At 38.7% G+C, this 70,376-nt stretch overlaps 2 protein-coding genes across 4 annotated transcripts; one reads left to right on the forward strand and one right to left on the reverse strand.

The window, feature by feature from the left end:
• Positions 1-7,013: 7,013 nt before the first annotated feature.
• On the reverse strand, positions 7,014-18,170 carry spata2 (spermatogenesis associated 2). 3 transcript variants are annotated; one of them, XM_026945004.3, is made up of 3 exons: positions 18,095-18,170; positions 13,896-14,996; positions 7,014-13,059 (listed from the first exon to the last, which is right to left on the reverse strand). In XM_026945004.3, exons 2-3 carry the CDS (start codon positions 14,256-14,258, stop codon positions 11,854-11,856), a joined length of 1,569 nt encoding a protein of 522 aa, XP_026800805.2. In that variant the 5' UTR covers positions 14,259-14,996; positions 18,095-18,170; the 3' UTR covers positions 7,014-11,853. The 3 variants fall into 3 exon arrangements, with proteins under 3 accessions (XP_026800805.2, XP_026800806.2, XP_026800807.2); XM_026945005.3 differs by having other exon boundaries at positions 18,048-18,115; XM_026945006.3 differs by lacking the exon at positions 18,095-18,170 and adding an exon at positions 17,547-17,951.
• A 560-nt stretch (positions 18,171-18,730) lies between these two features.
• Positions 18,731-28,617, forward strand: rnf114 (ring finger protein 114). The gene is made up of 7 exons (XM_034311679.2): positions 18,731-18,865; positions 19,163-19,475; positions 20,743-20,893; positions 22,758-22,864; positions 22,952-23,066; positions 24,461-24,568; positions 28,151-28,617. Exons 2-7 carry the CDS (start codon positions 19,333-19,335, stop codon positions 28,214-28,216), a joined length of 690 nt encoding a protein of 229 aa, XP_034167570.1. The 5' UTR covers positions 18,731-18,865; positions 19,163-19,332; the 3' UTR covers positions 28,217-28,617.
• Positions 28,618-70,376: the final 41,759 nt, after the last annotated feature.

Genomic DNA, 70,376 nt, shown 5'->3' on the forward strand with positions numbered 1-70,376 from the left:
GCGACTTCATTAGCATGCTGCCTGTGATCTGTGCGACAGAAGCTGCAGTGTGTTCTTCAGTCGAACCCTTGAGTTAAGCCACGGACAAAGCTCTCAACCTTACACTCCTACGCTGCACGCACTGTGTATCGTCATCCTTTCCAAAACTCCTCCATGACACACACACACACACACACACACACACACCTTCACTCAGAACATCCACAACACAAAATAACCAGGTTTAAGGAACAAATCACTGCGTGTCACTGACTGGCAAAGTGAGTAAAAAAGAAAGGTTTGAATTTTTTGGTATATTTTACGTGTTATTAAAGTAAACAGATATAAGTCACTTGTATGAGCTTTGTGTTTTTACATTTTTAAAAATACTTTACATTCTTGCTGTTTGGCTGTAAAACATTTAGTATTTAGTATTCTGCATTCCTAATACGTAATAATAATAATAATAATAATAATGTTTTAATTTATAGCCAAATTCATGTAATAGTTCAGAAAAAATGTCTTTTTTAATAATGCATAATGACACTGAGAGAATTTTTTCTTAAATAAATAATAATATAATATAAATAATACATTTTTATAAGAAACATTCTTTTTTTTTAAATCTTAAATGTCATTTTAAAAAATATTTTTATTTTATTAATATCACAGTTTTTTGTTACTGGAACACTTAAGTGAAATTTAACAAATTGGACCATAATCATTTTTTAAAAAATTTCTAATTAGTCTGCATTAAATGATTTTGTGATTTTAAATAAAAAGTGATTCACAAGGACTAGAAGTAGTCAGTGGAAGTCATGAATAATTGTTGATTGTGATAAACATGTGCTAAACTGAGCCATAAAATTTAACAAACACTTTAAATATTTGCTTGTTTAATATGTTTGTGTGAAAAAATAAACAAAAAGAATTTTTTTTATTACATTTTTGAAGGAAAGAGCCATTTACATTGCCATAACAACTGATAAATAACATCTTTTTTCACAACATCTAAATTTCACATTTTACTAAAAACTAAATATGGCACTGCAGAGTATTTTCAGATCTGATTATTTTTTTTGTTTTCTTTTATGATGCTCCAAATTCCACCCTGTTCAGATACTGAACCTTAAAATAAAATACTGAGTTACAATAAAATAAAATTTAAATTTTAAAGCTGTGTTTTATTCTCTACATACTAATGCATTATAAAGACTTCTGGGATTAAATGCTTGCTTTATTTATTTGTTTGTCTGTTTGTTTGTTTGCTTGCATTAACGGTATCACAATTAAATGAAAGAAAGATGAACAATTTTATTTTTAAAATGTAAAGAGTAGCTACGTCCGTAAACGTGGCGCGTTCTGATGGATGTGCTGAAGGATGCAGGATCGAGGAATGAACGAGGAACCAGTTTGAGTTTTGAGACGTGTCCGAGTGTGTATCTGTGAACCGTCAGCTCCCTCTGCTGCTCATTAGAGCTCAACATCTGCTCCGATCCACAACACACACACACACACACACACACACTAAGTATATCTGATACTCTCCCATTTCCATACACCTTCAATAAATAAATATTAAAGCACTTTTGCTTACATACTGCAGCAAATACACAACAGAATAAACTCAACGGTTCTGCAGTTATCCCTTAAAGGTTCTACAGAGAACCCTACAACATAGTGGTTTCTTTTCAGAATCGGTTGCATGTAGAACCCTTTAAGAAGTGAAGAAAGAACCCTTAGAGAACCTGTTTTCCTAAGAATGGACAATTCTCCTAAAATCCTATGTAAGTATACACTCTTAGAAAAAAGGGCTCTAGATATAGTTAACGGTTCTAGTCTGTAACCTTTTATGATAAAGGAACACTCTGTTGCAGGATTCCACACAGAACCTTTTAAAAAAAAGTTCTCAAAGTTGATGTGTTGGAAGCAGGAAAAATGGGCAAGTGTAAGGATCTGAGTGACTTTGACAACGGCCAAATTGTGATGGTTCAGAGCATCTCCAAAGCAGCAGGTCTTGTGGAGTGTTCCTGGTATGCAGTGGTTAGAACCTACCAAAAGTGGTCCAAGGAAGAACAACCGGTGAACCAGCGACAGGGTCATGGGCTCCCAAGACTCACTGATGCACGTGGGGAGTGAAGGTCCATCTGGTCCGATCCCACAGAAGAGCTACTGTAGCACAAACTGCTGATAAAGTTAAAGCTGCTCTGATAGAAAGGAGTCAGAACACACAGTGCAGTGCAGCTTGCTGCGTATGGAGCTGCGTAGCTGCAGAGCGGTCAGAGAGCCCATGCTGACCCTGTCCACCACCCAAAGCTCCTACAATGGACACGTGAGCATCAGAACTGGACCATGGAGCAATGGAAGAAGGTGGCCTGGTCTGATGAATCATGTTTTCTTTTACATCATGTGGACGGCCGGGTGTGTGTGTGTGTCACTTACCTGGAGAAGAGATAGCTCCAGGATGCACTATGGGAAGAAGGCAAGCTGGTGGAGGCAGTGTGATGCTCTGGACAATGTTCTGCTGGGAAACCTCGGGTCCTGGCCTTCATGTGGATGTTACTTTGACACGTACCACCTACCTAAACATTGCTGCAGACCGAGTGACACCCCTTCATGGCAACGGTGTTCCCTAATGGCAGTGGCCTCTTTCAGCAGGATGATGCTCCCTGCTACACTGCAGAAACTGTTCAGGAACGGTTTGAGGAACATGACAAAGAGTTCAAGGTGTTGACTTGGCCTCCAAATTCCCAAGATCTCAATCTGTTTGAGCATCTGTGGGACGTGCTGGACAAACAAGTCCGATCCATGGAGGCTCCACCTCACAACTTACAGGACTTCAAGGATCTGCTGCTAACGTCTTGGTGCCAGATACCACACACACCTTCAGAGGTCTTGTGGAGTCCATGCCTCGACACGTCAGAGCTGTTTTGGTGGCACAAGGGGAACCTACACAGTATTAGACAGGTGGTTTTAATGTTATGGCTGATCATTCTAAATATTTGGGCCCTTGAAGGTTCTATGTAGAACCCTACAACAAAGAACTCTTTAAGAAGCTAAGAACCCTTTAACAACCCTTATATTTTTAAGAGTGTATAACTCTCCTAAACTTATACTTACAGTATGTACACACTCTTAGAAAAAAAGGTTCTTTGTATAGTTAAGGGTTCTTATCTTCCTAATAGGGTTCTAGTTTGGAACTTTTTATCACAGAGAAATAGTCTGTAGGATTCCACATAAAATATTTAAACTTTCCCTCAGAAGAACCATTAGGGGTTCTAGATTTGTTCTTTTTCTAAGACTGTAGTCATAAATATCTAGAACCCTTAAGGGTTCTGCAATTACCCCTACAACAAAGTGTTGGCCTTATCAGAAAGGGTTCCATGTAGAACCCCTTTAGAAGCTAAGAACCCTAACAGAACCCTGCTCTAAAATTACACTTGGGTATACACTCTTAAAAAGGTTCTTGGTATAGCTAAAGGGTTTGTAACTGTTGTAAGTTATACATAGAACCTGTAAGAGGTTTCCAAGAGGAATCATTAGGGGTTCTAGATTTGATCTTTTTTTTTTTCTATCGTCAAAAAGATTCATGAAGAGTTCTTTAAGGTTTCACTGGATAATTAAGAATCCTTATCCTCCTCAAATGGTTCTAATTGGAACCCTTTATGACATGGAAACAGTTTTGTATGGTAGAACGCCCAGAAGAACCCATAGGGGCTCTAGAATGGACTTTTGCTAAGAGTGTACTAGCTGGAGAACTTTCCACCTCCGGGGTTATGTATTATTACTATATTACTGCGTGTAGTTAACTTCTACACTCATAAAACACAAAACGAGGGTTCTTTAAGGGTTTATTGGACAATTAAGGGCTCATGGCTTCCTGTTCTACTTGGAGCACCCTTTTGACAGGAAAACACTTTGTTGTACAGTTCTACATAGAACCTTTAAGGGTTCTTTGAGAGGGATAACCTACAAACCCTAAAGGGTGTTGTTCTACATTCCAACCCTGAGGTGGACAGTACTTGATTTACTCCATAATTAGAAGAAAAAATATCAAATCTAGAACCCTTCATGGTTCTTTGCTTGTCCGTTTGTGGGAACTGGTAAAGCTTCTATGTGGAACCCTGAAACATAGTATTCCCCTTTCATAAAGGGTTCCAAACTATACCCATTGAGGAACCCATTTCAAAGAGTGCATACTTGGGTATTGTAGGTATTCTAGTACCGTAGTCGGGGAACTGTTGTCTCTTAGAACAAAGGGTTCTTCGAGGGTTCTTAGTTACTTAAAAATTCTTAGAAAGGTTTAACTTGGAGCCTGTTCTGATACGTAAACACTCGGTTGTAGTGCACGACACTGAACTTTAACGGGTTCTACTTACCAAAATATGAAAAACACTTCATTACAAACAGCTGAAAGCAAAATTCTCAAACAGGAAATGAGGTCGTTTTTTTTTTTTGGACAGAATTTTATTTTTGAAATTATTTTATAAAATCATCGCTTTTTTTTTTATCATTTATATACTTTATATATATATATATATATATTTATTTATATAGATCCATAGTTTCACCAACAAACATTTGAAGTCATTTCTATACGCCTCGGGTTCCTCATTACAGTAACACAAACAAGAGATCTGACTGTGTGTGTGTGTGTGTGTGTGTGAGAGAGAGAGAGAGAGAAAACAGACAGAACTGAAAGAAAAGAGGAGGTGAGAGAAACACAGATCATCGCTGATCATCACTGAGACCTGAACATCACGTCCTCACCTATGAGTTCATCATCACATGTTCGGAAACGTGTCCCGATGTTCGAATCTCACTTCACAATCGACGTTTAAGATTTCTCTCAGTTTTACAAAATCAATCTTTTTTATTAATCATTATTATTATATGACAATTTTGCTTTGTAAGAATTCTTACAGTTTCCGTGATCAGATCCTTACGCTCTCCGAGAACACGGTTCCTCACGGGTTCTTTACACGGTTAGCAGTTCTAGTTTTCTTTTCCGATAGAGAATTCCCCCGTAGCAGGGTTCTACCTAGAACCTTTAAGGGTTTTTTTTTTCTTCCCCCAGAGAGACAAACCCAAGAACCATTTCAGTGACTGAACCAAGATGTTGAGTAGAAGTTTAGCTCTTAATCCAGCTGAAATGTAAACATTAAAAAAAATAATAATAAAAATTAAAAAAAAAAATCAGAATTGCATTTTCATCATTTTAATGCTGTAGCTTCAATAATACAAACTCAGTTGGAGAGTCATTTTAATTTCCAAAATGGCAGCATAAATGAGATGAGTGTGTGAAATGAGAATGTGGAGGAAAAAAAAAAAAAAAAAGTGTTGAACATTAGTGCTGGTGAATCCATCATGGCCGACGATCTGCAGATTTTAATCACTGTTAAATGACGCATTTGTTAAGTGGTTAATTCGGTAAAACTCAGCTTGGAGTAAAATAATAATAAATAAATCATAGATGAACTCTGTAACTAGCTTTAAATTGTGAATCGTTGGTGGCGTGACACGTCCTGAGAGCGGAAAGAAACATCACAATTCCTCTCGGTAAGTGAACGGAATCATTTTTTGAGCGAGACTCGTGGAAAGTTCTCTTAAACGCGTTCACAATGAGAAACCTCAGAACCGGCGTAATCAAGTCCGATGTTGGTGCTGGAGTTCCGAGGTTAAAACAGCTAACAAATTAATTTACGCTGCAATCCATTGTACTCGGGTTTCTGAATCTTTTTTCCTCAGAATTCCGATCTAAACGCGTTCTTCTGCTCGGGAATAACACGGGCGCCCTGAGGAATATAAACATCTAAAGAAGATCTCAAGAAGATCGACATGTGTGATTAGCGAAGGTAATGTCCTGTTCATCTTCACTCTTAGCAAAACAGGGCTGAAACCAGGGAAAATTTGGCCAATCAGAGCATCTGTGAGCTCAGTGTATGTAGAAGAGGGTAGATAGCGCTTTCCTCTGAGTGTGGAAAAGATGCCGAGGTCGGCTTCACACGTCTCGGAGGAAGCACCATGTGGATGCTGGATGACTATCCCGTTGCACGTTTGTCCGTGTCTGAGATCGCATTTTTCCCGAGTTTCCGTGAACAACGGATCGCAGCGTTAATCTGCGTGTATAAATAATCCTGCAATCGGCTTTTGGAGGCGTTCGGTGGCTCAGACAGACTCACGCGTGCGGTTTCTGAACGATGAACATGGCAGTAGTGAAGGAGGTGACGTTATCGTTTATCTTTAAACACAGAGGCAGCATCAATAACGTAAGTGGTATTAAATCGATCGTAACGTGAAAACGGAGCTCGATTTCTCTCATCGTACGTTTGGCGTATTGTTCATTTCTGAGGACGCGAGCGCAGGATACGTGCGGCGGCCATTTTGTGTACGTGTAATTAAAAGCACGTAGAACGTAGGCTTCGTACGTACGACGCTACACTGGACGCTGTGAGCGAGAATGCAGTCCTGGCTGATCGACTACAATCGAGGTGAAAGACAGAATAAGATACAAGTTCAAAAGATATTAACTTATTAGAAGCAACAATTTTATTGATAATGTTTTAATAAATTATTATTAATCCAATAGATCAACAATTTCGGATGAACTTCTCACGATCAGGCGTCTTTTCCACGATATATATAAACAGTCACGTGTAATTATTCGGCTGGCTCTTTTTTATTCACATTGCGTGATCTGGATTGGGGCTGGTGATTGTTCACGTTTATTATTATTTTTTCTTTTTTTTACACGTGTGATCTAAACGTTAACGACATACAGTGGTGTAAAAAGGAGCGAGAGTGGTTTTATTCGCGTTCGTATGAAAGAATTTATCAGAACGCCCCCCTTTTAGCTTCAACGTAACTGTAATTAGCTTCTTCCAAAAATCAATAACTCGTGCTGGCGTAATTTCTGGAGTCGTCCTTTTAACCAAATAATAAATAAACACAATGAATTTTAAAAATAAACCCAAATATATGGATCCAACAGTAGGATTAGTGTTGTGTACTGGAGACAAAAACAAACGGGGAAGTGTATATAAAGACAATTTTAAATAAGCCATTAGCTTTGCTTGTTAGACCGAAGAGAAATATTTACAAAACATCGTCAGGGCGTTGAACGAACACTTTGAGTCGGAAATGGACTTCCTGACATCCGTAATGCTGCGTTCACACGTTAGCGATTTTTAAAAAAAATCACATTAATCATCATCATTTGGGTGAAATAGAGCTTTATTTTAGACACGTGCTAAAAAAGCACTCGATATATTAACATACATTTAGAAAATAAAATATCAGTTCATGCTTTATTTTTCTTTTAATCAGGTATTTAAGTTCTTTAAAGCGCTTGTTCTATAGTACACTCTAGAGCCGGGCAATACGATGAGATATCGTAATATCATGATCACCGATATCGCAATACTTTTTTTTTTTTTTGAGATATCGCCGGTATTTGTCATTTTTATAAAAATTACAAGCTCTAACTGGAAGCAGATGGTCAGATGTTAAACTTTTTGTAGTGAATCATTAAAATTGTAAAATGCTAAAATGATTTTAGCATGCTAAATAACATGATGGTTAAATTCAGATTTCCACGTGGCTGTACACATCATGTATTGTAGAAATATCTTGTAATATTGTTGTATGATATTTTGGTCATTTTGGTCATTTTTGAGATGTTAGATGTTTCAGGAGTAGAAAAAAAAACATCTGGTATGAAATAAAACTTACAAAATGAAACTTCTGAGTGAAGGATTGAAGGATTCAGGGATCGGCTCATCGTTAGAAAAAAACTGAATTATCCGCGAACATGTGAACGCAGCATTAGTGCATGATTATTATGGAAAAACAAAACTGAACAGAAAAATAAAAGAGGAGGTGTAAGTGTGTGTGAGTGTAAAAGATATGTGCACAAACTTTAAACCAGTTCAGACGATTTCAACATCATCAGCACAGCTGCATTAATGAAACAAAAATGAGAAAACTGTACGATCATGAACTTATCGGAGACGAGTTTCACCCCAATCACACTGATTTCATCACTGTGTAGAAACAAAACCATAACCAAAGACTTTTAAACACTTTCAAACACTTGAGCGATTATTTATTTTCTTTTATTATTTTCCTGATTCATCACTTTTTCAATGTTGTAGTCAAATTTAATGAATGATCTCCTGTGGGTCAAGTGTGTTACTTTTTCTGGTTCCCAAAAAAAAAAAAAAAAAAAAAAAGAAAAAAAAGAAAAAATCAGTGTTACATTAGCATTTACGTACAATCATATAAGACAATAATTTTATTTATTTTTAAAATAATTTTACTCATAATTTTACTCCAAACCCGAACCACCAATCAGAGACGGAGATGTTTCTAATCCTAGCGCCTGAAACGCTGAACTGAGATTAATGATGAATATTCTGAATTTAGGTTATATTGTATTTTAATGACTTTATCAACCAATCAGTTAACAGCATCCCAAAAGCTTTTTAAGTTTTAATGAACTTTATACAAGCTTCTGAACAGATCAGGTTTTTCATCTGGACGGAGGTTAAACACTTTCCTCGTTATTCGCAGACTTTACGCCGTTAAAGTTCCTTCATTGTATTTATAGTTCAGTGTTTAATAAGAGGAGCTTTACTGGCACTACGATATCCATTATGCTGCTTTCTCTCACACACACACTCTCTCTCTCTCACACACACACACACACACACACACACACACACACACACACAGAGAGAGAGAGAGAGGAAGGCGGCCGGAATGCTGTCGCTTTTAAAATCACAGTGGACTTTCTGAAGTCTGAAGAAAGGTGCAGAATGACGTCAAGCGTCAGCATGTTGAATGGAAAATATTTTACTACCGATATTCTAATGTTGCTCTGGATGTATTTTGTCTTTCTTTCTCTTCCAGATGTTGGGATGAACAGATCAGGAGTGACGTCATTGCATTAGACGAATATAAAAGAGAAAATGGCGACAATGACGTTAGCGCCGTTTAACAGATGACGTGACTTCGTATATTCTCGTCTCTGTGTTTGCCTTTGAACTTTGTTCACTACAGCTTTATGCTAACTTTGTAAAGTGCGTATAAATACACTATAAGGGCAAAAGTATGTGCACCCCTGACCATCACACCCATGTGCTTCTTCTCCAAACTGTTACCACAAAGTCTCTGTGTGCTGTAGCTTTACAGTTTCTCTTCACTGGAACTAAGAGGCTCAAACTCTGTTCCAGCATGACAATGCCCCTGTGCACAAAGCGAGCTCCATGAAGACATGGTGTGTGAAGGTTGGAGTGGAAGAACTCGAGTGTCCTGCACAGAGCCCTGAACTTACTCAACCCCACTGAACACCTTCGGGATGAACTGGAACTGGAGACTCCTTACCCAACATCAGCACCTGACCTCACTAATGCTCGTGTAGCTGAACTGAATGAACACAAATCCCCACAGCCACGCTCCAACATCTAGTGGAAAGACTTCGCAGAAGAGTGGAGCTCATTATAACAGCAAATAATGAAATGTTCAACAAGCACATATGAGTGTGATGGTCGGGGGTGCACAAACTTTTGGCCATATAGTGTAAGATATAAGACTCCTGGGAACAGTTGGGGAGCCATTTCTTTTCAGATCATGCTGTTTTTTTTTTTTATTTTGGAATTAAAAATGTATTTGTTTGTTATTTTGGCGTTACTCTCGCTGATTTACGTCACGCCCCTCGCTTCCCGCTTCCACAACGACCCCGAGTCTGATACTAACTTGTTTTTGGAGATTAAATTAAAGGGCACTAAATTCTAAACTGAGCTGGCGGAAGAAAGAAAACTGTCTCCGGCGTGCCAGTTTAAACAAAAGCTGTTTCTGGTCATAGAAAATAAAGGAAGAGGTAACAAAAGAGCAGAGGAAACGTTCGCTAAGATCCGTTTAGGTGGCGGCAAAATCCGATCTGTTCACACAGCCATCTTACGCTCTACTAAAGATCAGGCTGTTTGGAAAAAATGTTTCCATGCTTTCCGGAAAAACAAGGCAGGAATACGAGCATTTCTACCGTTTCTCTTTCCAGTCCTAGCTAGTATCGGCTAGCTGACTAGCTCTCGAGATTAGATTTATTCTTCTCAGGAATGCAGATGCAGTAAACATCGCCGTAACTCCGGTGATGAGGATGTTGTTTACTTTACATGCTGTTATTTATTTATTTATTTATTTAACAAAATTGGAAAGTATTTTCCTTTCAACATGTCCTAAATCTCTTCATATTCACTCACTAACAAACAAACAAAACTCATTTTTCACAAGCGTTTTTCTTTCTGTTTTTTCGTTTGCACCTCATCTTGTGACCTGATTGGTTGGGAAGGTTTTAAAAAAATAAAATAAATAGATTATTATTATTATATTTTTTTTAAAGCGCTTTTGGGAAATGCTGATCTTTTGGAAGTCAGTCTGGGTGATATAATGACGATGATATAATATCGCTATCGTGATAAATTACGTCACAGTTCACTTTTCTGAGAAATCCTGAGTATCGCGATATTGTTTTATAACTTAAACACGCAGCTGAATTGATAAAGTTTGGATTAGAGACGGCACTGATCCGATACTCACCGTCAGTATCGGTATCGGATCGGTCTGATACCAGCAAACGACGGTAGATCGGATATCAGAGGAAACATTGGATGCCGTAAAGACGGTAAATGTTGGAATTTGCACTGGAATTGTTCACATATAAAGAAACTTTCCTGATCTTCTTTTTTTTTTTTTTAGGATTGATATTATTATATTTATATTATTTTTATCATATGTATAATTTAAAACAGTTTAACTGGGAAGTAAAAAGAAAAAGTGACATCATGTCCTCTCTAGTTTGAATCTTTAAAACGGTAAAATATTGAAAAGGTGGTTTTTATTTGTACTGATTTAAAAAAAATGTCAATAATTAAACATACCATTAAATTACTGTGGTTTACTTTTAAACGCAACCTCAAACCTACATATCGTGTATCGTATAAACGTCCTGAAGTATCGTTGGTATGATTTTTTTATCATAATCGCCCATCCCTAATGGCGGAAAAGCTTTACATGCGCGTACGCTGATATAATCCCGCGGGATTACGTGAAGAATCTGCGCTAGAGCTTTAAACACTAACGCAGCGTAAACTGTGAATGTCTTGTACTAGCATACAAAGCTTTAAAAAAATAAAAAGAAAGACAGAAAGAAAGAAAGAAAGCAAGAAAGAAAGAAAGAAAGCAAAGCTCGCACTGCGCAGCGCCGTACAGCTTCAACACAATCAATGTGATCGGGGCGTCAACTTTCTCCACCTGATTTATTTCACAGCAGCATTTTAAACAGCTTCATGGGACACGTGAAAATATTTCTCATCTGAACCGACATTTCACGGCGGCGGAACCGTTCCAAAGTCTCACATAGATCTATAGAATTAAGATTCAAAATATATACTACTGAATTTCCAGTGTTTCTTTTTTTTTTTTGTGTGTGTGTGTGTGTGTGTGTGTGTGTCTTCCCTTTTGTTCAGGTTTGTTCAAGCTTCTTCTCATTTCCAGAGCGAGGAAATTTGTTGTCTTTTGCGTTTTGCACGACGTACGTTGCATATGTCACGTCACTGTCCGGTCGGGGTTTTTTTTTTTGTTTTTTGTTTTGTTTTGTTTTGTTCTGTTTTTTCCGGCGTCCACTTTGTTCTTCTCGTTCTCTACAATCACGAACGTCGAGGCAGGAGAGTAAAGGTCAAGGAGCGGGAGGGAAGAACGATAAGATCACGTGAGCGGACGATGAGGAGACAGAGAAATAAAACCAAAACCAAAACAGTGAAGGATAAAGAGATAAAGAGATAAAGAGGAGAGAGGAGAAAGGTAGAGATCGGTTCTTTATCGATACACCAGGTGAGAAATGGTGCTGGATTTGTAGTTGAGCTGGTGGTTGGGTACGAAATTATGGTGCAGGCTCTTGCGTGTGCACATGTCGCCCATGTAAAGGCTCATACACGCGTCGCACGACACCTTGGAACAATTCACGCACGTGTGCGAGGCTCCCGGTTTGTTACAGAAGCCGCAGCGCGATCCTCCGGCGCCGGACGCCGCCGCTCCCGCCGAGGACGGCTTGCTCGGAAACAGCTTGGTGCCGATGGCGGGCTTGTCCAGAAGAGGTGAGTGGGAATGAGAGTGTGAGAGCGGGTGTGTGTGTGTGAGAGTGTGAGTGTGTGTGTGAGCGTGAGTATGAGTGTGTGGGTGTGAGCTGGAGTAAACCGAAAGCTTCTCCTTGACCGGGACGTAGCCGTCCAGAGGGCGCGAGGAGTTTTTAGGGAAGTCCGGAATGCCGCAGCAGGGAGACGGGTCCGAGCCGTGGCACGTCGGGCAGAGGATGGCGTCGCACCTCTGACAGGAAGAGAGCGTCGGCGAGCTCAATCCGCAACCCTGACACTTTAATCCGTGGCTCTTCGGCGCCCAGGATTCCCACGATTCCCTGCTGGGCGTCCTGGAAGGCGTGTGACGGCCGCTCATCCCTCGCTCCGTATACAGATCGATCTCGTCTAGCGAGGAGAGGTGGTACGGGTACGGCTCGCTCGGCTGAGAGGGGTAATAATCCCCGACCGGGCGGATTATCTCGTCTTTCAGGTCCTCTTCGGCGTCTACGAATAGCGGTTCTTTGCGGAGGCTGAGTGACGTCTTGAGGACGGGTTTGTTGGCTTGGTGCCAGTGACCGGCGCTGTCCGTCACGTCGACGGATTTGGAAGGGCGCCCGCTGCGCCTCAGGTGGACGCGGTCGGCGTCGGACTGGCGCGCCGATAAGCGCGTGACGTCGTCGCCGGAGCTCCTGCGCGCCTCCACGGCCTCCAGCTCGGCCACGCCCCCTCCGCGCTCCCTCAGCAGGCGGCACTCGGCCTGCGCCAGGAGCAGCTCGAACGCCAGCTGGCGGAGGTGATGGGCGGCGGCGGCGCCGGCCGCGGCGTGCTGATCTCTGATCACGTACTGCAGATCCTGATCCCGAGTGTAGCCCATGGAGCGCAGCACGGCGCGGAGATCGGAGTCGCAGATGGCGGACTGGAGCTGGTACACGTACGGCCCGGTGAACGTCTGAGAGCAGAACACACACCACGTCAGCAAACTCATCACGCACCACGTCTCAGTGATCTCTAACGCACGCCATCGCGCGTGTAATAAAACACGACGGCGTTCAAAAATAATAATTTCATTCATTCATTATTAATAACATTCACCATATTAATAAACTATTCATCCGCGACACACCGGAGTCCGTCAGCAGTAAGCTCTGGTTGCTAAGCGACAAAAAAGATCGTATTCCATTGACGGAACGACGGCTTGAGCGTCACGGAGAATTTTTTTTACTGAGAATTTAGAATGGACACAGCTCAGCCAATCAGATTTCAGAAACCAAAACGTTCTACGAAGGCAACTCACTGACGTTTAATTTCGCCAAATTTAAATAATAATAAAAACCGCATTTAATCGTTAAAGTTTTCTGTACAAGTAAAACTGAGTAACGTGTTGATTTAAAAATTAACGGAAGGAGTCTCCAGTGTCGGGGGTAAAGCCTGAAAGGTTACGCTTTGCGGTTTCTCGGTAACACGACAATAATAACAAACTGCGTTTTGGTTTCTTTGTCTTGTTAACTTCAAGACTTCAAGAGAGAGAAAATTACAAAAAATTATAGCTGCTGTAACGTAAGTGCGAACAGGAACTACAGCGTAACTACAAACGGATAAAAAGTGACACGTTCTTTAATAAATAAGAAATTGTAACTGTTGACAAATCGCTGTAGTGTGAACGGAATAAAACACTTTTAAATCCTGAGTGACATTACTAAAGCAACCCCACACACACACACACACCCACACACACACACACACACACCCACCCACACACACACACACCCACACACACACACACACCTTAATGCAGCGGAACTCTTTCTTCCAGGGGAAGAGCAGCAGGTTGGTGCAGACGGTCTCCAGCGTGGCGAAGGCGTTCTCCAGCGCGTGCAGGTTGGCTCCCCTCAGCGTTCTTAGAGAATTCTCGACGATGTCGTAGAAGCGGATCGCGCGAAACCGCTGCCCCGCCTCCGCCTCGCACGCCCCTAGCAGGGCGGTCGCCGTGGAGACGAGGGCTTCCTCCCTCGCGTTTCCCTGAGCTCCGCCCGCTCCTTCTTCGAGCCGCTTCTCCAGGAACGCCACGTACCTCCGGAACAAATCGTCTCGAAGCTTGGCATCCATCACTGCGCTGCGGGTTTTACACGGTGGTGCGCGCGCACTCATGCATATTCATGAGCCCTTACTCTGATTGGCTAAGAAGTTAGGTGAAGGTTCAGTTCCACTGGGACGACAAACGAACACGACAAAGCGTCCCATCTGTGCATGTCAGGCAGATACGAAGCTCGCGGATACGCGCTCGCGGATTAAAATCGTAAGAAGACACGTGAGGGAGTCGGACAGGAAGTAGCTCCGGAGGATTTGATCATTTCCTGCTTGAGTGTTTTCACCATCGCCATTGTTTGTTCGCGCACGCGTTTAATCGAGCTGCATTCTGATTGGTTTATCCAGTTATAACTCGTACGAGTGGAGAACGTACGCAAAAAAAAAATGCAGCAGTTTTCAAAAAAATAAAAATAAAAAATCACGGCAAAACAAACACGTAGCGTTTACGTAAACATGGAGCCGATTACATCGTTGTCGTTGTTCTACACTAAACCTCCTTCTTTCCTTCCTTTTTTCACGTTTCGCTTTATTTAAAAAAGAATTTTTACATTTCTCAGAATAAAGCGATGAGGTTTAATCCGTCCCGGAGCGCTGCCTGGAGTCTGCGTGTCGCGTCCGCGCCGCTCGCCGTCTCCCGAGGCCTCGTTAAGTGAAATTCCCTGAAGGAAGCGGAACAGGAAGTGGGTGAAAAGTCCTCGGAGGGTTCCTCTGAAGTTCTTCCAGCTGCAGTGTGTTCCAGGTCAGTGTTCTTGGGGTGTGTGTGTGTGTGTGTGTGTGTGGGTGTGAGAAGATCGTTGGCTGAAAAGCAAAAAACGAAAAGTTGTTAATGAAGAAAGAAGAGACGTCGGCTGCAGTCTCTCAGGACCGACACGTTTACAGCCGATCATCGAGTAATAACACGTTTATAACACGTTTATAGAGCTTATTAACCATTATATTATCTCTATTAAAATATGAACTGTATATTTAAATATATATATTTTTTACTTATGTTTTGTTTGATTTTTATACATCTTCCTTAAATAATTATAAATAAATAAAAATGTTAATAAATAAATACACAAATTAATAAATACGTAAAATGCTTCACAAGGAAATTGTGACAATAAAAAATTGTTAATAGATAAAGATAATTATAATAAAATTCAACTAATAATAATAATAATAATAATAATACATTGAAAAATAACATGAGAAAAGCAAGAATAATATTTAATAAAAAATTAAAATAAATAATCTAAAATATTTTGAGGATAAATAAAAGCAGAAATAAAAATTTTAAAAAAGCAGAAAAAATATTTTAAAAATCCGTACAATTGTAAAAAAATTTTTTTACAATCGTAAAGATTAAAACTAATATAAAATTTAGAGAATTTTTTCATGTTAATGCAGCTTCTTTTAGAGTCTGTAATTATTCAAACAAAAATAAAGTTTTATAATAAAAATAAAGTTATATCATCGTATCGCTCAGTTCTACTCTGGAGCTTAATATAAACCCAAATAAATAAATTAATTTATATACGATTATATAAAATCTCTCTAATTTTTTGTTTTATTTTTTAGCATTTGCCTCTTTTCTGATTTGTTTCCTGCAGCTGGAGTTTTATTTTTATTTTTTAGCTTGATGTTTATTTAATGTCTACAAAAATAACTTTTTTAAAATCACTTTTAGGTCTAAAAAAACAGAGGAAAAAAATCTGCTAAATTTTTGGATATTTTTGGGCACTTTTCAATTTTAATGATTAAGCACAAATCAGCTGTTTGTAATTAAATTTTATTTTTTAAAAATGTAAATAGAAATAATTTCCCTCGCTCACGCTCTATCGCATTTTTTTTTTTAGTTTGAATCCTGGAGCTGGGGATTTATTTTTTTATATTTCTAGTTTGATGGTTTATATTATTATATAATGTTTATGAAATTTTTTTAATATAAAATATAATATAAAAAAACACAGAAATGGAGAAAAAAATCAGTAAAACATTTTACAATCTTAAAGATTAAATTTTAATTTTTTTTGTAAATAAATTTACTAAAAAATGTAAATGTAAATAATTTCTCTCTCTCTCTTTTTTTTTTTAAAAAACAAAATTTGCATCCTGGAGCTTGAGTTTTATTTTTTATTTTATATATATATATATATATATATATATATATATATATATATATTGCCTTGTTTTATGATTTCTATATTGTCTACAAAAAACCTTCTAATTTTTTATTTATAAAAAATATTTTAAAGATTTTAGCACCTAATAACTTGTTTTCAGTCAGCTTGTAATTAAATATATTTTAAAAAAATATATATAAATAAATAAATAAATAAAGTGTTTATTTTGGCATCATTTATTAATATTAATGATGTTTATTAGCTTGTAATTAAACGGATTTTTTAAAAAAATATTTTTTTTAAAAATTATAGAAGCGTGTATTGAGACTTAATTTATCACAATATTGATATTATCTCGTCTTATCGCTCGGATTCTTGTAGCTTGTCTTCTTTTCGTGTCGTTATTTCTACAGTGAATTAAAAAAAAAAAGTGTGTGAATTTATAGAAATAAGAATTACTATTTATTTATATAGAATATAGAATGATATAGAGTAAGAATTTCTATTTATATTATTATTGATATTTATATTTATACTGATATTTATATTAATATTGATAATTATTGTACATTGACATTGATATTTATTTATATTTATTTATATTTATAGCGACACATGGATGGATTTTTTTTTTTTTACCTTTTTTTTCACAGACATTGAATCATTTCACATCCATTTAACACATAAACCCTGTACAGAAGGATTATTTACTTTATTTATTTTTACTGATATTAATATTGATATTTATATTTACACTGATATATATAGTGACATGTGGATGGATTTTGTTGACCTTTTTTTCTCAGATATTGAATCATTTCACACCCCTGTAAGACGTAAACCCTGTACAGAAGGATCATTTGGAATGGTTTTGTCCAGGACAGGGTGATTGTTTGGATTTTAGTCTTGTGTTAAAGCTGAAATGACTCCAGTGGCTCATTAAAAGACGGCCATTGCAGTGATGGACTTCATTCTTTCCTCCATTTCTGACGCTTATTTCTGCCTCATTCTCTCCGATGCTGCTTTAAATCCTCATAAACATCATGTTTATTCATTACAGTCATCTCTATTTACATCACAGCAAATAAATTTGAATATTTTTTAACAAAAATAAACCTAATACGTCGCGTTAAACGGAAAACCAGCAATCTTCCTGTGTCTGTAAAATAATATTAGCATTACTGATTAAAGCATTAGCATATTATTATTATATTATTAGCATCAAAACGCAATCCCATACCGTTGGACTCCGTGTTTCCAAACTTTCATCTGTTTATATTTTTATCCTTTGATGTTTTTAATTTACGCCATCTCTTTTCTAAGCTGTTTTGTAATGCAGCAAGCTAACTAGCTTAGCTCCGCAATATCAGGCCCCCTTTGCGTTAGCGTTATTTTTCTCTACACCCGTATTCCGAAAAAGATTGACACCTAGATATCCCGCCTCCTACATCCTGATTGGCTGACACTTCACTAACCCATTCGCGAAGGATTTACACTTAACCAATCATGGCGGAGTAGGCGGGGCTAGCCAGAATTCGGATAGGGAAAAAAAGAACGCTTTAGAGACGCCCAACTCTGTAGCTTGTTAGCTTCTTAGCAATCAAGCAAACTAGCCAGCTGAAGCATCCTCTCTTAAACACACTGATTAACCAGCGTTCAGTCGGTTAAAGGAATGATACAAGCAAGTTTTCAACACGCATCAAATTAAAGTACAGTTTCATATTAACCTAAAAATACGGACCTGCTGTTATTTTTTTAGACGCCATCAACAAGATAGGAAGCCCTTACCTTTAACGTTCCGACGGAAACCCCACCCCCTTCACTCATCTGCGCATGCGCGCGAAGGTCTCCCTCACTATTTGCGCATGTGCGGAACTATTGATAACCCACTATTGAGGTACGTCAACGCGTCCGCCATATTGGAAAGGGGCAGATTTGATCGTATACCAATACAAAATCGGTTATAACTTGCATTATATGTAACCGATTTTCACGAAATGTGCTTATTCGCATTGCAGGTGATGTGAATGTGATTAAATATGATTGTATTTATTCCGATTGATTTCGGTTAATTCATGAAAATGCAAGCAAAGCAGTAGTGTTAAGCTGTTATTCACACCTGGACATTTACTACAGTTTAAAATAACTACAGTAATATATTAAAACAAGTTATGACAATAAAGAAGACACAAGACAGTTCTGTTTTATTTGATGTAACAGAAATCAACAATAATACTCCAGCATGAAGTGCTTCATGCAATGAAATATTCAGATTGTCAGAGGGTCTACCATTGAAAAGTAATTCTTTGTTCTCGTGTTTAGAGGTGTCGGTGATTCTTACACCGAAATACTGCACAGTATTGTGGAATTTTCCCCCAAAATCTGAGCTGTCTCTTCGAAGTCAAGTCTACCCAATGAGCCTACCTATTAAAGTCGCCCCTTCCAACATGGCCCCACCCTTGACGTGTCCCCTTCCAAGATGTCTGAACCAATGGGCTGTCTAAGCGCAACGTCACCAAACAGGAAGAGAATTGTCAACTTTGTGCTTCGCTGAAAAAGGTGAGCTAGTTTAGCTAACTCGTAATGTTTTGTATACTTTACTTATTAACACATCTTCAGACTATACTTTGGATGTTGTGAAATTAAGTTATGACATTTTCCAGTCTGTTTTATCGCGATAACCTTGTTGTTTTTTGTTATATTTAGCTTGTTTCAGTAACGTCGGCTAGTAATTTAATCTTGTTACGTCTTGAAAGCTTGTTTATGCACGAGATAAAAAGTCTCTCGAGCTGTTTTAAGCGTTTAAGTTTTAAAAAAAACTTAATTAAATAGTGACACGTTTGATTTTTTTTATAGGTTCAGCGAGGGAGTAAGAGAAGACACACACACACACACACACTTTCACTCTCTAGCTGTCTGTCTATCTCTCTATATCATCCGGCTAAGGAAAAACCCTCTCTCTCTCTCTCACACACACACACACACACACACACACACACACACACACACACACTCATAAGGACATCATGGCGATGCTGGGCAGCTTTGGTGGAAGTCAGCGAGCTGCTAAAAGCCTCGGTGGTGGTGGAGACAGGGACCTGACTGAGTTTGTCTGTCCGGTGTGTCTCGAAATATTTGACTCACCGATGACCACAGCGTGTGGACACACGTAAGTCTGAATCTAAAACCTCTTTTGTATGAGTTTTGCTATTATACCACTGTGAAGTCTGTGAGTCAGCTGTTAACAGAATCGATTCTTCCATGACTAGCACTTGTAAACAAAGAGTCGACTCTGAAGCTTCGACTCCAAAGATTCAATTTTGAATTCGACTCCTTGCTCTCCTTCGCGGCTCAGACGTAAACAGAAGGATATTGTGATACACTATATTTTCATTCTTTTATTTCTTTTACGTTTATAAGATCCTTCTTTCAAATGAACTTCGTAATCCACGCTTAAATTATGATCATTTTGCGGAGTCGACTCACAGTCCTTGGAATCGGATCCGGAGTCGACTCCTAGGTTATTTGGAATGTTCCCTAATTTAATCCTTTGTCTTGAGAAAAGAGAAGTGAGTAGAGATTGTGTGAGATTTTATTTCATGATTACACTTTGTTTTGATCCTAAATCAGCATTTGTGGTTAAAAAATAAGGCTGGTATTTCAGATTAAAAGAAAAGCACTGGGATTCACTTTCAGTTTTGTTTTAGTCGAAGGGACAGTAACCTCCCTGGAGAAAGGCATGTTGTTAGATCAAGTCCTCAGACACTAACTGGTTTTCCTCCTTTATTTCTCTGTCTGTGTATTTCTCTCTATACAGGGAGTCGCAAAAGTCTCCATACAGAGTGGAAATTAACACTTTTCAGCACAATGTAACTTTATCTACAAAACATCCTCTACTTGATTGACATTTCTTTGTAAACACACACACACACACACACACACACACACACAGTCGTCTCTCCTACTCATGATGAACTCGTATTAACACATCTGGTGTTGTGCATGTGACTGCATCTCCATCGCAACCTTGTGACAGCTTCCTGATCCAGCCATGACAATGATTTCAGTATATTCTTCTTTTGTCAAAGCATTCTTAAAAATAAATATAATATAAACTAAATATGAAAAGTTTTGGAAGACATTTTGCTAAAAAGTGTTAATTTCCCCCCTATATATAGAGACTTTCGGGACACTCTGTATATACACTATTCTTTGTTTTTCTATCTATAAAGTCTAAAACGTGTAAAAGTTAGCCACTCTATCCAAAGATTTCCAAGTTGAATCAAATTATTTGCTGATATTCTTCATTTTTTGATGATGTTAAACCTTTTGATTTTCTTTACTTAAGCATGTTTATGTGGTATGAAGACACAGAGTAGCTCTACTGATGTCAGAATCATTTCTAAGCATAATTTCTGTGTGTGTTTTATGAGCAGATTCTGCAACAGTTGCCTTCAGGAGTGTTTGCGACCCAAGAAGCCGGTGTGTGCTGTGTGCAGAGCCGCTTTGGACAAATGGGGAAAAGCCATCGATCTGGAGGCTTTAATCCACATTACAGCCAAACCGTGCAAGGGCTGTGGGCAAGAGGTACGTGTGTGTGTGTGTGTGTGTGTGTCGCTTTGACATCACATAACTCTACACGTGAAAGACGGAGGAGTTTCTCTAAAGGTTCTCAGGTGCTGACTTGACAGACACAAGAAGTAAAACGCTACTAAAATGCAGATTTAAAAATCAAACTTCGATAGCGTGAACTAGTAAGGGTGCCAATACTTTGCTCCACCTAGAAGTCATCACAGAGAAGAAAATGAAGATCAGAGAAGAAATGAAAAGATCATGGCTAGACAGTGGTTCCAAAAAAAAAAGGATTACAGTGTGAAAATAAATAACATATAGCTAAAAAAGAATCTGTAAAAAAAAAAAAAACAAAAGAAAATTAAAAACGCTGTTTAAAATGTAATTTTGTGCCGTAAATCAGACAGCTTGTGTCACACTGTCCATTTTTTTTATCTTCAATAAAAATGATATTCACTCAGGTCCATAAATATTTGGACACTGACAAAGTTATTGTTATTTTAGCTGTCTAACATCGTAGACCGTAGAGATACATCAGAATGGAGAAAACGTGTGAGCTCTGTGACTTTAACTGAGGCACGGATGCTAGCGCCAGATGAGCTGGTTTGAGTATTTCAGAAACTAAACACTGTAACCCTAGAACTAAACACTGTAACTCAATAACTAAACACTGTAACCCTAGAACTAAACACTGTAACTCAATAACTAAACACTGTAACCCAATCACTAAACACTGTAACTCAATAACTAAACACTGTAACTCAATAACTAAACACTGTAACCCAATCACTAAACACTGTAACTCAATAACTAAACACTGTAACTCAATAACTAAACACTGTAACCCTAGAACTAAACACTGTAACCCTAGAACTAAACACATAACAATAACTAAACACTGTAACTATAACTTAACACTGTAATCCTAGAACTAAACACTGTAACCCAATTACTAAACACTGTAATATGTAATAAAGTCTAGCTAAATCCTATAACCCAATACCTAAACACTGTAACATTTATATGTCTAATAAACACTGTAACCCAATCACTAAACACTTTAACGCAAAACATTGCAAAACACTGTAATATTTATAGGTCTAGCTAAATCTTATAACCCAATACCTAAACATTGTAACATTTATATGTCTAATAAACACTGTAAACCAATCACTAAACACTGTAACCCAATCACTAAACACTGTAACCCAATATCTAAACACTGTAAACCAATCACTAATCACTGTAACCCAATAACTAATCACTGTAACCCAATCACTAATCACTGTAACCCAATATCTAAACACTGTAACCCTATAACTAAACACTGTAACCCTATAACTAAACACTGTAACCCTATAACTAAACACTGTAACCCTATAACTAAACACTGTAACCCAATCACTAATCACTGTAACCCAATCACTAATCACTGTAACCCAATATCTAAACACTGTAACCCAATCACTAATCACTGTAACCCAATATCTAAACACTGTAACCCTATAACTAAACACTGTAACCCTATAACTAAACACTGTAACCCAATATCTAAACACTGTAACCCAATCACTAATCACTGTAACCCAATATCTAAACATGGTAACAATAACCAAACACTTTAACGCAACTGCAAAACATTGTAATATTTATAGGTCTAATAAAAACCGGAACCCAATTACTAAACACTGCGACCCAATAACTAAACACTGTAGCATATTTTTATGTTTACTTAAACATTACAACACAATACCTAAACACTGTAACACAATAACTACACACTGTAACACAATAATTAAGCATTGTTACGTTTGCATGGCTAATTAAACATTTTCCCGCCACGCTTCCGGCCGTAACGATCTCTCTCGTCCTGTTCTAGGTTGTGTTGTCGGAGATGAGAGCGCACATGGGAAGCTGCTCTAAATATCAGGACTACATCCAGGAAGGGCTGAAGAACATCACACACACTCAGCCTGATGTAGTCAGGTGAGATCCGGAGTGTGTGCTGATTTACGGGATTAGAACACACTCCGTGTTTAATAACCGGATCCTGTTTCCTTTCCGCTTCCTCAGCTCTGTGCCTAACCGCTACACCTTCACCTGCCCCTACTGCAACTGCCCCAACTTCGACCAGGACGGCCTGGTGGAGCACTGCAACTCCCAGCATGCCCGTGACCCACGCCAAGTGGTGAGCGCTCTTCCCACTTTATACTGTAGTTGGGGGGAAAAAGAGTTGAATCGGAATTACGCGTCGGAATTTTGTGAGCAGAAAAAGACGTCACAGAACGAAAAGAAATCGTAGCTCCGCTTTCGTTCTTCCTCGGCACAGATCGGCACCGCCAGCAGACTCAGGTAGGGGGCGTGGCCTAAAGTGTGACGACCATATACGAGAGATTCAGGTGATAATGTTCACATTTTAGTTATAAGATTTATTTTTTGTGCACATGACCAACAATGTCCTTTGAGTGGACGAGTGTGTGAAGCTGGTGGCTTCTATTATTTGGTAGCTATATTAGCCATAGGGCTAGAGGGTAAAATTAAGCATGTGTTCATTCCAGCATGTCGCTTGTGGGCGTGGCCTGTTATCAGGACTATATACACTACTGTGCAAAAGTCTTGGCACCATAATGTTTTTTTTTAGTAAAAACTTTGTTATAGATGTTTATTTTCTGACTTCTACATTATTGATTCAGTACAAAAACATTTTAGATTCCAAACATTAGTTTTCCAGCACAAAATGAAACGTTACAGAAAAATGTTTGTATGTCAGTAAAGAAAGCAGCAGATTCCATAAGAGACACTTTTCAGATAAAAACATAATGAAGGCTGCTGGGTTTCGCTGCAGAAATAAGAAGCGAGTCGACAGTCAAAGTCTCCAGAAGAACTGTGGCTGCTTCTGCAAGATGCTCAGTAACACTTCCAGCTCATTTCCTTATAAAACTGCACACACTGCACCTCAGATACTGCTTTATTTATTTAAAGTGAAGGATCGTCACATTAAATACTGACTTTGTTTCATTTATTACTGTTTACTGCTCTTTATAGGATTTTTTTAAAATGTAGAAACATTTAATTTCATTATTTTTGAAGGCATCTTTGCTCTACAGCATTTCTTTGCACGTGCCTAAGACTTTTACACAGAACTGTGTATATATAAAACTTCTGAAGCTCACTAATTAGATACAGTTTCTTGATTTGTTCTCAGGTTATATTAGCAAAGTGAGCTAATGTACTAGCTATGTACACTCATCGGAGACAGGAACGATCTCCGCTACTTCCTTCCCAGTTTTATTTTTCTTCGTAACGCCTCCATACGTGTCTAACGAGAGGTCGTACAGGACAGGATAAGATGTTCTTACAACCGTAAGAAGTAAAGTTGTGATCGTGGAACTAAAGAAACGTCAGGACACGTGCTGTAGGATCGATCCGAGGAATTGTTTGAGCCGATCGTTTGGATTTGTGGCTTTACAGCATCATAACTCATTTGCATAGAATTAGAATATGTTAAATGTTAAAACCTGTATGTTTTTTAAAAAAAAAAGAGGATGTGGTGCTCACGGTTCTGCGTCCGTGTTCCTGCAGGTGTGTCCTATCTGCGCCTCCATGCCGTGGGGAGATCCGTCCTACAAGAGCTCAGACTTCTTTCAGCATCTCCGGATAAGACACACTTTCTCCTACGACACGTTTGTGGTGAGTGTGGTCTCACACGCACACACACACGCACACACACACACACACACACACACACACACACACACACACACACCTGCCGTGAGAATTCCCCGAGACACTTTTATTATCATGTTTAGCTTCTGCTCATAACATCAGAGTTTTAGAGCTTAAAGAAATAATGTAAAGAATTGGGAAAAAAATGAAATCTGCGTGTTTTAGTTTGTTTGTTTGTTTGTTTTATTTAAATTTTTTATTTATTTCTTTTTAATTCTAACTGACGTGTCTGGAGAAGGAGATGGTTCTGGGGAAAAACAGCAACAAAAAAATTTTTTCTTTAAATAATTTTTGCTCTTTGTTGCACATTTTCACATTTAACTTCTAAAGACTAAAGAACATAAAATATTATAGAATTACATTTTTTTTTCTTTCTTTACTCATAAACCATGGAGGATGCAAACTTTTGCACTAGCTGTAAATCTACTACTAACATCACGGCATTTTTTCGGCAGCCATTTTGTCTAAAATTAGTCAGAAAATGAAAGTTACAGTTACAGCCACAACAAAGCTGTGTTTTTTAAAAAAAAATTTTTTTTAAATTATTATTATTATTAATTTAAGTCTTATTAACTTCCAGAGAGAAAAAAGAGAGGCTGTTGACGGAACGACTGTTTATAGCTGCTATAACGTGATGTTAAATGTAACTATAAATGGATAAAAAGTACAGCGTGTTTGTTTTTAAATAAATAGAAATTGTAATCGGTGGTGAGTTGCTGTGGAATAAGAGGAATAAAACACTTATGCTGTTGTAGGAAAACAATCCATCCTCGAGGAGGTAACAGTAACTCCGCTTCACATTCCCAGCACCCTGCAGTTGATTATTTTACTGTAACAGCACTGCACACACAGTGTTTTATTCCTTACATGGGTTTTTTTTCATTAAATAATGCTCAGTGATCTAGCAGTGAATTAGTCTTTTATTTATTTATTTATTATTTTTTTTACTTTAGTGCAGATGACAGATAGATAAATCACAGCAGGAATAAAATCTCAGAAAGGAAATCTCACGTACGCACGTACACGTGTCCGGGGAAAGTGGGTTCTATCAGATCTGCGTGATTTCTCCATTATTCAAATGCGCCGTCTGTTCCGAGTGGCGTTTATATGCGTGGAGTTTAGTGATGCAAGAGCACACACCACGCAGCGTCAGCAGAAAACACACACTCCTGCGTCGCCGCGTGCCGCTCCGTACGGATACGGATACGGATACGGATACGGATAAAACACTCGTCCTCAGACGCCTCACTGCTCCCGCACTCTCGTCTCCATCATCACAGAGACGCCCTCGGAGGAACCCGTAAAGGTTCTGCAGCAACCTGTACAGCACATTACACACGTCACACACATCACACCTGTACCGCCTAAATACATCCTTTAATCTGATACGGTCCTGTGCGAAAGTTTGTACACCCTCAGGACACAGTGAGGAGTTCAAAGAAATATTATTTACACTTACAAGACATTTAGTGTGTTTGGGTTTACAGATGGTCCTTAATTATTTATTTTTTTATCAATAAAAAAGATTTAAAGATATTTTTATTATTTTTATTAATAAAAATCTCGATAACCTAAATGACTTTTATTTTGTTTTGTTTTGTTTTATTAAGATCGAGATGGTCATGAAAAACTTTAAATTTTTAAAGTTCTTTAAACAATTTTTTGTAGATTATTTTGTTTTTATAGATTAATATAAAAACTAAAAAAGAGGATAAATAAAAAATTATAAAAATAAATAAATAAATATTATAAAATCACAAAATGGAGGTACATTTTATTCCTTTTAAAGATTTTATTATTAATGAAAAAAATCTAAATGACGTTTGTTTGTTTATTTGTTCATTTGTTTGTTTATTTATTTATTTTTATTTATTTATTTCTTCCTGTGAAGTTTGTTGTAACTGATCTGAAGATCGAGATGGTCATGAAAAACTTTAAATTTTGTTCCTTTATACATTTTTTGTTGATTTTCATTTTCTTGTTATTTTGTTTTTTATAAATTAATATAAAATTTAAAAGAAATCACAAAATGGAGGTACATTTTATTCCCTTTTTCACTCTCGGTGACGTAAAACATGATGAAATTTCACAGACACACCCTCTGGAGAGAACCCTTACAGGTTCTACAACATTATCAGAAAGAGTTCGCAGAAAGTAGACCCCTTGGTTGGAAAGCAGAACCCACAGAAGAAGAACCTACAATGAGCCATGAACCCTTAAAGAACCCCTTTTTTTGTAAAGAGCATATATAATCACTGGATAAGTGTGGGCTTGGGTTCTTACCTTCTTCAGAAAAGGTTCTACTTGGAACCCTTTCTGTTTGAGAGTTCTCTCAGAGGGACAACCCAAGAACCCTTTTTCTTTTTTCTTCCTAAATTATCTAAATTATTGCTCATTATTTTCTTCTTAATATCTAGAACCTGTGATTTTAACATTTATCTTCCTTGGTTCACTCTTGGAAAGAAACGTTCTTCATGGGTTCTTTAATCGGATAATTAACGGTCGTTTCAGCTGTGAGTCGCGTTGGATGTAAAAATGTTGAATGGGTTGTAGGGTTCTGTGTAGAAACTTTAAGGGTTCTCACAGAGGGAGAGATCGGAGAACCCCAGGAACTCTAGGGAAGTCAGGACAGTAAACAGGGAAGCAGGATTAAAGATACGCGAAAGCAGACTTTTACAAGTTTTAAAATAAATGCGGCGGAGCTTAGAGGGCGGGGCCTGATGGGCGGAGTCATAATTCAAGAAGGACATTTAAAAAATGTCTCGACTGTCAGAAAAAGAAAAGGGAAAATTGTGTACTTTGCATTATTCTCTAAACAGTTAAACCGCTAACGTTATTGCGTACCGAGATTAATGATGACATCAGCATGATGACATCACAGAAACATTATTACCAGCTGAATGTCAAAATCAGATCATAAATCATTGATTAAATCATATTAAAACTCAGAAGGAATGTAAAAAATTTGGTTTTTTTTTTCTCCTCACTGAATAATTGCACCTTTGCACTGCTGCTCCAGAAGTATTGGCACCCTCAGTTTTAAAGAAAATGGGGAGGAGGGATCGGGGGCGTCGTTGTGGTTCATCTTACAATGAAAATATGAGAGAAATCTAAAAAAGAATAAAAAAAACATTCTTATAGGAAATTTTAGAAAATATTTTTAATATAAAAAAAAAAAAAAAAACACCCCCAGATTGCAGATAATTCTGGAGCTGAGTGTATTAATGATTTAATTCTGTCCTGTTTAAAAGATATTAAAAAAAAATAAATAAAAAAACAGGATCCTCTTTAATGGGTAACGGTTCTAGCTTTCTACCTGCGTTCTGCTGTATCTAGTGTTCTACCTGGAACCTTCTGTACAAATATTAATCCATGCCTAAGAACTCTTTAGGTTGTAGCTTTAATACAGAGATTAGACAGGAGATTAGACAGGAGATTAGACAGGAGATTAGACAGGAGATTAGACAGGAGATTAGACAGTTATCGCTACTCAGATTGATTGAGACTTTTTCTTTCTAACGTTTTTGTTTCGTTGCTGTGTTTCAGGATTACACCGCAGACGAGGACGCGATGGTGCAGGAGGCCATCCAGCGCTCGCTCATGGATAACTGAGGGTTCTCTGGAGAACCGGGGAACAGGAGAACAGGAGAACCGGAGAACAGGAGAACGGGAGAACATGTCAAATCTGTGGTTTACAACACAACTCGAATAATCACTGAGCTCCAGGGTTTATCCACCACATTATTTGAGAAGCGCTTTTTTTTGGTTTTAATCTGTTTAACCAAAGCCGTGTGTGTGTGTGTGTGTGTGTGTGTGTGTGTGTGAGTGTGTGTGTGTGTGTGTGTGTGTTTTATAATAGCTATCAAATAATTGACGTGTGTAGAGTTTGAGATTAAAATAATATTCAGCCATAATTTTCTGTCCGTTTTATATCTTGGACTGCATGATTCTGTAAGCACTGTGTGTGTGTGTGTGTGTGTGTGTGTGTGTGTGTGTGTGTGAGAGAGAGAGATAGAGATTAACCAATCAGATCACAGCTTTATCTTGGGCTCAGTACAACAATTAAAATGCACAATGTGTGAGTAATGTGTTTGAAAATGTAGAGATAGTTTTGGGTGATGACACGATACCGTTAAAACTGAAAAACATCTTTATTTACTCGTTCGTTTTTTTAAATTAAATTGTATTTCAGTGCCTTTTCAGGTTTCATTTTCAGGTCTTTATACTCCCAGTTCTTGCTTTACATCTTTACACACACATACAGTTTATTATTATTATTATTATTATTATTATTATCGGAGATTAAAAACATAATCATGAAGAGATCTCACAGCTGCGGTGCTGGTTTATTTACACTCTGTAGTACATAACAGGAAATGCTGCCACTTTAATATCACAACAAAAAAAAGAGAAAATAAAATAAAAAAAAAATTACCTGAACATTTATGGCTTGTGTGCTTTTATTTCTTTTTTTAATTTATTTATTTTTTATTGAAAGTGTTCATTTACTTCCTGTGCAGTAGGGGGCAGTGTTGCTCCATTCTCCAGCATCCATGAACATCTCTTTGGATGCAATATGCTTACATTCCTCTGTGTGTGTGTGTGTGTGTGTGTGTGTGTGTGTGTGTGTGTGTGTGTGTGTGTGTGTGTGTGTGTGTGTGGGCCGATATTCAATTTTTAAAACATGACACTAATTTTATTATGATATGATTTATGATATCGCAATTTTTTTACGTTTGTAAATATGTTTCTTTGATCAGACTCATGTTTTTAGCTCTTTTTTTCTCTCTATTTATAATTCTTTAAACATTTTTTATATATATTTATTTATTTATTTTTTTGCATTCAGTAATCCTTTAAATTTGTCCAAAGTTTGGACTCTTGAGTAGAAAATAAACATCTCGTTGTTCTTTAACCTCGTCTTTATAAATTTCTGACATTTTTGATTAAAAAAAATGTAAAGTCAGCGTCATGACTGTGGGATATTTCACTCTCACTTTTTCATTTTTTAATTTCGGTGTAGAATTAAAAGTTCTGTCTCACAGATAAACCTGGTTTTATAAGGTTCTGTCTATCAGCCAATCATCATCCAGGATGACTTCACACCTCGACGGCCTCAGCCAATCAAAATCCAGCCAATACATTAACGATGAAAACAAATATTTACATTAAAATTAAATTCATATTTAAAACCTTTAAATGTTTAATATTTAACCTGAAATAAGTAATAAGCAATTATATAAAATACATTTTAAACTGTATAAAATAATTAATCAATCATTAGTCAATAATTAATTTGAAAACAAAAAATACATAAAAAAAATATTATAATAAAATTTCATATTTAAATTTTATTATAGCTCTTCAACCTGAGATAAATATCTATAAATGTATGAAAAATATTTTAAAATTTATACAATAATTAACAAATCATTAATAATTAATTATTACAATATATTTTAACAGACAACAAACAAACAAAAAATACAGTTCTTGATTGTCGACTTGGACTTTTCCCCTGAAATGTTGTTTTAATCGTTTTATTTTAAAAAAGTTTCTTTAAAATGAAAATATAAATAAATGTAATGAAATTGAAAATATAAATGAATGAATAAATGAATAAGTAAATAAATAAACATGACATGAGATTATATTATATAAATACATAATACTTTAAAAACAAAAACCTCCTGTAGAAAATAAATAAATAAATAATTAAACAACAACAACAACAACAACAACTAATAAATAATGGTGTGAGATGTTCATGATCAGAGACATCTTTTCCTAATAATAATCTATTTATGGATTTTATGGATGATGTGTGTATCATCTCCATAACAACTGTAATACTTAATTCTCCATGCTTGCTTACACACACACACACACACACACACACACACACACACACACACACACACACACTGATTTCTAACCATCTCCTGTTCTTAAACTACTCTGTGATTTGATTTAATTTTTTTTCTCTTCTCACTCCTCGTCCTGTCTCTTTTTCACTTTCTCATTTATCATTTTTTCCCTCTCTCTCTCTCTCTCTTGTTCCTCTCCTCCTCCATTGCTGTGTGTCATTTTCTCTCTTTTTTTTTCTCCAGCTTGTCACATGTGATGTCTGAAAGCGCTAAATCCTGATAAATTAAAGCTCTTTAATTATTTAAACACAGAACCCGAGTGATTTATGCGTCCGTATGAAGGCCGAGAGTGAAGGTGGGGGGATGGACGTGTGTTTGTGGTGCTGCAGAGATGTCACACACACACACACACACACACACACACACACACACACACACACACACTCGCAGCCAGGTGAAAGGACGTGCTCGGTGTCCTTTTCAGAAGAACAGAACCTTCGCTCTGATTATTATTAAGTTTTAACAGTGTAGGATTTTTAAAAAAGTATAAAATGACAGTGTGGTAAAATCTTAAGTGGTTTTCATGACATACACACGCTTAAATTTAGTGCAAAAGTTTCTGTCTCATCAGGATAAAATAAAAATGATAAGGAAATGTAGTTCTATTTACACTCCTGGGCAAAAAAAATGGACCAAGCCCAAAATGGCGAATATTATTAAATCTATTTAATGGTTTTAACAACAGATGATTGGTGAGGAAATGAGCGAGAGTGAAGCAGATGCACTCCTGAGAGCTCCTGAGCCTCCATTCGCTGGTTTCCTTTTACTGTTTCAGGAAAAGCTAGAAACAGGGAAATTCACTTCTATAGACTTCTTGTACACAAAATCATGATAATGATTAAAATGTTTAATGTAAAATTCAAACTAACACACGTCTGGGTGTACAAACTTTTCCAAAAATATCTTCTGGGGTGTTTTTTTTTTTTAAAAGACAAAGAAATCAGAGGGAAAAGCTCTCACACACTGAGCTCCCTTATCTATCTGTTTCATTCTTGCTCATTTCCTGACCAGTGATTTGTTGTTAAGATCATTAAAAGCTTAATATTTTGCCATTTTGAGCGTATAATTGTATATTGAATTGAATAAATTTAGTATGGAATTTATTTCTAGCAGTATTTTGAGTTATCGTCTCATTATTTTGACTTAATATCTTAAAATAACAGGAAGTTAAGTCAAAATAATGACTTGTACCACGGCGTGGCTGAGTGCTCCAATCTGATTGGTCAGTAGATGTGTATTATTATTGTACAGTATAACAGCACGACTCGTCTAAACGTTACTGTTTCTATAGTAACAGCTCATTCACAGGGACTCGTACAGCAGTCGCTCCACATAATCTAAGCCTAATAATAAAAAACAGATTAAAAAAAAAAAAAACGTGTTGTTCAAGAAAGAAAAATGTGTATTTGTTGAAGAGTTTTTTTTTTAGGAGATGTTTATTTTATATTTGTGGAAGGAGTCTCCAGTGTCAGCGCTTTGCAACGTTTCCCACCAGCATGGGGACGTCTTCAGGACAGAAGAGCTTACACTTTGTGTTTTCTCGGTAAAAGGACAAGCTGCGTTTTTTTTTTTTGAGAGAGAGAGAGAGAGAGAGGAGGAAAGGACAGACTGAAAGAGTGAGGGAAAACATGAGAGAACGAGTATTTATCATTGCTATAACGTAACAGTGAGAAAAGGAACTAACTCGTCTCTCGGATGTTTTGCGACATTAAATAGCTATAAACCCTTAAAATGGCTCGTGTAACCTTCATTAATAAATTAAACATCGCAATGTTGGCAGATTGCTGTGGTATAAGTGGAATAACAAACTCCAGACCGTGCGAAAATAATACCAGCAGCTTGTCGTGATACCGAGAAACCGCAAAGCGTAAACTCTTCTGTCCTGAAGATGTCGTAAAAACGTAAAGTTACAACTTCACCTCTGACACTGGAGACTCCTTCCATAACTGTCTCCTTCGTGATGAGAAAACTTCACCATATCAACGATTACACGCGATAACGAGCGCATTAATATAAACCTGCGCTACTGTCTGTTATAGAAAATTAATCAACACCTTCTGACCAATCAGAATCCAGAATTCAGCGGTGGAAATTAAGAGAAAAAGGTCCTGATGTTCCTCTTTCCTTTTCTGCCTCTGTTCTGCGTCTGTAATTAGTGAAATGATCATCACCAGGCCTCTGAGCCTTGTTCTAACTCCAACTCCGACTTTCTTCATGTTTTTCTTTCTTCTTTCCTGATCATTTATTTTGCTCCTGGCAGCTCGAAAACTTGTTAGATGCTAAAACACCGCTGCAGCGCTCGCAGGCAGGAAGGAAGGAAGCATGGAAGTGTCCTCTTCTTCTTCTTCTTCCTTTTTCTGTCAGAGACAGGAGTACAGCAGGAAAGTGAACATACTGAATAAAAATTTCATAAAGTTCGTCGCGTCTGGTCTTTGATGCAGGGATTAGAAAGCGTGTCGAGTCTCGGGGCTGTGGGGAGGCGGTAATTATCGCTACACGACCCTGCGGGAAAAAACGCTCGCTGCAGGAGGAGCTGCGTTTCACTCGTGTCACCATCAGACTCTGATTTATCCTCCTTTTATTCTTCACATTCGTATCCAATCTAAAGGAACCTGCACCTGGTGGAAGGGAAGGAGCGAGTGATTCGTCTCTGTGTGTCTCCTCATAAGTCAGTTTCTGATTCACTTTATAAGGAATTTAACTTCGTTCTCACTAACAGAGAAAGAACAAGAAAAAAATGAAGAAGAAGAAGAAGACAGAAAGTTAACTAAATGGGTTGCCAGTTCATTTGGAAGTGTTCTTTCACAATCTCTCAGGTTCTAGGTGTTAACAGGGCGAGTGTGTGGAACTGGGTACTTATTCTGGACTTAAAAAACTGACCAAGACGGATGAAGTCCAAATCCGAGTGAAATTCATGCTTTTAGCTTTTCAGTAGCTGTTTGGTCTGGTTGTTTTCGCACTGCACATCAAACGAATAGTGAAAAAGTCCTCGTAAAGATAAACAGATAAACAAACCTTTACCAAATATAAACAGATAAACAAACCTTTACCAAATAACGCGTATAAGCATACAGAGAAAACTCACCCGAGCACGGAGAACACAGACAATCATTTGATAATTATAAATATATATAAAAAAAGTTTAAACTATCTTATATGTCACGTCCAGCTTTGTGGTCCAAATCTCCAGAACACGTGGATATTTTCTGCAGTTCTACAGCTCTGTCCTTTGGCTCAGATTAGCGACGTAGATTAGCAGATTATCTAAAAAAAAAATACACACGGCATGTTTGATTCACTTCCTGCAGGTGAGTCGATTCAGAGTCGAATCACTTTCTCACTAGAGTTCATATGAATCACCTGCAGGAAGTGAATCAAACATGTCGTGTTTTCAGCATTTATTTTTTGTAGACGTGAGCTTCTAAACTGAGCCAAACGACCGAGCTGTAGCGCTGCAGAAATGCCATGTGTTCTGAGATATGGATCGATGAATAAAAGGAGGAAAAAAACGTTTTAAATTATATAATTATCTAGTGATTTATTTAGTGCTGACGCTGTGTTATCTGAGCTGGGGTGAGTTTTTGTGATTTCTACATGCACTTGGTAAAGATTTGTTTATGTTATAAATACTTACAGGGCTGTTTCTAGCTACAAGCCGTTGCTTACAGCCCCTGAGCCACCAGGGGGCACCAGAAGAACACAAGATGTTTAAGGGAGTTTTGTGGGCGTGGCTAAATGTGGCTAAATGTGGCTAAAAGTTGCGAATGCGCCTGGTAATTCATGGCTGATTATCACTGATGAACACATTCACGTGAGTGCAAAGAAAATCAGTGAAACTTTTGTAAATCTGGTGGAATTTTTAGTTTGGTTTAGCCGAAAACTACGAAGGTGTTTTAGGGAGACTGTTAAAAACCAATTCAAGATTTTGAGAACAAAGTTGTAATATTTAGAGAATAAATCTGTAAGATTTTGAGAACAAAGTTGTAATATTTAGAGAATAAATCTGTAAGATTTTGAGAACAAAGTTGTAATATTTCGAGAAGAAAATCATAACATTCTGAGAAAGAAAGTTATGATATCTGATATTTTGAGAAAAAAAAGTCACTTTTTTTGAGAATAAAGTCAGAATACTATGACAGAATGGTGCATATCAGAGCAATCGAAAGTAAAGAAATACTTTACAAATTTAAAAAAAAAAATGCTTGATCTTCTGGCGCATCAGCACGAGATTATTATTAGTATTAGAACATCATTTGAAGCGACACGACGTTGTGCAGGACGTAACCATGCAGGATGTAACCGTCGATAGCTTTGCCTGATTTCTCCTTCACCAGCGTCACTCGTTTCACTCATCACAGAATTATTACCACTTTTTTCTCACAATATTACAACTTACCATTGAAGTCTTGATTTTTTATTTTTTAAACCCTGGCCCTAAAACGCTGTCGTACAAAACACACGTCTTTACTAAAAGATTGTTAAATGAGGCCTGGTGTTACTTAAACACACATTTCTGCTAAAACCTGTTGCTAAACTGCTTTTGATGCTTTGAGCTTCCTGTACGTTGGACGGCAAACAGGTCTTGGCAGTTTGACTCAGCTGCTGTGAGGGAAACATTTCCAGCCATCGCTTGCACTGATGTTCAGGTTAATTTAGATGAAAATGATGATGAACCTTCCTTACACTCCTGAGATGTTTATCCTCAGATCTCTCTCTCTCTCTCTGTGTGTGTGTGTGTGTGTGTGTGTGTGATTTTGCACACATCGCCAAATTCCTTCACATCAGGAGAAAAACGAGGCCCAAAACACAGAGCAATGAGCCGCATGGTAAGTTTTTTTTCTCTCTCTTTCAAATGTTTAAACATCAAGCCAGCGGGCATCCCCGGCTTCAGCGGCGTATCTGCGCTTTCTCATCTTCCGCTCTCCACCTCCTCGTATCCCATCGCCCGAGAGCGGGAAAAAGGGCTTACCTTTGATTTAATAAAGCCTGAAACCATCCTGGCACTCGATGGGTTCCTGAGACTCACCAAGCTTGTGTTTCTCTTCCTCGTCCTGCTGTGAGAGAGAGAGACAGAGAGAGAGACAGAGAGAGAGAGAGAGAGAGAGAGAGACAGAGAGAGAGACAGAGAGATAGAGAGAGAAAGAGACAGAGAGAGAGACAGAGAGATAGAGAGAGAGAGAGAGAGAGAGAGAGGTCTGGCGTCGTTCTGATCTCCACATTAACTCCAGTTTGCTTAAATTCAGCACAGAAACAGATTTTTGTGTCTCTACCCTGCGTGGCAGATGAAGCGTGGATCTAACAAGGTCTAAAATCGATGTTTGGTGAAGGATCATCTTCCTGGTTAAAACTGCAAGCTGCAGGTTGATGATCATCGTGTTGGCTCGAGATTTTAGTGGATTAGGAAACAGACTGAAGTCCATGAAGGCGGGAATTTGAAGAAAAGTTAAACGAACTTCACAGGTGAATAATGACATTACTCACGGGTAAAATTTACACCTGTTCTTCACGTCACACATTTTCTCCAAAAATTAATTTCCTTTTCACATCAGTTTTCCAGCGATTGATTTATTTTTCACCTGTAATTTTTACACATGATCACATATTATTCACCGAATAAAGTGAAATATACTGTATATGATCATGTGTGAAATGTAAATCAAAATTTACATCGTGATAAAAAATTTTTTTTCAACATGTTGGACGTCACTGTATCCGAATTACGATTCAGAAAAACTTGTGAATGAACACATACAGTTAGCCTTTAGCTTCGTGATCAGTGGGTTGAAAATAGAAATGACTAAATTTAGTAATAAGACAAAATAGCAAGGCTGAGTCGCCTTTGTAACGTATGATTTTAAAGCTGCGGCTGATTCAGTGCCAACGCGACCAAAGACAACCGACGTCAAAGTTCTGTTTGATTCAAATCTCAGAGTGTGAGTGCTGCTACGAAGCTTATCTAAAATCCACCAATAGGAGGACGGCAAACTCACAGGACAGCAGCGAATACGCTAGTGGCGATGACGATAAACAGAACACGCTAACGGACAGAAAAACCTCCTCTTTACCTCAAGCTCACTGTAAAGAACATTGTGTTTATGTGAGCCTGTTTTGTGTACGAGCTGATTTCCAGATCACGCTGATTCATTAAGCACAATGCAAGAAAACAATTTTCTTTATCCGCAGGTCTGTCGTCAGAGGATCTTCGTGGTATAACCTGAGAACGCACGCTATCACACAGTCTAACACCGGCTTTAGACGGCAGTGTGATTAGACATTCGTGCAAATGAATCAGTGAATCTGAAAGAACTGTTTAACTGAACGATTCAAATGATTCGAGTCACTAAAAAAACACTCAAAAGTTTCATCTTTATGTGGAATCTTTATGGAATGTAGAGGGGCTGAGAGCTACTCTTCTGTGGAATAAGTAAAAGAATAAGAGTGTGGGAAGTGTGTGAAGTGTGTGAAATGTGTGTGTGTGTGAAAGTGTGTCAGCGAGGCACGGCCCTCGGTTATTATTCCCACATTAATTTTTCCATTTGAAATTTTAAAACGAAGCCTCGGTGGGAAAAAAGGGCGTGAGCTGGGAAGAGATGGCTGCGGAGGCTGTTGCGTCCAACACGGGAGGCAGTTTCACTCCCAAAACAGCCCTTAATTATCCCTGAGACTGGCTGCCTCCTACACACACACACACACACACACGCACACACACACACACACACAGAAACCTAGCTTAGGTAGAGTTGCTCTTCTCTTTCCAATAAGCACTGTGTTACATGTTACATTGAGAACTCCCTCCAGTCCTGCTCCTAGTCCCACACACACACACACACACACACACACACACACACACACACACACACACACACACAGAGTTCCTCTTAATTAACTCTCAATGTTGCAGAACATCTCTTTTAGTACAATATTTGTCGTTTTTCCTCTCCCGGCGTCTTTCAGCTCGTCTCGGAGGTACGAGTGGATTCTGCTCGAGTTGTGGATTGTCACAACTCGTTTTCTTTTCTTCGGCCCTTACGCCCGGCTCTTTTTTAATTTTTTTTTCGAGGGGGGGGGAATAAATATCTGGTGGATATCAGTGAGAGGACAGTATGGGAACGGAGAGGAAATCAATCACTAGCTCCATAAAAAAAGGACGCTTTGAGCATAATGTTGTTGTGTCTGTCACAAACCGGATTAGGCCAGACACGTCGCAACTGTTGATGGATGACAGCGGGGTTTCGGGAACCGTTCTCTCTCTTTTTTTTTTTTTTTTGGTACATCTCTGTTTCCTTCAACATGAGACATTGAGACACACACACACACACACACGCAGGACTTACTTATCCACACTCTGTCCTGTTTATGATGTATTAGTTAGTTAAAGCGTTGGGAAAACACACAGAGGGCGTTTCACCTCTCGTCTCGGTGAGAGTGTTCTCCCAAACCCCTGGCCTTTCTGCCTCAAAATTAATAGCGCCTCCATTTTTATGCGCTAAAGGGTTTTATGGGTTAAAATGTTGTTTTGCACAGCCTGAGTAAAACCTACGACGATCTAGGTTGTTTGTAAATTTGTGTCCAAAAAAGGCTACACAATAAAAATGTGTGTATATAGAAAAAAATTTGTGATGTTTCCAGTGTTTAATAGGAGAAATAAAAAACATCTGAATGATGTCTAATAGTCAGGTTTGTTTTTCCAGCAAGCTTCAATGTCAAGCAAACGCTATACTCAAAAGTCCCAGAATGCAATGCAGCTATGCGAAGTCGAGTTACGGCGCAGACTCGGCTCGACTAGTTTAAAGTGTGAAGGTGTTGATGGAGGTATTAGCGTGAAGGTCGAAGCACTGGAAGCTGATCTGTTTGAGCAGAGTGTACAAATAAAGAGGTGAGAGAGCTTGACAGACTAAAGGACTAAAGCGCCGCTGCATCACACAGGTAGTCAAATGGCATTGTGGGTAATGTAGGAAAACATTAAGTGAAGATAGTCCAATATGTCGAGGAAAGATGTTTAAACGAAACTCTGATTTTCATTATAAAATAAATCTTTGGTGGCATTATATTATGTAAAGTATAACTCACTGTGTGTGGAGCTGTTATAGGAAAATAATCAACAACAGGGTGGTGTGTCATGATGTGGAGTTACTCTTACCACCTCGAGCTTGATTAGTTTCCTATAACAGCATGCTCTGTAACAGAATGTTTTATACTCCTTCACTACCACAGCAATTTGTCAACAATTACAGCTTCTCTGTATTAAAGAACAAAGCATTGTACTTTTTATCTGTTTATAGTTGCATTTAACATCCACAAAACAATTCAGTTCCTGTTCTCACTTACGTTATAGCAGCTATAAACATCACCTAGTCCTGAAGATGTCGGAAAACGAACAGCTTTACCTCTGACACTGGAGACTCCTTCCATAAACGTTAAATAACCCTCACCATACAGACATTTTTAATGTGGAGCGTCTGCTGTACACGTCACTGTGAATGAGCCGTTACTATAGAAACGATAACGTATTAGAGCGAGCGCATTAATATAAACCTGCATTACTGTCAGAGAAAGAACTAATCAACATTTTCTGACCAATCAGAATCCAGAATTCAGCAGTGGTGTGCTATTAATATAATATACTTGCAGTGTATACAGGGTGATGTAAAGTTAATACAATCAGGATTTTCACATATGAAACTCAAGCTAATGCACGAGACGCAGTAAAATCAGGGAGCAGTGATGAGTAGTGTAAGGAAAGGTGCTTCTGTAGAAGCCATATGAAGATGGGTTCTCTGTTGAGTCTGGTTCCTCTCAAGGTTTCTTCCTATCACCATCTCAGGGAGTTTTTCCTTGCCACCGTCGCCCTGCTTGCTCATCAGAGACGTCACACACACACACTTCACTTTACTTTTGTTTGTGTAAAGCTGCTTTGAGACAATGACCTTTGTAAAAAAGCGCTATACAAATAAAAATGAATTGAATTGAATTGTAGATGAAGAAATACTGTATAGATCTTATATACGGAACTGAAAGACGCTCTGTTTTTCTGGCTAATTGACGTCACGCCGTGAAGATTCGTCTGAATCCGCCAGCTAAGGTGCTTTGACTGCCTTGACAAGTTAAGTGTGAGGCGGGGGAGAGGCGGCCATTGTCTTCCAAATGAGCTTCCACATCAGCGGCGTTGCTCCGTACCTGCGCGTTAATGATTGAGCTGTGTGTTTGTGGAGGTGTACGGCCACTGACTGACACATCAGCTAACCGTGGCACTTTTTCCTCACAATAGAGGGATTGCAATCAAAAAGAAAAGGGAGGTAGAGAAGGCCAGGGGGATCTGTGTGTGTGTGTGTGTGTGTGTGTGTGTGTGTGTGTGTGTGAAAAGAGGAAAGAGCTGTATTAGTCTATAACTGAGTGTTTACCAAAATATCTGCGCTTTGCATGGCTCAAACATTACTTAGCATAGTTCATCATTTTACTTTTTTTTAATAATTAAGATGTTTAAAATCTGCGATTTTGTGTACTCTGAGCTCCTTAAGAAAAAATGAATTAGAAACATCTTCAAGTCCACAGTGTGAGGAAGCGACGTGCTTAAAGTAAAAATTCCAACCTGAACGACTTGCATATTAATATTTACAATTTAACAAAGTTTATAATATACAGTGCTGATTTTCTGCAAATCACAAAAAAAAAATCTATCGTTTCTATAGTAACAGCTCATTCATAGGGACGTGTACGACGGACGCTGCACATAAATGGATTTTTTTTTAAATTGTTGATATGATGAAGTTTTCTGTAAGGAGAAATGTGTTTATGTATCATTGATGGAAGGAGTCTCCAGTGTCAGCGCTTTGTAACAGTCAGAGGTGAAGCTGTAACTTTAGGTTTTCCGACGTCTTCAGGACAGAGGAGTTTGCGGTTTCTTGATAACGTGTAACAAGCTGCTTTTTTTCCCATCTTTTTTCAGAATAAAGAGAGGCTGGTGAGAGAACGACTATTTATAGCTGCTATAACGTAAGTGACAACAGGAACTAACTCGTTTCACAGACATTAAATGTAACTATAAATTTGGGGCTGTGCTGTTAAGGGAAAGACATCAACAGTGCTGAGTGTGTTTACAGGATGTTCAGTGTGAGCAGATTGTGGATAAGAGCTGTGGGATGAACAACAGGACCGTCTTTATGATCGCAGCAGCAGAATCCAGGAGAGATTAAACCCTGAGGAGAAGGTGAGATTTGGGAATGAAATGTTATTTAATAAAGATGAATTCAGAGACTTTTGTTTTATAAATGGTGGATTGTCACAGATTTCCGCTTTGCACTGTCCTCCAAACACCATGTATTTTTGTTTGTTTGTTTGTTTTTGTTTTTGTTTTGGTCGTGTCTCCTCCCCCTGTCTTGTCATCGGCGTATTATCCGATTGTGTAGTTTTGCAGGAGTTCGTGATTAGTTTGCTTTGTTGTGTTTGTAAAACTTTAAGACGTCTAATGCTGCGTTCGTTTTAACTCAGAAGTCAGAAGTCTGATTTTGGAATTGTGTAATTTTCGAGCTCGGCACGTTCGAACTACAAAGTAGGAAAAATATGGATGCATTTATGATTGCGTGTGTATTGTTAGCATAAAGCTAGTCAGCTAATATCACTGATTGTGAGTTTATGGTGTATTTACTTTCTCAAAACGAAGAACTGATCGTGTTATAGATCTAACCAGCTGACGTGTCTATGAGGATTGATCTATAATAAACACTGCTATACTGTAGCCTCATTTAAACGAATGGAGTGAGGGTTTTTTTTCGTAGTCGGATCGCAGCAATATCGTGCAACATTTCGTTAAGTTAAACTTTGTTTCCCATGTTGTAGTTCTCTGTACTTTCTAGTTTTATGTATAAATAAATATCTGTGAAAGTCTGTGAAAACTTTCCTTTGCTTTTAGCTGCTTTTAGCTAAATAATTGAAATAAATGCATGTGATTTAATAAACTGCAACAGAGGATCTGCTACAGCAGCAGTGATGGTGTGTATTTAGAAAAGTTGCTGAACTACATCCAGTTTTTTTTTCCTCCATTTTTAAAATTGATTCTGCTTCAGTATGTTTTAGTGCAATCCACTAAAATACTTCCTAAATACTTCTGCTTCCTGATTACGTCGATTTCAGGTTTGAATCCTCCTGAACTATTTTATGACACTTCCACACGTTTATTAAATGTTTAATACACGTGTATGTGTAATGCAACACAGCAGATCAAACACGTGTCACATGAAAAAGTTCTGCGCCGTACTTCTGCTTTAATGATGTTCGTTAAAAAGTCAACGAAGTCATCGTTCGAATGTTTTCATATTTAACTGTTCAAGGCATCACACAAACGTTTGTTTACTCACATTTTATTGCCTGTTAGCTGCTACAGTGAGAGACAGGATTCACCAACCGGGCAGGATGGTGAGTTTTTCCCGTTTCCGTCGGAGAACAGGCGTATCGATGTGTACATCTGGATTTTATTCCTAATGACTAGCATCTTATTTTAGTCATTTTCATGTGATTAATATGGTGAGATTGTTTAAAGGTAGATCATGCCTAAAATTATTATTTTAAGATTACAATGACAAATTCAATCAACAGTGTGTTGCAGTTATCAATATAATTGTCCAGATCATGTGGAGATTTTGTTGAGCATATTTATATTTATCAGCAGAAAGTGAGTGACGAGTGCAGAAATCTGTGATCAGGTTAATAAAGGTAGATTTGGAGATTAAAACGACTCCTAAAAAATCTTCTCAGGATGGAAGTAGGAGTTTGTAGTTCTGGCCTGAGTGAAGTTAGAGATTGCTAGAAAGCCTCTCAGGTCTGATTATATGTTTACAGCGTGAAAGAAACAGGCGCTGAGATCAGCGGCGTCCCTCAGGGCTCCTCGGCGATGAATAGACCGCCACGTCCCAATAATTAACCATGACTACTTTCCTTAGCTGAGGTGGCGCCCGTGTTCTCTCTTTCTCTCTGTCTCTTCCTCCTTTTCAGAAGAGATGACGCAGGCATATCTGTCAATCTTCTCTTCCCTGCCTCCTCCATCCTCCTCCATCCTCCTCCATGCTCCTCCATGCTCTCGCTCTCCGCCTCTTCTTTCTCTCGGCTGAATAATTATCCACTGACGCCCAAGACGCCGAAGAACGAGACGATGTTCCTGTCGAGTTTAGATCGCAGCAGGTTTTTTTTTTTTTTTTTTTTGACAGAAATGACAGGTGTCTTCAGAGCGCTAAATCTAGTCGTGTTGAGGAACCAGACTGAGCTGAAGGCAGATCTTAGCATTGTTTATCGACGTCTCTTTTTGTTCCTTTCTCTGATTGGTGGTTTGATCATATCAGTGCTGTTCTGTCATCTAGAAATGATCTCTTTTACCTCACCTAACACCCTGCTAAACATTAACGTGTGTGTGTGTGTGTGTGTGTGTGTGGGCGTGTGGGTGTGTGTAGGTGTGGGTGTGAGTTAGAACCCCCTCTTTCTAACAAAAGGAAGAGTGAACCCGTGTGTCTGACAGCCTCTCATTGTTTTTCTTCTCCACGTTCTATGCGTTTGTGCCATCAGCAGATTCCTGCCACATCTTTACGGCCTTGTTTTTGTCTTTAAACACTTTCTTTCATCCTTTTTTTCACTTCCTTGCTCTCTCTCCTGCTATCTGTTCTTGATCTCCATGTGCACATTTTTTTCTCCCGAGTGTTGCTGAGGGAGATGGAGAGATGGGAAAAGCACGCAGAGCTTTGATGTTCTTCCCGTAATGACGCGAGAGCGACGGGGCCGCGCCGTCCCGATGGGACGAGGAGAAGAACAGAGCGGAGGGAAGAGGGCAGGAAAAGTGCTGGTCCGGCTCGGACTGGGTCACAGGGAAAGAGGGGAAAGTTGAACTACTGAAGAGAGAACAGTGTCCTTTACTAATGGCACTTTTCTAGTTTTTAGCACAGTCCCTGGTCGAGTTCTGGGATTTCTTGACCATCATGTAAAATCAGAGATGAGTAGAGAAGCTAAAAATCTTACTCATTAAATAAAACTTAGGTTAAAAATTAATTAGTCAAAGTTGAAAATATGTATATAAAAATATGGACATATAAAGCAGCAATCATCATCTAATGGATCCAGCAAAGCTCATTTCAAAAAGCTCAAACTGAATACTCAGAAAAAATCTGATCAGAGCTGATAAACGTGTGAAAAATTCAGTGAATCCAGTTTTCTTCTGTAGCAGTTTGGCTTCTGTAGCAGATCCTCTGCTGCAGCCAATCGTACGCATTTAAATTATTTCGCTTAAACTAGTCATCTGCAGGTCATTGGACCAGACGCTAGCTACAGGGCGAGAGATATTCGGTTATTAAGCGGAGAGTTTTCACAAACTTTCATAGATTTTTCTGTTTTTCTGTGATGTTTTGAGATGTTGGTGTCCATCAATTCATGTCTGAATCAAATCTTTACACATAATGAACTCTTCATTTGGCTGATTTTTCAAAGCAGCTTACACAAATCCTTCGCGTTCCTACGTATCCCATAATCCTTTGCATCTGTAAAAAAAAACGACGGCAGTAAAACACCAGCGAGAAAGACAGCAGTTTACGGACAAAATCAGCTACTTGTAATTGTTATAATTTAACAATAAACATAAAATTACTCTAATCCATTGAACCAAACAGACCTTTAGGGTACGTGGCCGTTTGCGCATGTTGGTAACCTAGCAACAAGGTGACACCTGTCTCAAACTGTTTCCTTACAGGTGCCTTCACAGCTCTTTATACGACACCTCCTGAGGCACTAAAACCGCTGCCTTGTGTTTCAGAAACACCTTCAAAGAAACCGTTCATTTCTAAACTCACAGCTTTGATTATTCCACTCTTCTGATTGGTCGGCGTAAAGTTTACGCCATCTTTACGCAAGATGAAGCTCCACCCACTTTAACAGCGCACATGAACACGGTGATTATAATACATCACTATCAGGTTTCCCAGTGGAAGTATTTTGTCTGTTGGAAACTTTTCCAATATTTGCATTTATTTATGCAAATGAGGCTTTATCTAATTAAATATGCAAAAAAAATATCACACTTTATAACTCCAAAAATCTAGTCTTCGGATGATGTTGGAATTAAAATATTTATTCCACACTGTGTGAAGACGTAGCTCAAGGACAAAAGCCTTTGTAACGTAATGGCATAATTTTAGGCCATTTTTCAGTATAAAACTAACGTAAATCCAACAATTGCCAACATTTCAGGAAATTCTTCTGTAATAAGTTTCTAAAACATGATTTTTCACCAAGCTACTAGAAAAAACAACAACAACAACAACTACAACAAAGTTGTAGTTAGCACTCTAGTGGGTGTGGTTTATAAGGTTTATATATATATATATATTTATATATATATATATATATATATATATATAGTATATCAGGGTTATATGACATGACATGATTGTGAAGTGGGCGGAGCTTAAACCCTCAAAGGGAGGTTTCAGTCAGGATTGGACATAAACAGTGAAGTAAACATATTTTGCGGTTGTGTTTTGATATTTTCAGTAGTGCAGTTTAGGAGATGATGTGTTACAGATGCACTTTATCCCAAAAAAAAGAAAAAATCTCCTTGTTGACATTAAAAAAGACCAACAATAATCTCGATAGAAATGAAATCACAGAATTAGGTTCCGTTTGTTATTTGTTATTGGGAGAGAATTTGATTTGGACTGGAAATATCACACACCTTTACACAGTAGTTCTCTCTCTCTCTCTCTCTCTCTCTCTCTCTCAGTGTGTCTCGGTGTCTCTCGGCCGAGCTTTGCGCTGTCACTCACTCTCTCTCGCTCTCTCTCCTGAGCTCTATTGAATTATTAACTCCCAGCTCTGGGGAGTGAAAGCTTTGTGCTGAGTGGACAGGCGAGAGATCCGGCTCCATGTTGCCTGTGTTTAGGAAGTCCAGCTATTCAGGCGAGGATTACATGGCCTCTCTGTCCCCCATCCTTCCCTTCTTTTACCACCCATCAACACACACTGACACACACACACACACACACACTCTTTCTGATAGGTTGTTTTTCTTATTTCAAGCCTGGAAGACTTTTATGCACAGATAATAAGGACAGTCACAGATTTCACAGAGGCTTTTTTCACTTTAAATTTGTCAGGATCTTTTTAGTCGATGTTGTGTTTCTGTACTTTTACAGTAAAAAAAACAAAGCAGAGTTACAGTTACCACCTTACATTGATTATTTTCCCATAACAGCACATCTTGAAGTGTTTTATTCCTCTTATACCACAGCAATTTACCAACGTTAAAAGGTTTCTTTATTAAAGAACATCACATCGTACTATTCATCCAATTATAGCTCCATTTAATGTTGAATGTCCGTGAAACAAGTAAGTTCCTGTTTTCACTTATGTTATAGCAGCTGTAAACAGTCGTTCCCTCACCAGCCTGTCTTTATTCTCTCTCTTGAAGTTAATAAGATGAAAAAAAAAAAAACGCAGCTTGTCATGTTACTGAGAAACCGCAAAGAAGCGTAAAAACTTCTCTGTCCTGAAGATGTCGGAAAACGTAGCGTTACAGTTTTACCTCTGACTGTTGCAAAAAAAAGTTACTGACACTGGAGACTCCTTCCATACATGTTATAGATGTGGAGCGTCCACCGTACGAGTCCCTGTGAATGAGCTGTTGCTATAGAAACGATAACATATTAGAACGAGCGCATTAATATAAACCTGCGCTACTGTCAGAGCTGCTGTTATAGAACATTCATCAACACCTTCTGACCTGATCGGCGCCTGCTGTGGTGTAAATATACGTAATTATGCGTCGTTATTGTAGTTATAATGCTGAAACTCCAAATGACATCTGAAGCAGCGTATATCAGATAAAGACATGCCTCACTATAGTCTGCTGTTTAAGAGCAATCAGACGAGCAGCGCGTGTCCTTCAAGGGCATGAAGGTGAACAGAATCAGCATGTGTGTCAGGTTTTATCCACCCAAGCTGGAGAGGAAGCGGTAATCTTACACTCGATGCTCGTCTGGGTCCAGTCCAATTCTGCCCATGTACAGGTTTTTTTTTTTTTTTTTTCTGGAGCAAAGTGCTGGTGTCTGATGCATCACAGCGATGCAGTGCTGATTTCTGCCACAAGGGGCAGTCAAAGGGCATGCTCAGCCTCTGTCGTTATACAGAGTATTGCAGGTCTGTCGTTTTCCCACCACTCACATGGGCTTAATTATATTAATATTCTATAAATTCATGCACAGGCTGTTAAACAATGTCTATGTACTGTGTTTATGCAAAATACACTGAATGAGCAGGTGAAATTATAGAACAGTAGACATACAGTTTTATAACTTTATACCACAGCACTAAGTTTCTGACAGTAGCGCAGCTGCAAATCACAGGTTTACAGTATATTAATGCGCTAATATTATATATAATTATAATAATCTAATACATTATCGTTTCTATAGTAGTGTGTAATCGTTGATATGGTGAAGTTTTCTGTAAGAAATAATGTATTTATGTACCATTTATGGAAGGAGTCTCCAGTGTCAGGGCTTTGTAATAGTCAGAGGTAAAGCTGTAACTTTAAATTCTTTTTGTCGGACATCTTCAAGACAGCGGAGTTTACGCTTTGTGGTTTCTTGGTAACATGAAAAGCTGTTATTTTTTGTCTTATTAACTTTAAGAGAGAGAAAAAAGACTGGTGAGGGAACGACTGTTTATAGCTGCTATAACACAAGTGAGAACAGGAACTAACGTTAAGTGTACCTGTAAATGGATAAAAAAAGTACAACAGTTGTAATTGTTGTCAAACTCCGCTTAACTCCGCTTCATCACACCACTCTGTGACTGATCGTTTTCCTATTACAGCACGACACGGTGTGTTTTATTAATTATATATTACTCTATTTCTCAGGTCTAGTCTATGCGACTCAATACCTTGGACATGTTCGTGTCATCCTGATCCAAATAATCAACAAATTAAAGTAATAGTTTAATAATAATAATCAGATTGACTCGGCTGAAAAGATTTTAGATGATGAGAGTTTCATTACTTGTTAGCGACACTAGTGCAAAACGAAAGAAATAAACGTCAGTCATCGGAGCCGTCATGGCTGATGGAGTGTATCTGAGCTGGATCAGGTGTGTAGCAGAAAAAATCCACAATATATAATGCATTAAAATTCCCAAGACAGAAAAATGGACAGGGGAATCGACAGAGACAGTCAGGCTGCAGAGCAAAAGCTATCAGTCTTTTAACTTTTCATCTGGGAAAAGAGGAGAGAAAAAAAAAATGACAAAACAAAACAAATCCAGCGCCTCTGTTCAGTTGCATGAAACAGGTCATGAGAAAGTTCCCGTCCCTTTTCCCCTTAACGTAGTTCTTTATCCTTTTATTTTTTAGCATTAGGAAGCCGAGTGTCCATTCCAACGCCCACGCAGGCGTGGAGCAGGGTCCGCTGGGCGCCCCATCACTCAGCGCACGCCGACTGGGGCAGAGAGAGGGGCAGGGAGCGAGGGGTGGTGGGTAACGGGGGAGAGGTTGGGTTGGGGGGGCTGACAGAATAGGATGTGCTCCGTCACTCGCTGCAAAGACTGGAAGCTTCCTATACATGGCAGCTGCAAGACTCCTCTGATGTATCAGAGTCAGCAGAATCATTGATCAGAGACTGCAGTTAATCATTGATTGGGGAGGGTAGGGGGGTTTGGGGGGCAGTAATGAGGGGGCAGAAACTCAGCAGGAGGGCAGAACGGACAAAAACAAGCCTTTGGGAACTCTTACGATGGTGATGGCATCCTAGGAATCAGTTATGTTCATAATCAGGTGTATAAATGCATTGCTTGGTGTTGTGCTGTTTTAGTAAAATAATCCACCACAGTGGAGTGGTGTGATGAAGCAGAGCTACTGTTACCATCTCAAAGCTGATTCCTTTTCCATAACACCGTGTCCCAAAGTTCATTATTTTTTATTCCTCTTACACCACAGTAAATTGCTATATTACAATATTGACATGTCATACTTTTTATCCATTTATAGTTACATATAACGTCCATGAAACAAGTTCAGACTTACATTAAAGCAGCTATAAACAGTTGCCACAGCTTGTCACACACTCTCTCTATCCTGAAGATGTCAGGAAACTTAAAGTTACAGCTTCACCACTGACACTGGAGACTCCTTCCACAAATGATAAATAAACATCTCCTTAGAGAAAACTTCACAATTTCACACAGGATAATGTTTTAGAACGAGCGCATTAATATAAACCCCGTGATTTGTAGGTGCTCTAATGTCAGAGCTGCTGTTATCTGACCAATCAGAATCCAGAACTCAACAGCGCTGCACTATTTAAATATAGTATAAGTTTACAGATGTCTGTGATACAACATTAGAAGTTTCTCTAATGTTCTGAGAGTCTGAGAACACGTTCCAGTGCTGTTCCCTTCATCCGTGTATTAACTGTTTTTCACTGTCATGGTTAATATTCAGGCTGATTGACTTTGACCTTGTTGAGCACTTGCTCATCCAACCTTACTACCCTCCATTTTGGATCGCTCATCTCCGGAGGGCGAAGGTTATCCGTGCACCATCTTGTGATCCAGACCTCTGATTTCATTGGCTCATAATCAGGGAAAAACATCACCCGGATTAGCGATAACGCTCACCGTGCACGGGTCACGTATTATGCTGATGCCATGGGTTCGTTACGCTAGTTAACTCTGTCCTCATTGGTCAAGAGAGAGACTTTATGACCGTGGAGCGTTCGAGTCGTAAACTCATACAGACGCGTTTGAGAATGAATAGAGGTGAGTGCAAAAGTTTGTGCACCCTTAGTGTAAATGAAATCAACAGGACATGTTTTTAGGTATTATAGATGTTTGTTTATTATTCATATTCACAAGAAAAACTGTATATGCACCTGTACTGTGATATTATTATTACTGAAACACCCAACATCATATTTCTGAGTGTATATATAATATACATGTATATGCAATTTGCTAAAATATAAATCATATAATAAATATAAACTCAAGCGTCTCTTCACTTTTCCTCCATTTCTAAATTATCGGCTATGTTTTTCTATTCCTAAATATGCATATCATTTTATTTTCTTCTGCAGCTCTGTAATGAGTAGTAAATATTTTCTGGTTTAGGACGTCTGAAAGCTGTTTTTTTTCCCCATCTGACTCGATCTCAGAGAGTTTCACCTTAAATAAAACTTAAAACAGTCATTAGACGCTGCGTTTATCAAAATCTGTGTTCAGACACCTTACGTTGAAGCCAAGGTAAACATAGCAATGAAACACTCCTTGATTTGAATAATTTAACTAGAACTTGTCAATGGGGATGCAAACTTTTAAGCTTGTTAAAGAAAGTGTCATTAAATGCAGACGGAAGTAGAAGTACAATTTTTTTCCCTACTCAGAAACCAAGGGGGTACAAACTTTTGCACTCAATATATGACCATACATTAAAATTGGAAATGCACAAAGCAGCATTTCTCTCTTTTTTTTTTTTTTTTTTTTTTTTTAGAAACGCTGCTTTAAAGCTGTGACAGAAAAGCCATAAAAGACTAATTTGGATGTAATGGTGTTTTAAGTGGATGTAATTGATAGTCTCCCTCCCTCTCTCCCTCCGTCCCTCCCTCCCTCAGCCCTCCCTCCCTCTCTCTCTCCCTCGCTCCCTCTCTTCATGTCTCTGTATCCCGTAGCTCAGCTGTTGGTACATAATCATTAACCTGGCCTGTTTTGGCTGCGATGAGGACGGGCAAATCGGCCATTGTGTACGCTGTCATCTTCAGGAAGTGAGGATTTCCCCCCGCTGTCACACGGTTGATGAGCGATTCTCTCTCTCTCTCTCTCTCTCTCTCTCTCTCTCTCTCTCTCTCTCTGTCTCTCATTCATTCTCTCTTTTCTGTCTATGTGATGGAATGTGTTTACTGTAATCCTGAAAAAAATGTGATACAAGAACATACAGTATAACACAACACGTGCGCAACAATACGCAACATACCGCACGTAGGTACACGCCAGCGATGTGACAATACGCCACTATACCTTTAACGTAATGTTTAATGTTTAGTTTAGATAAATAATAACGATACAAATCAATACTTTCAGGTGTAGCATGATTTTGTAAACATTGCTGTACAGTATAGCGTGTTCAAATAAGAAGAAACGTATTTTCACACTGAATAAATTCATACAACAGTTTACATCACACTGGCAAAAAAAAAAATCCCAATTCTTTGACAGCTAACATTTTGTTTGCAAAATAACAACAGCTAATCTTATTTTAGCTAGCAGAGAGAACCCAAACGTCAGCTACACTAACAGAAGAACACATTTTACAATAATTTGAACTATTTTCCTCATTGTTCGGATCAATTTAAACCACATGAGGGAAAAAAAACGGTTTTCGGACAGTGTTGTCATTTTGTTTGCGATGTAAGCGTAACTATTCTAATGTTAGCTAACGCAGAACACTGAAAAAAATCTGCTACTCCAACACAAGACTGGCCATTTATTTATTTTACAATTTACACATTTTAAATTCATGCCATTTACGCAATTTATTACATTCTCGCTGTTTGTATAAATTCGTACCACATTTAGGTCACCTGAGGTGAAAAATTGCAATTTTCTGACATGCAGCGTTCACGTATTGTCATTTTGTTCACAATATAAACACAGCTACTCTACTATTAGCTAGCATTAACGTTTTACAATTTTGCAAATCGTATTTTGCTACAATTTGTATAAATTTGTACCTCTGTTGCCATTTTGTTTGCAATGTAAAAATAAATATCATAACGTTAGCAAATGGAGACATTTACTCATTCATGCATTTTACGATTTCCGCCTACGCATTTTACAATTTATGCATTTTATGACTTTCTTCACTACTACCATCTGTTATTTTCACGTCACATTTGTGTACTCTGATAACTAGCACTTAATGACACAAGCTAAACCTTTTTTTTTTTTTTTTAAATTATTATTCATACATTTTGGTAGCCTAACACGAATATTCCTCAAAGTGGGCTACCTCAGAGCAATACTGTTTAAACGTGAGTTTAGTACCGTTACTAAACGTAAGGTTAGCCCTGTAAATACTTTTATTTTTTAAACAAATGAAATCTGACAATCGTCTAGTTGCATAGAGACGTTGTAAGTAATAAACAGGAGACTCGGGATGATTAATCGACTTCTCCGTAGAATAGCAAGTAACGCCAACAAATTTCCTTTTCTCAGTCTGTCCTGATGGACGGCCGTCTTTCTCCTGTTAGCTCTGGAATGTCGGCTGATTGAGATGCAGACTCCCCACACACACACACACACACACACTCTATCAGCCTCATGCCGTGCGCTGGTTAAAGTATTAACCCAGCGGTGTTAGACAATATTGCTGAGTGGTGTGTGAAGCGCCGGGGATCAAAGTTATCATGTAAGGGGGAAGCAGCTCCATTGAGACGAGCCCATAGAAGCCGTCCACTCCGTCATGTTCCCTCCATTGGAAAGAGCTGACTAGAGCAGGTCCTTAGCCCCAGTCCTCCACCCACTGCTCCACTCCCTCATCCTCTACTCATTTTTCATCCTCTACGGCTTCACACGTAGCTTATTCTTTCTCTCACCTCGAGGTTCCTGAGTTTTAGGGGCTTCAACCTTGTTTTTCGTTGAATTATTATTATTATTATTAGATGGGATGCTATTTCTGCAAAATTTTCACAGAAATCATGAATCCTTGGATTCTGATTGGTTGGAAAGTTTATATTAATGCGCTGGTTCTAATATGTTATCGTTTCTATAGTAACAGCTCATTCACAGGGACGTGTACGGTTGACACGCCACAAAAACAGATTTTTTTTAAAACGTCGATATGGTGAAGTTTTCAGTAAGGAATAAAAAGAAAAGTGCTTATTTAACGTTTATGGAAGGAGTCTCCCGTGTTAGTGATTTGTAATGCTTTAAATTTTCCGACTTCTTCAGGAGTTTACGCTTCTTTGCGGTTTCTCGGTAACGTGACAAGCTGCGTTTATTGTCTTATTAACTTCCAAAGAGAGAAAAAATCAAGGCTGGTGAGGGAACGACTGTTTATCGCTGCTATAACGTGAGTGAGAACAGGAACTAACTGGTTTCACCAACGTTCCACAACATTACATCTAACTATATGTGGAAAAAAGTATGACGTGTTGTTCTTTAATAAATAAAAAAATGCAATCGTTTGCAAATTGTTGTGATAAAAGAGGAATAAAACACTTCAGGACATGCTGGTAGAGGAAAGTAATCAACTCTGGAGTGATCACAGTGACTCTTACACATGGAATGATTCAGGAATCGATTCAGAAATGTGAGTCACTTGGTCTGTTGATTCATTGGAATTGAACTTTAATTACTTTATTTTTTTATTTGTAAAATTTTTTGCTTGTTTTATTGTGTTGTTTAACACGTTTACTTATAAATATTTTTAAAAAAATCATATCCAGATTCTTTACTCAAACTTGCATGTCGTATAAATAAAATTTTTTTCTAAACACGAATTGTATTCAAAAGTACATGGATTGTCCGTGTTTCGGAAAACCGCGAGTGAAAAAACGCTAAAAGATTATACCTAAAAAAAGATTTCATTGTTTATAAACAAAACCTGTTAAACTTTAGGTATAAATAATTTCATATTAATGATTAAAATGGTTTAATAATGTTTGAACGAAATATATAATCAATATTCTTGACATGTAGGATACAAAATTTTTCCGAGGTTTAGGAATCTTGCATGATGCAGCTGGTTTTAGAGGTAAAAACTTTATCATTAATTAAAAATAGATTTTTAAAAAAGCGTAGGTGTTCTTTGGAGTTTAGCACGTTGTTAAATTTGTTAAATTTAGTTTAGGATTTTGTGTAAAATGTTTGTAAAGATTTTCCAGAGACAATGTGGAAATGACCAACATTCTACAGAGCAACAGAAATGTTAAAATCCTGTAAGCGGTTTGGAGGTGATTTATATTCTAGTTATATGTATAAGTTATGATTTATGATTAATATCTATTACATGATATGTTATATTTTCCTAAAAACTGCCTTAAATTGACTGTCTGAAGTGTGAACACGGTGTATGAAAGACTTAAGGTTAAAATAAACTGAATGAAGTTGAGTGAATTAAACGCTGTTAAGGTTTCAGTGGTTATTTGTTATTAGCCGTACTCGAGAACTCTTCAGCACACAGACATTTTTACGTGTTTATCGAGACCCCGCACCGTCTACACACCGTATTTGTAGTTAATATGGATGATGTAATGGATGCTTGGCTACTGTACACAGATGGGAGAGCTACAAGCGTCTGCCAGGAACCAGTGCCGAAGAACGAGTGTGCAAAAACGTAGCACTTTAATGACATTTACAGCGGCGTAAACGGACACATGCACCAGGTTGCTTATGAGAGATTATTAATGAGAGCTCAGTGAGGCTTTTCAATCAATTTTTCATGTGTGAAGATTCAGTCACAAACGCAGTTTGGGAAAGAAAAGAAACGTTTAATACTGGTCACGTACTTACTGAGATTTTTCACTCAGTTATTTTGGTTCATTTCTGTAGAGACCACTAACAACACCAGGGGCGTCTTTTGTCAAACGTGTGTATGAATAGTTTCATGCGTAAACCGTACGTACGTAAAGTTTATTTGTAAACCGTAAGTACACGTAGTTTTGTTTGTAAACCGTATGTACGCATAGTTTTGTGCTTAAACCGTGCATATGCATAGTTTTGTTTGTAAACATAGTTTTGTGTGTAAAGTACACATAATTTTGTTTTGTTTGTTGTGAACCGTACGTATGCAGAGTTTTGTGCATAAAAAAATGCGTACGCATAGTTTTGTATGTGAACTGTAAGCATACGCACATACGCACATATATGCATACGCATAGTTTTGTGCGTAAATCATGTGTATGCATAGTTTTGTGCGTAAATTGTACGTATGCATAGTTTTGTGCGTAAACCGTGCATATGAATAGTTTTATTTGTAAACATACTTTTGTGCGGAAAATGGGCGTACTCATAGTTTTATGTGTAAATTGTACGTATGCATAGTTTTGTGTGTAAATTGTACGTATGCATAGTTTTGTGTGTAAATTGTACGTATGCATAGTTTTGTGCGTAAACTGTGCATATACATTTGTTTGTAAACTGTATGTATACATAGTTTTGTTTATTAACCATATGTATGCAGAGTTTTGTGCGTGAACTGTAAGTACGCATAGTTTTGTTTGTGAACCGTACGTATGCAGAGTTTTGTGCATAAAAAAATGCGTATGCGTAGTTTTTTGTGTAAATTGTACGTATGCATAGTTTTGTGCGTAAATCATTTGTATGCATAGTTTTGTGCGTAAACCACGTGTACGCACGTTTCTATGCATTGAATGTTATTTATCTAGTTTTGCTTATGTGTGAGGATGTGTGTATATTTCTGCACACTCCTGACCGTCATATGCAAGAACCCCTAGTGGTAGAAAAGTGTAATAGCAGATAAACTGATTACGTAGCGTTTCTATATCATGTCTATCATCATCATCATCAGCATCACTGAGAGAGTAATTACTGGTTTCGGTGCTTACGTGGTGCAGACAGATGAGAGACGGAGTGTAAAGTAAAATCATATATCAGGCATTTTTAAAGATGGATCGGGATTATGCCTTGTTTGAAGACTTTGCTCATGGGATCATCAGTCTGTTTCGTTTGTCCAGTGCAGTCTGAGTTGATCTTTATTCTAGGGCTTTTAGCTACGAGTACATTTCAGACAGAAACTGGAGACGGTAATAGTAACTAGGAGTTGAATCGTGACTAATAATCTTACCTTCATTCATATCGCTCACACTGCAATACACTACATTTCCAAAACCAGCAGCGGAAAAGAGGAAAATGAGGAATTTTCACTCCATCGCAGTGTTTCTAAATTTTTTTAATTGGGTGAATAGAATGCAACCACATGCTCATAAAATATTTTTATCGTATTTATTTATTTATTTATCGGACAAACTACTCATAAAAGTGCCAAACAAACCATTTAACCATTTTTGTTTTGCTCTTTGTTCTTCATGTAACAGTATCTTTATTTTATTTTCAGTGAAGTTTATCTTCTCAGACCTTTGACATGCTCCTCCGTGAGCAGGGCTTTTTTAAGGGGAAGTTGTTTACCATATATGGCAATTTGAGGGCGTTTCTTTATGCAAATGAGCGTGTCTCAATTTTGAATGTGCGAGATGTATCACTGGTCATTGCGTATAGCTGTGTGTGTATACATGTGTGATAAATACCAATTTTCCTGTGTGTACTAGCGAGGCACAAGTTTAGAGCTTGTTCTACACACACTCTGATAAATGAGAACATTGTTTTATTTAAGAGTGTACAGTTCTATAAATGAGAGAATAATAAAGACTATAAAACACTCCATGTTGTGTTGTTGTAGTAAAATAATCAACAGTGGAGTAGTATGGTGAAGTGGAGTTACTATTTTCCGTCCATAAGTGTTTTACTTCTCTTAAACCACAGCAATTTTCCAACAATTACAATTTTTCATTCATGAAAGAATGACACAATATTTTTTCAATCAAGCAATCAGAAGACAATTACAGATAAATAAAAGTCATAGCATTTTAATGGAGCATTACAAAAAATATACACAGAATTTCATATTTTCTGATTAATAGCAGATTCGTGCACCATGTGGTGAGAAAGGTCAGTTCTGATGAAAAACAGATTAAGACAAATGAATTATTAAATAATTATTGTTTACACATCATTAGCTTGAAGGTTCGAAGGTACACAATGATCATATTATTTATTTATTTATTTATTTTAGAATCGAATAGTTTTTTTTATTTACTGTAGAATAGAGTAAAAATTAATTTGTTTAGATGATTTTTTTCATTTCTTTTGGAAATATTGTTATTATTTTTGTATTATTTTATGATAGTTTTTAATTGTTTAGCTGTTTTGAAAGCCCTTTTTAACACTGACCCATTTATTTAAATTACATCATCAATATCAGCTTTCTATGTGCTCCTTCAGGAAACTTTTCACTCTCATGGATGCATCCTAGACTTTTTTTTTTTTTTTTTTGCCTCTCTGCATGATATTTGGAAAACACACACACACACACACACACACACACACAGTCTGAAACGACGGCTTGGCTTTGCATCGTGCCAGTGCGGCGGTAGTTAAATACCCGAGCAGGTTGTCACGCTCGTCACACCCGACTGTGGAAGTACACTACCGAGTGCAAAAACTGCACCACATTACATCACTGTGACATCATCCCCTTAAACTCGCAGCTCTCTCCAAGAACCATTGTGTGTGTGTGTGTATGTGTGTGTTTGTGTTTATGTGTGTGTGTGGGGGATAAATTATCAGCACTAGCGTGTATTGTGTACTGTGTTAGTGTCTGTGTCGACTCGGGGGTTTGTAAGGAGGGAGTCAGTACCACGGAAACGTGCAGATGGGGTCTGTGTGATTTGTGTGTGTGTGTGTGTGTGTGTGTGTGTGTGTGTGGATGGTGATAGATTGGTCTGGGAGAGCAGGGATGCAGATCCACTCATCAAGATTGATGTTCTGCCATTCGGCTTTAAGTGCAATTAAAAACCGGGGCCTGCTCTAGGCGCCATCGTTCATGCTAACACCGAGGGGACTCGTTTTAAGGTGAAAGAGACGCGTTTATTCCCGCGCAGCTCGCATAATTCACTTCCCATTTCTCTTTTTTTTAAGCGACGTTTCTCTCTGCTAATTCTCTTAAACCTGCTAAGAGTTTATGCGAACACGAAAGACATCAGAGTTTGGAAATTCCTCCGCTGTTGAGAGTTTGTTCAGAGGTCAGGATTCACGTCCTGTCCGGGTTATAAACCTCTGCTTCTGTCTCCACCTCCTGTACTATCCCTCCATCACACTACACCTTCCCTCCCTCCCTCCCTCCCTCCATCTCTCCCTCCGCTGTGAAGCCATGCACTGCTCCATGTCTATGTCAAGTTGTTAACCTCGTGTCAGCAGCGGGTTTAGGCCAGCCGTGATGGATGAGTCCTCGCGGAATTTTTCGAAACGAAGTGAAAGAGGTGTGGCATGCTCTCTTTCTCTCTCTCACTCTCTCTCTCGCTCATGCTTTCTCTCTCTCTATTTTTCTTTTTATTTCTCTCCCATATATAGATGCCACGACACAGCTGCACACATATAAACACACGTATACACACCCGGGAGGCATTTAGGCTCCTAATTAGTGCCTTGCTTTCACGTCTGCGATCACACTTCACTAGCAGAACTCGATCTAGATCATTTTCTGGCACAAATTAAACACATCTTATGGCATTTCTCATCTAGAAATAACCCCAGTCTTAGTTAAGTCTTCTGTTTGTCTAATTTTAGCTTCCTTATTTCCCATCATACTGATTATTTTTGCTCTGATTATGAGTTATGAAGCTCGAATAAGGGTTCTTCTTTAAAAGTTCTACATAGAACCCTACAGCAATGTGTTTTCTTTTCATAAAACATTCCAAGTAGAACCCTTTTAGGAACCTAGTATCCGTACAGAACCCCTTTTCCATAAGAATTGACTTATGACATTGGAATCAGCCTCAAAACTCATTCTCATTAATACTTATACATAATATATTCTTAATACATGAATGAACTGTATATTCATAAACTACATAAAGCATTTACGTAAACATGTACTGTATTTCCAAGTGTTTTGAGGATTTAATGTAGGCTTTTGTATCGTTTAATCAGCTGACAATAGCTACATAAAAATAAATTGTAATTGTCATTGTAATTGCATAACTAACTATGTCCAGTAAGAATTTTTTTTTTTATTGGATGGATTCTGAAAGAGGAATCTGTTTAATGGATTAATAATCTTTAAATCTGATATCCAATAAGAATCAGAATCAGAAGTTGGACGCTGACCAACATGGCGGCTTTAAAAAAAACAACAATCCTGTTTGAAGTATTGAAGATTTTTTAAAATAATGAAGTCGATATTGTGGTATTTGGCAGCACACTAACAATTCGAGACATCGTTTCTTCGTCCCTTCTTTGGAGGGCATTTGGAGGACTGAAATCTTTAAAGACTAAAACATAAGCAGGGTGAGTGAAAATGCTGAAAATGTTAACATACTGAGCTATATTATGTCTTTGTTATGGCAACATCAATGACGCTCTTGCAATAAATGTGTATATGTTTCTGAATTACATGTAACACAGAAATTGAGATTTTTAACTGATATGATGTGCTACTTCTAAAAAAATTAAAATAGTTTATTTGGATAAGACTAAAAATCTCTACATCATTCCATGATTCCAGATCTGCCATATTTCTTAAAAAAAAAAAAAAAAAAAAAAAAAAAAAGGCCTATTGTTTGTCAGCGCTTTGCTCAGCTGTCTGTTCTGGATGGGAAGATCAGATTAACAAGAGGCCTACAGCTCTACAAACCAGAGTCACTACATTGGCCACAATGACTGAGCCCATCCATCACGGCTGTCTTAACAAGCATTGGGGGTCTCGGGTCCGGATAAGAGCTGGTTAAAGTTTAACCCGCTGGCTGCCTACACACTGAGGCCTGTGCCCTCTCCTCGCCCACTCATCCACAACCGGTGGTGCCCTACACGCCCTACACGCCCTGCACGCTCTCTACAGGGCCCGCGTGGGTGAGGGTCGGAAAGGTGGTGACATGGGGTGTGTTAACTTTGGAGAAATCATGCGAGGAAAGTGGAACCAGGCACGTGCCAGGATTTTTGCGAGGTGGAAAAATGGAACTATAGTACAGTGTCCTGAGACTTGGTAATGATTACTGAAGATGCCTCAGGTGTTGCCTTTTAACCATTACTCTCGGATAAAAATAGCTAACCTTGCTTCTCGTTTTAAACACAATCATTCTTTTCATACGAATTCCTGCCGTTGATGATTCTAGCTTCAAGATTCCCTCCATCCGACACACAACTAAAGCCATTTGGATAAACCATTTAATCACATCCCAAAGTTCTGGCAATGAAATTGCAATAAATTTCATTCAGAGGGATTTATACGGCTCTGTTATAGGAAAATAATCACCTTCAGAGGGTTCCATGACACCACCCTGTCAATGAATATTCTCCTATAACAGCACACCTCTTCGTGTTTTGTTGTGTTTTTATTGTGTCAGTATATAAGGTATGGCTGGTATGCAGATGACACAGTACTATATGTCGGTAAATTCGGCAAGTCCTTGATGCTGGTGCTTTCTTACCTGGTGATTAAGGTCAGCTGCACTCATATCTGAGGTGTTGGTTCAATACGTTCAGGTTCACTAACAGCGTCATCAATGAATAGAACCGATCGATCATGCATGCTGAGCGGCTCGGTGTGTGAATCGCCAGCTTCGCCCGAGGCTGGAGAGAGGCCCTGTGGTTGAGGAGGTTATGGGTTCATAGGGCGCTTTCTAGGGCAAATGTCCTAGAGGAAATATGCAGGAAGAGAAAGGAAAAGAAAGGACAACTTTGGTGTCATTATGAATGAGTTTATGAAATGTCATAAAAGATGTTTATCATGCAACAATTCATACAAGCAGTATGAGTACACACACTTATCTTATCCCATATCCACCCCAAAGTGCTGAGGCCATTCATGCTCCGCCTGACTTGATTAGTCTTGATGAATATGACTTGACCCCTTCATGGGCGAGTTAATAACGTATTAATTTCTGCCGGTTTGACACGCACAGCACCCGAATGGTTGGTTGGTTGGTTGGTACATAGAGGGTCGAGCAGAAGGTTTCGTCAAGCTGGGTGGTGGGGCTCGAGCTGTCTCATTGCACAAACCTACGAATCTGTCATGTGTCAGTCCTCGTTTCCTGCCTGTTCACTGAGTCCCGATGACACCGAGTGGCTTCTTTGGCCTCGTTCATAAATGACATTAGAGAAATTGGGTTTGGTAAGGGTCAGAGAGACATGGCAAGGGGAAGATCCATGGATCCAGCAATAGATATAAATCGTGTATGCCATTGTACTCAATCTCTGCTTTTCTCTGCTACACTTTAGTCTCTGAGAGAAAAGAAGCCGTCCGGTGGAAAGTGAACACACTCGACCTGATCCTCCTCAGTGCCTCTGAGGCCAATGAGAAGCTCTTGAATATTTCAACAGGAGAAATGAACCACGGTCTCCCCGGGCCAATCCAGCGTGAGATTGCCCCAATTTGGGATTTACAACCCCTCTTGATGTAGGTATTTTACCGTTTTTGTGTCTTTAGTTGCCTGCAACAGGGGCCGGGGGAGCATTCTGGACAAATTTAAAACATAAAGAATAATTAAAAATAAATGCCGGGATTTCGTCTTCTCATATGTGCCTGATTTTCTTTTTTTTTAACGGCCCACTGATTCATTTTTAATGAGGCTTTGAATATTAACTGGGTTTGGTTCAAAGTGCCGTCTCCCATGAGTGGGAAACAGATCCCTCTGCTTGGCTCATACGGGGTGGGGGGCAGTTTACAGAGGGTTCATATGTAAGGACTTGTTCTGGTCAATTACAATTACAATCTCACACAGCAGGGGAGGCATCGCCTTCATTTGCTGTCCCTGTGGCTCCTGTGGAAAAACTCTAAACGCTGTTTGATAATAGAAAGAACATTGAGCAGAACATTGTTGGCTGATATCACAAACAGTCAGCAACTTTGTCTCCTAGAAGCACAATAAAGTGTATTAACTTGGGCACAAGGCTGCTCCTTGTGTGTTTCGTTTCTTCGTAGGCCTGCAGGGCATCCTGGGACCTGGAGTCAAAGAGAAGCCGATCTCTGGACCTCGACCTCCTGCTGAGCCGCTGATCCCCCCTGTGCTCTCAGCCCCTTGGTTTTTGTCATGGAGCTTCTTGGGAAGCAGTGATTAATGGGAGGCTGTCGTTGCGAACTCAGTTTCAGTCTGCTCTGTCTTACTTCTTAGAATGTTTTGGATGGATGGGGAGAGATTTAGCCACAGCAGGAACACTTGTCCTAGCAGGCCTGATTGGAGAACCTGGCGCATAATGGAGCCCCGGCTTGGGCCTTTTAAAAGACAACATGTTTATGGCTACTTAGAGGAAATTGATTTGATTGTGCCCCAAACATGTGTGTTAACACCCTTGGCACTTTTATTGGCCATTTGTCTCCGGTGTCACAGCACAGCTGATTTACGCCTGCATCAGGCTCTGTGTGTGTGTTGGTTAGCTTGTGTATTTATGCGTGATTGTGTAAGTGTGTATGCACATGAACTCTGTGTGTGTGTGTACTTATGTTTATAGCGGAAGGTGGTAATAAGCGATGCTCTGGAAGTGCACTTTAACTCCCTGCCAGTCACAGAGGCAGCATGATTAACAGTACATTAGTGCAGCTGGGCCTCGGAGTAAACACACTCGCTCGCAAATATTACCGCCCCAGAATTGATGTCTACACACACACACACACACACACACACACATACAGTCTCTCATGCTCACACTTCCTCCCAATAGACTCCTGCAATTCACAAATGACAAGTGTGGGTTTGCGAACGTATTTCATTTGCGCATGCTTTCACATTTAGCTGGGAGTAAATTGTAAGTGCTACTTTTAATCATTATGTAAGGTTCGGAGGAATTATTGGATTGGATTTGGTGTACATGGTGAGGAACAGGACCTGTACACCTCATAAAGTGGTGACTGCAGGGTTCCACCAATGGAACAAGCTACACGGAGTGCTCGTGACTGCTCTGAGTCTTTCCTCAACTCTACAGTGAGAAAAAGACTTTCTGTCTTAAGCGTCCTTTGGTTTGTTCTTCTGAGAAATCTCTTTAATTAGAAATGTATAATAGATGCTCTTCCTTTCAGAAAAAGTTACAAGAAGAACCCTTGACTATCTAAAGAGCCCCCTTTTTTCCCTAAAGACTCAGAAATAAGGTTCCATCTAGCACATTTAAGTGTATTTCTGATTGTCCTTCAGACCCTTAAAAGTTCTACATAGATCCCTATAACACCTTTTCTGGACTATGACCTATATTTTCTGAACTACAACTTTTACTTCTGGACTACGATCTTTATTTCTGGATGATGACTTTTATTTCTGAACTACAATTTTTATTTGTAAATTAGGACTTTTAATTCTGGACAACAACTTTTATTTCAGGACTACGACTTTTATTTCTGGATGATGACTTTTTAGTTCTGGATTACGACTTATTTCTGGATTACGACTTTTATTTCTTGACCACAGCATTTAGTTCTGGACTACGACTTTTATTTCTGGACTATGACTTTTATTTCAGAACTACGGCATTTATTTCTGGATTAAGACTTTTATTTCTTGAATATGACATTTATTTCTGGACTCCTACTTAGGGAGCTTTTTCCAGTTGTAACACATGGACAGTCTTCTTATGCATCACTTGCGATGCTAGGACAGTAAGATGTACCCGAGTTGTAAACAGGTTCTCGTATTTACCTTGCATTCCGAGGCCACAGTTCATGTCCCAGACTAAATCTATTGATTCCCGGTCGAGCGGGACGATGCTCCTGTGCCAGATCTGATTCACTGAAAGCAGTGCGCATGAATTCAATTTCACTTCTCGCTGTCAAGTCCAATGTTGGCTTCCCACGTCCCGCATGGACCAATGTCACCTTTTAAACGCCGAGCTCGGAGAGTTGAGCGGTTGGAAAGGAAGGACTGAGAGGTGGCGAGGAGAAGAAATGAAGATCGCTCCACATCCATCTCTCCGCGGTGGAGGGAGAGAATAAAAGATGCTCCAGAGCGCTCCTTAATTCATGCAAATTGAAAAGTGCTATCGATTGATAATTGATTTATATTGATACACATGCAGTGCACTCCTTCTTTCTTTTTATCTTCCTTTCTCACTAACACTCTCTCTCTCTTTTCTCATTTGGCTAAATCAAATTTATCTGTCACCGCGTTCCTCACATCCACTCATCCATCAACTCCATCACATCACATCATTCAACACCGATTTTTTGTCTGCATATTAGATATTTTCCACCATGAACTTATTGGATAGCTTTTTTTTTTTTAAATGAGATGGTGACCCAAAAAAGCTTTTTTTTTTGCTTTCATTTAGTCTAGCAACCAATGCACATTTTTTTGTATTGGATCTATAAGGCTAATCTTGGCAACATGAAGTGACATGGATGTAATTTCCGTCTTTATACAACACTGGAAAATTAGGAGGTGTGTATATGTAAGGAATAAACACTCCACGTACCATTAAACCTGCGATTTGCAGCTGCACTTCTTATTTAAGTAATAATTAGCCATTAATGCAACATATTTACCAATTTTCCACTTTTGTTAATGGTTAATGTTATCTGAGTCAGGACCTTATGCACCATGAGAGAGAATCAGCATCTCCATCTGCACGGGTTTGATCTAGATTTAGGCGTTTCCCTAAATCTAGCAGCTAACTCCTATTTCTGTAAGCTAGTGGGCCCTCGGTGCGAACGCTAACCCCCCTCTGCAGCTTTAAATGTGTTGTTTTTATCACCATCCGACTCCTCACTGCCTGTAAATCAGCTCAAACACAGCGACACTGTCCAGATCTCCACATATAAATCCAATGATCGCTCCCTCTGTGTCTCTGATTTCCTACTTCCTCCCCCCTCAGGAAGGCTGAGGAAATAAAGAAACCTGCAGGATAGGATTAAAGGGAGCTAAGAGCCTTGTTTGCATCCGGATAAATAACCTAAGCCAGGAGGATGTACACTATATGAGACGAAAGCATTAACTAAAAATGATTAACCAGTTTCTCAGAGTTTGCTTCATCGAGCAAGACGACTGGAGTTCAAACTTTGATCCTTTACCTTAGGACCGTGTTGGTATTATTGCTAGCAAACAGTGAAAGCAAATGTTGCTGATGACTTATTTTCATAAAAGCACATAAAGTAATGTGAAAAAATTAGCAAATCGACAGCTGAGCAGCTCTGAAGCTTCACATCACAGGTTTATATCAACGCACTGGTTCTAATATGTTATCGTTTCTATAGTAACAGCTTACACTTGTATGATGGACGCTCCACATGATCTAAGCCTGCTAATGAACAGATAAAAAAAGAAACGTGTTGTTACTCAATAACGATGTGTGTAGTCGTTGATATGGTGAAGTTTTCATTAACATTAAGGGAAGGAGTCTCCAGTTTTAGTGCTTTGTAACAGCCAGGTTTATGCATTGCGGGTTCTCAGTAACTTATTAGCTTCAAGAGGGTTTTTTTTAATGCAGATATATATCCAATATTAATCGGTAAAAAATCTGGATCCTCAAAAATCCAAGAGATATGAAAGTTAAATGTAATTCTCACCACTAATGCAATCTAAACCCTTCTTTCGTTTTGCAGCTAAATTAGCTTCCAGTTTAGAATATCTATCATGTCTAAAGTATTGCTTTTAAAGATCTTTAAAGTTCTTTGAAGAATTTGTTATTTTCTTACTTTATTATCTCATGCTCATACGCCTAAATAAAAGATCTCACTGGTGAATGCTGTGATACGCATTTTAGCCCAACATGGATGTCTGTGCTTATTGAATTAAATAAATGGAAACCTAGTTTTTGAATACTAATATGCCATGACATAATCAGCCGCAAAGCTCAACCTGATCCTCCTGAACGCAGTTAATCGCTTTCTAACGAGCTCTTTCAGCCGCGCTTGTACGAATAGTTAGCGAGATTAGCGGGCACGCAAAAGGTTGACGTTATCGCGAAAACGTGCCACTCGGGATCTGCCGATTGCATCGTGATGATGTCATGCGAGGGTCTGTGGTTAGACCGGGAGCAGTGATTGGACTCGTCCTCGTAAACCAATCAGCAAAGATCGGGGAGTTCATTAAAGATGGTTAGCGCATGACGCTGATCGAGTTAGCGGTGATTAATTTTTAAGGAGACGGCCTAATGACACCATTATATGCGTATCTGTTGTCATGAGAGGACGTTTTGATAGATCCAGGTTTATTGGCTGGTTGGTGATCTCACCTGGACAGTTGATTGGTTGGCACTGACACACGTGTCATTGATTGGAAGTTGAGACGTGTAGCGGTGAGTCGGTGGTGAAGGTTCTGTCTTAATGACTTCTAGATTGTGAATTCGAACCCCAAGAGTTGCCAAAGAGCCACTGATGGTCCATGGGCATGACTTTTAACCCTTAAAATTTCACTTCTGGGCTCAAAGTGGGGTTTTTTTTCCACATGTACAAACCAAAGTTATCGTTTCTATAGTAACAGCTCATACACAGGAACCTGTATGGCCGACGCTGCACATAAACAGGTTAAAAACTGTGTTAATTAACAAAGAAAATGGTGAAGTTTTCTGTTAGGAGATGTTTATGTCACATTTACGGAAGGAGTCTCCAGTGTCAGTATGCTTTCGTTAAGTTTTCCGACATCTTGAGGACACAGGAGTTTACGCTTCTTTGCGATTTCTCAGTAATATGACAAGCTGCATTTTTTTTGTCTAATTAACTTCAAGAGAGGGGAAAAAAAGAGACCCTGGTGAGGGAATGAGTGTTTATAGCTGCTATAACGTAAGTGAGAACAGGAACTAACTCATTCCACAAAATTAAATGTAGCTATAAATGGATAAAAAGTACAACAAAGGTCTGCATGCTTAGATTAGCATGCTGTAAATAAAACCATGCATTTATAAAAATCTCTCTATAGTCTCTACTCTATATAGTCTCTATAATTTTATAGAAAAAAAACACCCCTCCCCCCACCATCACCAAAAAATAATATCAAATAAAATAAATAAAAAAGACAAATACCAGAGTTTTTTTTAATGTAGTACATTTTTGTTTAAAATTTTTTAATTTAAATTTTCCTCTTTTTTTTAAAGCAACATTTTTCTTTTAAGCTGCTTCTTTATTTTCCTGTTTTAGGGGGCCAAGCACCAGGCTCCTTATTTGTTTGGATTTAGATTGGATTTAAATAGTTTTACTTGACGTGTGTCCTTCTAGGTTTTTTTTTTTCTTATAATTTGTTGTTCGTTTTTAGTTTTTAGAAATTTGGCCTCTTTTTAATGAAACTACTTTATTTATATTTTCTTTCTTTTTTAAAGAATTTTTCAGGTTGCTTTTTTATATTTACATTGGATTTAGATGGGTTCAGTTTTACTTGACATGTGTCCTTCTTCTTTATTTATTTAAAGATTTTTTTAATGAAGTTGTCTTTAAATCGGTTTCCATCCTATATGGATTTACTGAAACCGAACCCTGACTCTGTTGTTATTTAAACTACTCAGCATTCCTTATAAAAAAATGCTGGTAGATAATCTGATAGCTGCTGTCCAAGCTTAAAAGTCCAGTGATGCATTCCTGCTTTTTTCATCCTCTGTCTCTAATGGAGGTCTAACATCAGAAAAAACGAAAGAAAAAGCCTCTTCCTCCTGCACCTCTTCTCCTCTTTCCCGTCCCGGTTGATCCGCACTGCTGCCGTGTATTGCTTCCCCGGACTACTTTGTTTATTGCAGGCCGTGGCTAAATGCTTTAAAAGCATTGATTTGCGTGAATTACAACATGGCATTGGATTCTGTTTCGGCCATGCGGGAGACCAGAAGACAGATCTTGCATGTCTACATATCATAACGCTCTCTCGATATATATTTACCCCCCACAGCTCCAATCATCCTCGCGCTATTGATCCCGACCCATAAAAGGTGTTTAATTCAATCTGAGGCAAGACGGAGAGGCGGCTTTTCTGCGTCCCTGTCGATAAGCGCTAAATCAATTAGAGCGGCTCGGGCCGTCTCGCGCCCACACGCAGGTGCAAACTGCAGCTTCCTGTGTGCATGTTTTACATGTTTTATTATGTTCCTTCATACCACAGCGCTGCCGAATGCTCGATTCTGATTGGTTAGGAAGTATTAATGTGCTCGTATTAATGCGTTATCGTTTCTATAGTAACAGCTCACTCACAGAGACTTGTATGATGGATGCTCCACACAAACAGACTAAAAAACATGTAATTGTTGATATGGTGAAGTTTTCTGTAAGAAGAAATGAAATGTGTTTATTACATGTATGGAAGGAGTCTCCAGTGTCAGCGCTTTATAACAGTCAGAGGTGAAGGTGTAACTTTACACATTTTCGACATTTTCAGGACAGAGGAGTTCTTGGTAACATGACAATCTGCGTTTGTTTGACCCGAACGAACATGTTTTTCAGATGTCTCACAACATTAAATGTAACTATAAATGGATAAAACGTAAAGAAAAAAATGACAAATTTCTGTAGTATAAGAGAATAAAACACTTCAGGATGCGCAGTTATAGAAAATAATCAACTTTGAGGTAGAGACAGCAACTCTGCTTCATAACACTCCACCCCATCATTGATTAGTTTACAATAACAGCACCACACACTGTGTGTTATTCCTTACTTTAGTGTTGCTTTGTATCTTGTTTGTTCCTTTATTGGATTCTTTATTTGTCCTTTTCTTTCTCCTTCATTTATCTTACTTTCTTTTTCCCAGAGTCCCACTTCCTCTGTTTCTGTTCTTGCCACGTTGCACATAATGCGAAAATTTCAGGTGTTTGACTCATTATTAATGCAGCTGTCCCACGCCGAGGCCTCCGAGGACAATCAGGAGCTGTGATTGGTGAGGTTTATTTTAAAACGCTCGCTGGTGATCGGTGAGGCTCGTTTGAAACACGGCCCGTGCTCGTCTCGGTCGTCCCACACGCTCCCTGAACGCTGAACCCTGGACGGCTCTCGCTGCACAAGACAATAAACGGATGATGAAATAAAAATGCTCGATTCATCAAAATCAGCCCCCCTCCGACTCCGCCGCCCAGCAAATTAAACAATATTTCATAATCACTCTACAAGCCTGACAATAGAAGCCAATTTGTAGCTAAAGGCACCTCCTAAGTGGGAGGAGTATGGGTTTACACAGACACACAGCGAGCAGTGTGGAGTTAATTACCAGCCCTGGACACGCTCCAGAGGACTGAGATGCTCCCGGCGTACCTGCCCAATCAACTGTCCTGGAACCGGACGCCCAACGAGTCTTCATTTATCTTGTCGGGTGTGTAGGATGGCTAATTACTTCCATTCCAACCCCCCTCAAACACACACCGTCCCGCGCCTCTTCACTCTCAGACTTTGTGGCGCTGGACGACCGGGACAGAGGAGTCGACCAATTAGTCGTCCATTAGAGCCATCACAGAGCTCGCATCAGCGCCAGAGCCGAGATGGCTAAAGGGCCTAATAATCTGCTACGGGTTCATGGCTAAGGCTAATCCTCCAGGACGGGATGGGACGGGAGGAGGAGGAGGAGAGGAGGAGGAGAGGTCAGGAACAATTTTTCTGCTGCCAGAGATGTCGAGTTGGTGCAGTTACAGATGATTACAGACGATTACAGACGTCCTCCCTCTTCTGGCTCCAAAGAGGCCTGGAGAAGAAAAAACAACTCAGAACAAGTCTCTTCATTACAGAAAATTAAATTATTCTTGCTTAATGGTGCATTATGACAATTCATTAGGAAGTGGGGTGATGTTTTTGTTCGTTAAACTTCGCTTAAGTGTCTCACACAAACACACATCTATGGAGACAGATTACGAACCACTCACATGCTTTACATGAACTATAGATTCAGAAATGATCAGCATGATGCGAGTTTAATTAAATGATGCTTCGCCTGTTCTCGTATTTGTCTCCATTAAGTGACGACGATGGAGGGAAAAGAGTCGTTAACTGTCAGTGATGAGGAGGGATGGAGCTGGAGACGGACTCCATCCTTGAACACAATTAATGATGCTATAATCACAAAACAAGTCCCTTATCTGAGAGTGTTTGATGATACCGGAGCGATGGTGGGCTTAGATTGATAAGGAAGAGACCCAGCCAAAGAAATTAGCCAATTCTGCGTGGAGGGCAGCTGTTGGTGCATGATGGGTAATTGCGTCAGTGCTCCCCTCCCCCTGATTTTCGCCCCTAAAGCGGTTAGTTCTCATTGGGCGTCATCATTTTCCAGCGCCCCATCCATCTTCAGCCTCCGATTAATTCTTTTCATTTCGGCGCCTCTCTCATAAATCCTGGCACACTTAATTAATTTCACTGGCAGCGCGTGGGCCGCCATAAAAACAGAATTGTTCTCTCTCTCTCTCTCTTTTACAAAAAAATAAATCCCCATATTAATTATGCTATTTTACAGCGATCTCATTGAAGGCTGTGTTTCATCTTTCATAATTAGATTTTCAACAACAACAACGGGGCCAACAAAAGAGTCTAATTATGGATTTGGCGAAGGGCCGGGCGAGCCAGGATCGATGGGCCGCTTTTATTATTGTTATTGTTGTTGTTATTGTTTCAAAGTGGTGAGGAGGGAGATTACACACGAAGACTCGACGCCAGCATAAATCAAATTTACAAGGATTGTTTGTTACGCTGCGACTCCGGGGGTTTTGGCGACTCCTTGGTGTTGGGACCTGACGGTAGTTTGAGTTGAGTAAGAACCTTTGAGTAAGTCTTTCAGCTAAATCTCACACATGTATCACTGATGAATGGACCAGAATAGTTTCCTGTTCGATTATCTGCTCTTTTTGTGGTTTCTTTGACATGGAGTTGATTAAAATAGAGAAATTGCTTGTGTAATGGAAACTATGGAAATGTTCATCTGTACCATCTAAACTCAGGACTGACTATTGATCTAATTTTGCAAATATTTCATATTTCATACAGTACAGAAAAAAATTCCTTCTACAGGTGCACCAATACACCAATTCTTAAAGATATCTGCCAATACTGAGCACATATACATACTTTTTTGCAGTTCGGGGGTAAAAGAATAAAGCTCAGCCCTTCATAAGTACCACTGAGGGTTCTTCAGTAGTCCCAAGGATCTCCTAGAACCCTT

The sequence above is a fragment of the Pangasianodon hypophthalmus genome, chromosome 16 (genome assembly GCF_027358585.1).
Source record: "Pangasianodon hypophthalmus isolate fPanHyp1 chromosome 16, fPanHyp1.pri, whole genome shotgun sequence".
Classification (NCBI taxonomy): domain Eukaryota; kingdom Metazoa; phylum Chordata; class Actinopteri; order Siluriformes; family Pangasiidae; genus Pangasianodon; species Pangasianodon hypophthalmus.

Excerpts from the sequence above, each read along its gene's own strand:
- spata2 (XM_026945004.3), bottom strand. The coding sequence starts at position 14,258 with ATGAGTGCGCGCGCACCACCGTGTAAAACCCGCAGCGCAGTGATGGAT. Across the intron at positions 13,060-13,895 it reads AAGAGTTCCGCTGCATTAAG|ACGTTCACCGGGCCGTACGT; the intron begins GTGTGTGTGTGT and ends TTCTGCTCTCAG.
- rnf114 (XM_034311679.2), top strand. The coding sequence starts at position 19,333 with ATGGCGATGCTGGGCAGCTTTGGTGGAAGTCAGCGAGCTGCTAAAAGC. Across the intron at positions 19,476-20,742 it reads ACCACAGCGTGTGGACACAC|ATTCTGCAACAGTTGCCTTC; the intron begins GTAAGTCTGAAT and ends TTTTATGAGCAG. Across the intron at positions 23,067-24,460 it reads CCCGTGACCCACGCCAAGTG|GTGTGTCCTATCTGCGCCTC; the intron begins GTGAGCGCTCTT and ends GTGTTCCTGCAG.